The sequence below is a fragment of the Lonchura striata genome, chromosome 6, assembly GCF_046129695.1.
Source record: "Lonchura striata isolate bLonStr1 chromosome 6, bLonStr1.mat, whole genome shotgun sequence".
Classification (NCBI taxonomy): domain Eukaryota; kingdom Metazoa; phylum Chordata; class Aves; order Passeriformes; family Estrildidae; genus Lonchura; species Lonchura striata.
The window spans coordinates 60,479,191-60,551,279 of record NC_134608.1 but is presented as its reverse complement, the minus strand read 5'-3'; the positions used below and the strand labels follow the sequence as shown (position 1 = coordinate 60,551,279).

The 72,089-nt window shown below is 41.5% G+C and overlaps 1 protein-coding gene across 1 annotated transcript; it reads left to right on the top strand.

Annotated features, from left to right (window-relative positions):
- Positions 1 to 34,711: 34,711 nt before the first annotated feature.
- Positions 34,712 to 47,590, top strand: RCN1 (reticulocalbin 1; the record flags this gene model as incomplete). The annotated part of the gene is made up of 6 exons (XM_021536711.3): positions 34,712 to 34,956; positions 39,446 to 39,639; positions 41,212 to 41,390; positions 41,920 to 41,980; positions 44,573 to 44,772; positions 45,660 to 47,590. Coding segments are annotated over 6 exons (987 nt in total), but the record flags the coding sequence as incomplete, so codon positions are not given.
- Positions 47,591 to 72,089: the final 24,499 nt, after the last annotated feature.

The window sequence follows — 72,089 nt, the reverse complement described above, 5'->3', positions numbered from 1 at the left end:
CTCACACACCCAGGATGGAAATGGAAGCCACACAGAAAAACTAATTTTAAAAATATCAAGTCAAAACCAAGCAAGGATCAAAAGCCAAACAACCAAGATCTACCTTCAGCATAGTGAAAATATAACAAAATATTTGCTTGTTCTTTAGTCGCAGTATCAGGCACATATTGCACTAAAGGGATTTTTTTTTTTGCAATGTCATAGCAAGGATTAGACCTTTTCTCTCACTGTGAATCCAAATATCAGATGTGCACAAATCCTTGTAAATCTCATCAATAACTATTTAAAAAAAAATCTATCTATTTCAAATCCCACAAGTACAAGTAAATTAATTCAAATGTTCTCATTGCTCAATTAAATCTCATCCAGATATGGGTCTGGGCAGCCATGGCCCCAGTTCAACAAACCACTTAAGCATGTGCTTAAAACAAGCTCTGGATCAATTCCCAGTGAGGATTAATGCATATTCGCAAATGCTTCACTCCTTTGGAGACCACAGAATGAAATATTGCTGGAAAAAGCCTTAAAAAGTAAAAGCACAATTTTAGTCACTTGTTTTTAAATTAGCTTAAGCCACACTGAATATTCCAGACTCAGCAAACTCTCCACAGACAAATGTTTATTTTCATTCCCTAACACCTTGTGCAAGGAAATTAAAATTTCACAATGTAGCACAGGGTGGCCAGAGGGAGAGATGAGGACAGAAGGTGGAGGTTAATGCAGAAGGACCCTCTGAGGTTTCCAAGAGCATTTTAATAGAAAGCACATAAATAGGATGGCCAAGGCAGTAAATAATGATAGATCAATCTACTGCTATTTCTGCGGCCCTGCAAGATGTACATGTCCTGACACTCCTGTTTATGTATTAAATTGAGAACGTGAATTGATACAAAGTGAAATGTTTTCTTTCCCTCAAGCTTCTTTTGTGCCTAGATGGACGGATGTTCACACTCCACTTTTTTCCTTTGGCTAACCGGAGAAATAAATTCTTGATTAAACCCACGTTATTCTTGTTTTGCAGAGAATTTTTTGCCTACACATACAAGTCCTGCTGGGGTAAGCCAGCAGAGACCTATTGACTTAGTGTCGTAGCAAATTACATGGCCCTACAGTCAGATGAAATATTAACTCAAGGGACTGATATTTTCACTGGATCAAAGACCCACTAATGAGAAGCAGAACACCGGTTCTCAAAGAGGGTTTAAAAAGTTAGAACAAAACACAGATCATTTAATACTAGCAAAAGTTGCAGTAACTTCCTGACAGTTTGCTTGCCTACAAACCTCTTAGCCCTGATTTATTAACACGAGCTGCTGTGCCAAGTTCGTGTCATAGAGGATAGATGCTGTGTGCCCACGCTCAGCTTGGAACTGCATAAACACGATCATCAACTAGATTTGACATCATAATCAAAACAATGAAAATAAGCTAAAGGTGGCAGGCAATATCCGAGAAAATGTATTAAGAAACTCCATCTGCATTAGGAAAAATAAAATTTGTCTCCACTGATGGAGGGAAGGACCTGTTTTTTGAAGGAATTCAGGTGCTTAAAGGAGCAGATGGGTGCACAGTGGGATTTTTAGAAGCTCTTTGATGGCAACTCCCACTGAAATCACTGTGTATTAGGCAGCTATGTATTTTGGAAAATTCACATTACCTGCATCTTTAAGCACCTAAATACCTTTAAATATTTGGCCCAAAGACAGCTTACTGTAACGTCATAGGAAACAGAATAGTCCCTGCTCAAGGGAAAATAGTTTATTGTATGGTCAATTAATTTTCTAGCAAGAGAAATCCGTACAAGCAATTTGTAAGAGAAATTAGGCCAGAACTCCTGAGCTGTGACTTCTAAACAGTATTTAGTAATTGAAATAAGAGATCTAGTACACCAAGGAACCATGGACTTTTTTTTTTTTTTTTTTGCAGGATTATAAAACAGATTATACCTGCACAGAGAAAGTGTTCACCTTAAACCTGAGCACATCCAGAATCCAGGGGCCTCAGTCCCATGGAAGAGGGAAAGATAAATGTGGTACCTTGGTGTTTGTGAAGGCAGTCAGGGGCTGGTAAGTGCAGGGGCTACAGGAGGGACACACTCCCTGTGGAGAAGGCAGGCAAATGGTCAGAGGAATCATTTGTCTCTTTGATCTGGGAGAAAAACACTGGCAGGCACAGGTGTTGTCCTGAGGAAGCTCTGGAATTCCAAATGTGAACGTGTCAGGTTTTTCAGGACATTTATGTCCACCACTGTGAAGGGAAGGGGACACAGCAGGTGTCACAGAGGTGAGGCACTGCTTCTGATGCCTCAGGTTTAGCTTTTCTATTTTTCACATCCTGTGCTGCTTTAGTGTGCGCTTCTGAGCTTCCCATGGGGGGATGCTGAGCTCTCTGCATAGAGCAGGGACACAAAACAATTCCTGCTCCAGCTGGGCACCAAGGACAAATGATCCAAATCTCAGCCCAGGAGCACAAACACCGTGGGCTGGAGAGAGAAAAACAAGCAGGATGGGGCTGCCTGGGCTGAAGCTGGAATGGGACAATGAACTCCAAGGTGCCAATGGAGCAGAACTGATCCCAGGGAGAGCCCCCGGGAGCGCTCGTGCATTTTGGGACCATTTTGGGTCATTTGGGTGCAGCCCTGGCTGGGCTCTGGTGCTGCCCAAGGTGGATCCATGGAGGAGATCCTTTTAATCAATCCCTGCTTTATTCTTTAGCTCTGTCCAGCCTCTGCTCTAGGCCAGCCTTCACAAGGCATCACACCTTTCATAGAAGAGGTAAATAGCTTTTCTAGTGCCACATTGTGCCACCTTCCAGTTGCAGAAGATTTCTCCTGCATCACCAATCTGTGTATCCCATCCAAGTCACTTCATTTAAAGTGGAAAAAAACAAGCTGTGACAGAACAGGGCCCTTAGAGTAAGGCTCCCAGCATAATGCAGCCACAAGAATTTAACAAGTGGGATTTACTTAACTGGTCACTAAGTGTTAGCATTGCTCTAAAGATATATGGCTGAAAGTGTTTCTCTAGTTATAAAGGAACAGAACCGAGGGAGCAGAGAAAATGACTGGCAAGCAAACTCTCTCCCTTCTATTTAATAGCTCTCTTCAGGCTGGTAAGCCTAGAAAAAAGCTTCATTAAAGTTAATGGACAGATCTTCCACAAAAAAATTAAGCACTTGATTTTTAGTCTGAGCATGCAAAATTTCTCTTCCTTGCTGGGGTCACCCCAAGATAGCAATCTTCAGGCAAAATTACATAAATATTGTCAGCTCTCAGGTTGGCTTTGTATCTCAGACCTGATGAGTGACTGGCAGAGTTCACAGGCCAGGTTCACCAGCCCTGTAAGTGGGAACAGCTTCACTGAAGTCAGTGGGAGGCCTGAGCACATTACAGAAACCTTCCATAAATAGAACAGAGCTGTGTCCATTTGTACCAGAAATGGCTGCAAATTGCTGCCAGCAACGAGGCAGAGAACATTTTTCACCCTGTAGACTTCAGACAACCCATTCCTGAAGGTACCATACAAAAATGCTGCCTCAAAGTCACTTCCCTAACTACTGCCATGCCACCCCAGCCCTTTAACATTTAAAACTCCTTTAACACCCCAATTCCAACCAGCTTTGCTATGCCCCCAGTGTGCTGCTGTGCTTGCTTTTCAATAGGTGACTCAGGCACAGATTGTGACCTTCACCAGGTCCCAGTGAGTTGATGAGGGGACACAGCAAGGTACTGGGGCAAACAAAGGTGAATATCATCCCTTATATATTTAACACTCAGGCTTTACCTACATTGGGCATTTTGCAGAAGAAATGCTTTAAATAGGTTCTTTATACATTCCCAGTTCAGACAGAAAACTTAAAATTAAAAAAGCTCAGTTGACAATACATGCTGCCATTTTAGATTACATTTGTGGCCAGATTAAAAAGGACACATAAATTCCATCCCAAGCCAGGCAAAACTGCAGCTAAGGGTGGGACTCTGCACAAAGACAACTGCACTCTAGTGCCACACCTGAGGTGAGACATAGCAAACATAATCTGCAGTTCCCATTTGGGTGTTGCCAAGTGTAAAAACAGCATTTGAGATGTCCTGTTCTTGCCAGACACGAGTGATGCAATCAAAGCTAAAGTATCCTGCTGTGAAGCCTGCAGCTCATACAGGGAGCACAGTGTAACAGAGACCACTTACACAACATGACACTACTGACTGCCCTTGGAACAAGGTCGGCAGAGACCCCTCTGGATGAACAAGGAGCAACAATTTCTCATTAATGGACCGCTTCTAAAATTCTACATATAATCTTATTATAACATCAGGATGATACTGCTATCTGCTGTTTAGTCAAACTAATACAGTTAAGTGTAGAATAATTGATGGATTTTGATGCATAAATTTTGGCAATTTTCAACAGCACATAAGAAAAGTGCATTGTGTCATGGCTTCCTTGATCACTTTTTCTTCAAGTACAATAGCAGGAAGTTCAGTAAAATACTCCAAGAGAGATTTTAAAAATCTGAGAGAGTTTAAAGGATCAACTGGTGGCACTGTCAGGCTGCTCAGCAAAACACACAATATTTTAATACCAACTGTCAACTCTCCAGTTTTTAGGCAGAGACCAAAAAATATGAGTCTGAGGATCCTCCTATGATGAGGCTGAATAATTTTATAGTCACAAGGAAAACTGACTCTCTTGGACAGAAAAAAAAAAATTAAAATTTTGGGAGGGTTCAGATTAACAAACTTCATGTTTTTCTCATCAAAATTAAGGGGAAGAAATCCTGTACTTTGCTGTACAAACCTAGCAGTCCAGACTGACAGCTCAAGGTGCACTACAGGGTAGAATGGAGTGCACAGGGACCTGATGTTTGTGACTTTCCATTTTGGTCCTCAGCATCTGTTGAAGTTTCTGCCAAGTTATTTTAATTTATTCCCCAAAACAAACTGACCCAAACAGACTGTAGAGTTCTAAAAGTTCATGTCCTGACTGATCTCCTGAAGAGAGAGTTGATTGAATGCCTGCTTTTCAAAGTTGAGCTTCATGTTTCAGGCAGAATCTTGCCACAACACATAATCCAGTTTACCTAGACTCTAAATGTTTCACATTTGGCTTTCAAAATATCCATGGTGGTGACATTTCCAGCTTAAACAGCCTTTAAATATGGAGATGAATATGTATGAGCCCATGGCACACCCAGGGAAATGTTATTTGCTAATAACAGCTTTCATTCCCCATCCCAGCTCAGGACTTTACTCCTTGTGAGCAGTTGTGGTCACTGCAACTTTCATGTTCAATATTCCTGCACTTTGGGACAGCTTTTTGTTCTGCTCCACCCACAAGGACTTTCCTAATGAAATAGTAAATCTGTAACCTCCATGTCATTAAAGAGAGGCTGCCCAAAGGAGGGAAATAGGAAAATGCTAATACCTATCATTCTAATCCCTGCACTCTGCTTCTTCTTAACACCACAGTGAGCCAATGGAATAATTAAAACTCATCAGTGTAATTGTTTCAACATTAGACGCAGAATTTCAGATTATAAACTGAACAGCAGAAGAGATTGCTGGAATGTCAGTGTAAGTATCACCACTCTTGCCTGTAGGTAAGTGCTGAGAGAGAAGGTAAGATTCTGATTCATGGTGTGGTAAAAGTACTCCAGCATTTTCCAGTAGGCTTATCTGCAAAGCTATCATACCTAAAGCGAACTTGAAAAGGTGTTCTTCAAGAATCCCATAGTGAAAGTGAAGGGAAAAGGATTTTACTGCTTTTTTCCAAACCATGCTAGCCCCACTTGACAATTTTTTGTCACATTGATTCAAATTCACTTCTTCCCCTGAGAAGTGTAAGAATTCCTCAGCTTTCCTTATCTGATTTCTACTGTCAAACACATCAGGAAGGATGTACCTCTCCATAATTCAAATGTTTTCCTGCCCACCTTAATTGTGTGTCTCTTTTCTGGATGTAACATAGGAAGAATGGGATGTCTCGAAGGGAGACTTGCCCTGGATGTCCTTACAAGGCAGGTGTACATGATCACTGAAGAGTAAACCCCACACATAATTCTTCTGTCATCAATTTGCCTTACATCTCCATGCCTCGTGACAGCCATTTTAAAGGCCTTGTCTACGGGGAATATTGCCATGAACTTCCTTAGACTTTGCAAGGAGTGACAGGAAATCTATACCTCCAAGAGTAAGTAATTCCAGCTGTTTCAGGAGAAAGCAAAATGCTAAATTCATGCTCTTCAGAAGCAATAAAACAAATCCTGATTTAGATAATTGTCTTAACACAGGAGTTGAGAACAACTTCACATTTCTGTGGAAGCCAGTTAAAATCTCACATATTTCTATTTGCCTTTAACAACTTCCAGTGAGCTGATAAGAAGCTCTGTTGATAACAAGGAGCTGGTGTGTAAGACTAATTGCTAGAAAAGACTAGGTGTTCAGCTCTGTGCTTCAAGTTTCACAGAGCTCTAACAGACTGTAGACCCTGGAGCTTGGATATGTGTGTGGATTTTTGGTTATTCTGACTGTCAGAATATGTGTTATTCAGAAAGCATTATTTGTGTTACATCTTCAAGGGATTAGGGCTCTGCAGCATCCCTACCCTTTAAACTCCAAATGTCATACATTGCTAAAGAAAATGTTTAAAAATACCTAAAATTGGGTCTGCAACACTGGATTGCTTCTAGACAGCAGCTTTCTGAAATATCTTCACCCTGATATGCCGTGGTACACACTAAAGGCTGTTAAGAGCAGTAGAGATATGGACAAAAAAGGAAAAGAGGTACCATACAAATATTAAACAAAAAAGAAAGAGACAAGTATGTAAAGGGAAGTAAGACTAGCCAACTGTTAAAAGAAAGATGTTCTTACCCTGATAAACTGGGGGCTTCTGATAAGAGTTCACATCTGAGTGGTGTGAAAATATGTCAAGGTCAAGGCATGCCTCTGCTAAATAACTGCTGCTTAATTTGTTTGCCCAGCTTCTCCAGGACTGTGTAGAGTGTACAAAATACATTCAGTGTGCTGGATCACCAGTGGGCCAAATTCCCATTGTTCACTGAGCAGCCACAGAGCTGTCCCCTTCCTCTGCTCCCACACTTAAAACAAACCAAACCATCTCTAAACTTCACTGTAAACATATGAGTGCCTCAGAATAAAGTTAAATACAGCTAGGTGCACAAAGGAGGTGCTAAGCTTGTTTCTTTCCATACAGGATAAACATGGTGGAGGGGAGTGTGTGCATGTGTGTGTGGGGAAACTACAAATCTCTGTCATCAATTAAATTAAATGTCAATCACATCAACAGAAAAAAAGGAAAGGAGAAAGGATTTCCATTATTTTTCATAGTCTCTCAGCACTCCAGAATTTCTACAGTGAGATTTACCCTCTTTTAAAAGAAAAAACTTCCTAAGATATCTGATTCTATGAGACTTTTCCAGGTTTCTCATTATTCAAACGATTTCTCATTAAGTTTCTATGTTAGAAACTTAATTCATTCACTGCTGTATATGATTCCTTGATGCTCCCAGCAAATACGTTATGGCTGTATGGAAAAAACCTACCACTCCCCCACCACCCCAAAAAAAATCCGTCTCAAAACCTGGAAGAAGGTAACTGTGCTTGAGACATGCTACTTTTGCCTTTCCTTTCCTTGCCCTCTTTAGAAAAATTCAACCTTGACATAATCCTGCCACTGCCTACTGCTGGCTGAAGCCCCTTTCGTTAAAGTCAGAGAGAATCAGAATAAGGTTTTAAAAAATCCTGGGAATAAAAATAAAACAATCACCCAGCAAACAGGGTAAAAAGGAATTGCAAGCAAGCATTTGTATCAGTAAACTTGAAAACCATCATCTGCTGTCTTCACTTAATGTCAATAGTTACTGATGTCCACTTTCATAAATATCATCTTGTAACTGGCTTTTCATCCCTTTCCACACATGCCACCCCTCCCCCTCAACAAGCACTCGGTTGTAATACACGGGAAATCTGAACTTGGGAACTAAATTTCAGACTGTACTGGAAAATCTTAAGAGATTTCCACACAGTGCTGGCAATTTACACTGATAGCTAATTTGACCATTAAAGAAGCTATTCTGGTCAATGAATTTGTTTGTTTACAAGTAAAAGGAAGTAGTAACTGTGAACTAAAGTGCTATTTGAATATTCCTTATTTACAAACTCTGGTTCAGCACAGCTTACAGTGGTTACATTTGATTGGAACAGATTATGTGGTACAACCCGAATACAGGTTATTTCTGACTATCTGACAAAAATAACACATTTTTCTAATAAACTGTAACACTGTACTCTGCCTCTTTTCCCCAAAATCTTTAAGGGAAAAAAATATAAAATCCATAAATATACATACATTGTTGATATGCCTGAAGGCCAAATGAATATACTTAGTGCTGCTTGAAATAAGAGAGTGGAATGCTGCTGAAATCTTCCTGAAGTAGCTAGCAAAAGGCCTGAGGAGCAGAACACAATAAGTGTTCAAAACCATCTCACAATGTAATAATCAATGTGTAATATGAGCTAGGGGTTAGTTAAATAAAATGTGAAAGCTGTATTAATGAACCCTTTCGCTGTCCAACACAGCATTTCATTTTCTTTCATAGGCTGCATAATGCAGGGCTTGGGAATAAATTATAGATGAAACCCCCATCATATGTTTATAAATACACTAACATTAGCATTTTACTTCCTCATAAATCTGCACCAAACATTCAGGCACAAGATAGAAAGCCCTGTAAAACAATGATATATTCTCTGCTTGCAAGACTTGCCTAGTGGCCCATTCATTTTTACCGCTGTTCTTCAAACATTACTTTCTTCGCTCATGCCCCCTCATTTAAAATCCATTTTAATTTAAAGATGTTCCATGCAGTCCTAGTGGTACATTTACTCATCCTGGTTATACATCATGGAGCAGGGAAAAGAAAATTGTTTAATCTAGAGATACGGTTCACTGTGGTCACCACTGAACAGTGGAGTAATTACCAGATCAGCTCCGCTAAAAATGCACTCAGGGTGTTCTGTGACCTATCATCTTCTAATCTGCATAGTGAAGTATAGCTTCATAACTATAAATTGCTGACTTAATTAAAACCAGGACCTTTCTGTCATTTAATTACAGGGAGAAAGGTTATTGCTTAAATGCAATTTTCCAAATGTGATTTCTTAACAGTTATTAACTGCTTCACCATCATTTATTGTTTCAGATTTTTCAATTTGAAAATAGTCCCTGTGACAGAAGTAATGACTTCATGAAAAACTCAATCTAGATGGAGCTGAGCAGACCCATTTGTTTCTCGTAAGTGGAGCAGACAGAAAACTTGAAAATGTCACAGGAGGATGTTGTGATTGCTCCACTTTACAGGAGTAATTAAAAACCAAGAGGTTGTATTAAAGGTGAAGAGAGGAGGTTTATGACAATTTCCAGGTTTTTCCCCTTAAAACCAAATAGTTTTGGTTTTACCAAAATATTGTCTGTGCATTTTCAGCTCTGTTAGGAAAGGTTTGGATTAATAATTAATAGTTTATCCCAATCCAATACACAATACTAGTACCAGTGCACTAAGATAAGCTCTGCAGTTTTCTATTCATCTGCCAAGAGCCTCCTTAATTTGAACACAAGCAAGTTCCATACAGTTTCCCTCTGCATATAAAGGTTTTCATTCCCAAGAACTTCTTATTTCCATGAAGTAATTGCATTTTAACTAAAATTTGAAGATCTAAGACAGACCTTCTCATCCAAGAATGAACTTGATTCTGCAAGGCCACTTTTATACCAATCTGAGTCCATGGGAAAAAAAAATCAGCATCAAGACCTCCCCTGCAGAGTGCTGCATGAAATTCTGCTTGAAGGACTGACCCTGACCATTATAACTCACAGGAACAGCTAAAAACCTGCAAGTCCTTTTGCAGGGTACTGCAAATACAAGGCAAGGTTCCTCTCCCAATAAAAGAACAGAAAAAAAAAAAAAAAACAGAAAATAAAAGGGAGAGAAGAAAAAGAGAGAAAAAAAAAAAAAAAGAAAAAGGAAGAGAAAAAGACAAAGAGAAAAAAAAAGGGGGGGAAAGGGAAAAATTAGGAGGGAAAAAAGATTAAAATAAGAGAGAAAAACATAGATGCTTGTTGTTGCCAGGACAACAATTTCTTGCTCCCAGTAAGAACATATTTTTAATCCAAATTTTCCTTGCATCCCCTTTTGTCTAATTAAAAGTCCTTCCAAGATATATGTGAATTTTACATGAAAGAGGTTTTGCAGATCAAGGGAAGTTTATTGTTCAAGAATACCAGAGGAAGATAAAAAGCTTTCTACCAGGCATTCGCACTCTCCTTTCCTCTTGTGGTGAGACATTCCCACAAAGTTTCCCTACCATCTCTGATGGGGGCTTCAATGCACCATAGGAGCTGGCAGTGGATACCACAGGCAGCACTGCAGATCCAGTAATTTTAAACATCTCTGTGACCCCACAAGCATTATAGTCTGCAATCCATTAACCCTTCAAGGTCCAGAGCCTTCAGCTCCAGGTGAAGGCCAGGAGAAGAGAGAATTCCTTTCCTGAACAAACAAGTAGTGAGGATTCCTTTCCTGCCCAATTTTCCAAAGCATTCCACTGCACGTGGACTAATTGTGAGACTCTGAAACTGAGTGGGAGCTGCTCCTTTGCAGGCAAATTCTGTGGAGCAGTTTGGTGCAGATATTCAGGGTAGGCACGAGCCATGTGGCAATGTTTGCCCTCCCTGCAGCAACACAGCTGAGTGTTGCCCATTCAGAATTTGCTCTGCTTTTACTATGAAACACAACAACCAAAATATTTTCAAACCACTTGTCACCTCTCTTCCAAATTGCATTACCGAGTGGAACTCAAGCTTTTGACTCTTCTCCACCCACCCTCTTTTTTTATTGTGAGGGCAAATCACGTTTTTGGTTAGTTACCAAACATATGTGGCATTGGTTTTGTTCCCTGACTGGTAGACTTGCATAACTTAGCAATGGAATCAAAACTGTAAACAGACAACATATGTGCATGTACGATGTGCAGTTTGCTTTCAGCTAATGATCAAGCACTCTGGGTTACAGTTTGCCCTTGGCAAGCATCTGTACTAGCATAGCTTGAATCCCTACATGTTTACACTCCACACTGGCAGGGGAGTGGCAGTGTGGCACAGGGAATAGCACAAGGGAATGTGAATTATCTATTTTCGGACTCTGGAGATGGCCTTTGAAAGAATAAAAATATACGGATAGAAAATCAAAAAGAGAGAGAGAGAGATAAAAGCTGGAAGATTTTAAGAGAAAATGGGAAAAATAAAATGCAGGCAGCATAGGAAGAGAACAGGGGAAGGGAAAGTGGGATAGAGCTTCATTGCCTTGAACAAAACTGCATCAGCTCTGAGCAGAAAGCATCAGGTACAACAAATCTTGACCAGGATTCAAAATCTGGAATTTCCTGCCAGGCCAAATCAACATCTTAGAGATAGACACTGTGGCCCTGCCTGTTTATTTAGAAAGCAGTTGTTACTGCCAGTATCATGGAATTCTATGGCAGGGCTAATAAATTCCATGATTTTTGTGACCTTTTCCTCATGCAGAGGAAAGTCTCCTGTCTTGCAAAGAGACCCATCAGAGTGCAGGATTATCTTCAAAATGGAACAATACACCTTCCACCCCCGTTTAAAATGAAGCTAGAAATTGTACTGTAAGGACATCAGTGCAACCAGAGTGGTTTACTGACAATTTTCCAGTCTCAGCTCTACACTCAGAACACTTCTGTGTCCTTCCCCAATGCCAATAGCCACTCTGCAGGTGGAGAAAGGAAAGCCAGGGCCTGACACTGGCAGGACACATCCTGCTGGCTTGTGTCCTGTGCAGGCTGCAGTAGAGCACCTTACTATCACATCCATGCTGGGTTTGAGTTTTCACAAAGCCCTTACACTTGCCCAGAACTCCAAGGAAACTGACCTTCTTTAAAAGGGTCCAAAACACACTTACAGAATATAACCACGGGTATCTTTTGTTTTCAAACCTTCTAAAATATATTTTTTTATCTCTGATGGCATTGTAAGTGGGACTAATCTGAGAATCAGAGCCCGAGTTCCTAATATCAGTGTACAGGTCTCCCACAAAAGAGAGAGAACTTTCCAGGCTTTGAACCCTCTTACCCAAGTTTAACTCACATACAAAAGGAAGCAAACCTAATAAATCCCATGTGGCATTTTTTATTTACCCTTGCAGCTGCCGAGGTTCACAAGGCAACAGGACACACAGCACAGTTCAAGGTACTGTGGAAGAATGAGGAGAGGAAAGGACAAGGACAGTTTCTTTACAAATATTTTAGGACTCAATTCAAGTGAACCCACTAACATCAAACGTATGACTTCTTTAACATCTCAGAGAGTCTCACATGTTACTGTAAAGTAGATACTCTTTTAGTGAACACCAAAATAGTAAGGGATGCCCATAAATAATTAAATTTATATTTTTGCCTTGGATAAGCTGGGGGGCACCAGCGATCTGCTCTGAAGCAAACTCCTTATGCTCACATACCTCCAGAAATATGCAGTCCTGTGTCACAGACAGAACTGGCTCGATCATGTGAAATAAGGCTCAGTTTAGGTAGGGTCTGCCAAAGCAGGTGCTTACAAAAACCATCGTGCCACGCAGTCTTATGAGCTTTCCATGTTTTCCTATGAATTACAAAAACATCTACTCTCAGAGAAGCAACACCTGGGTTTCAAACCACACCATCATAAACAGGACACAGCGGCCACGCGGGTTAATAGCCTGAAAATACAGAATGAGCCCTTTTTGTAATCTCCTACGGTTTGTTCGTTTGATTAATTGAGCCCATTCAATTTCCATTTCAGACTATTAAGAAGTCTGTAGCTTTAGCTATTTTTGTCTGCGAGACTCAGCCTGGAGATTTCAGAAGCTTAACATTCTAGCTGCATGTCACCGCAACCATTGTCTCTTGTCACAATTCTAATTCTATGTTCTGATAATAAAATTTCATTAGTGTCTGCACATCCTTTGCCTTACCTTTGAAGTACTGTCTTGTGCTGAAACGATTAGCAGTACTTTACGTCATATCACTTGACTGTTTGACAGCCATTGTGAGTGAGCTAAACGGGGAGAAATTAAAATTTCTGACAATTTCCATTACATCTAAATTGCTGAGAAATTAAGGGATATTTACTTTTACAAATATTAAAGGTTGTTTAAAATGTAAACTGACTTCTTTTTATTAGTAGATTCCACAATGTGCTAATTCAAAATGACTACATGGCCTTATGTGAATAAATTACCAACTCATTTTCCAAAAGCGAAGGACATTTCCTCCAGGCTGCTTTTTGACTGTTTGTGTCAGTAGTAAAAGAAAACAAAAAAACTTATGAATATTTCAGAACAGAAGATATTTCTTGGTGCCTGTATTCTGTGCTTCAGCTTAACACAATAATGAGGTTATCCCCGTATGATACAATTTTTTTTAACAACAAGCATGTCAAGAGGCACTGAGTTTATCACATGATGTTAATTTATCTTGGGAGGGGTCCCTCCCTTATCAATGTCCTGAGCCCAGCTAATCCAGACCATCACACCCCACAATGCCTGTCCCTACAATGACTGAGCTTAATTTTGAAAGTAATTTGGATTTTTCTCTTCCTGAGGATTTACATGTTTGGTGTCACAGTTTCTTCCATGATTTGGTGTTCCCTCAAAGCTAAGCGGTCACTGTCCCTGCAGACTCCAAAGGGACACGAGCAAAAGAGGTGGCAAGATGTTTAACACGCCTGCATGGGCTTGTGGGGGTCTCACCAGTCACATTTCAGACACAAATACATTGCTGAAAGTCTTTTGGCTGTTATTTAACCACACAGAGCTGCAGCTCAGTTGTAGTTTAAAACCTAAGTTAGTGCAGATGCCTTGAGTTATTTATATTTGAGATTGGGAATGAGCCTGGTTAACAATGTTATGACATTTTTTAATCTCAGCTGAACTATTATGGGTTGACCAGATGATTCTGTACATTTTTAATTGCAGACAAGAACATATAGTCATGGTTTCTCCACTCTAAAACCTTTCCTTTAATTCCTCAGACCATCTTTCACACTACCATTCTTTCCAGACTGATGAACCTTCATTTCATCATTTATTAGAGTTTTTCCATCTTCAGTTATTTCCGAGAGTTTTCTTGGTGTCTAATCACAGTTTCCTTCACAATTTTTGTAAAGCTCTCTGCATAAGGTCCAAAGACAAACACTGCTTCTAAAAGTCCTGGTGCTTTGCCTTGTAGATATCTCTTTTATAGACTCCATTGTAGACAGCATTCACACGATCATTCTGGGGTGAAACCCCAAATGGCTGCTCACAGTGTGCTGGCATGGTGAATTCAGCTTATTCCACAAAGTCTGCCCCCTGTAAAAGGGGCAGAATAGTTACCTACCACATAGGATGTGGTAAGGCTTAATTTATTAGTGCTGTAAAGCATTTTAGACCCTTAGAAGAAGGGTGTTACCAAAACAAAGCGCTATTGCCATAAAACATTTGTCTGGCTGAAAGCCCTCACTGGTCTGCTTGAGGAACAAAGAGGGATGTAGGGAACCAGAGCATTTCCCATTTAGAAAAAAAAAAGTGCTGCTTTCATTTATTTGGTGTCAGCATACATATTCGCAGACTCCTGGTGATGGAGGAGGAAGAGCAGTAAGGCTACTGCATGAAACATTACTATTTGATTAAAAGATTACTAGGACATGGAAAAGCACACAACCTATCTCCTGTCACCCAACCACATTTACCAAGAGAAACAGATCTGCAAATGTAGGAACTTTAAAAGTTTTAAGTCCTCCTGATCAAAGCAATTCATAATGAATAATGCAAACTGTGTAAGGAATGCTGTGCAAGGATGTGAAAATGAAGAAAGGTTACAATATTTTTGATGGCTCATTGTTGCTGCTTTGTTTGGTTGGGATTTTTTGAGAAGCAAGAATTCCAGCAGTAAATGCAATCATGTTCACTGGCTGCCACCAAAGCTCACTGTGTCTGAAATCCTTTCTTACATGCTTTGCTGAATCAGGACCCCAGTACATGAAATATACTTTGATCTTGACAGTGGTTCAAGTATTTTCCTTAAAGTCAAAGCTCATTTTGGCTTTTTTGCTTTGATGCATTATCAAGCTCATGCACATCCTTTGTCAAAATACATTCACATAATAGGGTTATAATAAATAGTTCTTTTAACAGTTCATTTAGGATTCCAAAATGAGGAGGTTTGCAAAATGCAAGAAAAAAACACACATTTTTTTAAAGCAAACAAACTGTAGCAACCCCTGAATTAATACTAGAACCGAAAGAAAATTAAATCTGAGATAAGTTTACGTGACCAAAAGGCTTTGGGGCAGGACACTGCAATATGCTAAAGACACACTCATAACTACAAGCTACATCTAGGACTCAAATCACATATGAGTGGCACATTTCAGATGTTCTTCTACTACTTAAAATAGATATGAACTTCCCAGATGCTGACAAATGGCTACAGAAAGATTTCTTCTTGTTCATAGTTCATTTTCTTTTCCATTCTATGTCATGTCCAGCTCCTGCTCATTTGCTACTGAGTCAAAAATAGAGTTACTCCATGAGAAACGCTGATATTTTTGATCTGCCCAGAAGAAAACACAACATGTGACAGCACATATTTCATACAAGATTTTCATTGAGTTCACTGGAAATCTCCATATAGGTGGTCATAATTTGGGCTCTACATTTCAATTCCAGGAATCAGAGGTTGTAAGCCTCAAATGGACCTTTAAGACCTTTTTACCCTTCAGCAAAAAACCTCCATCACAATATTCCTCCAGCAAATTGGAAAGATTCAGAGGAGCATCTCAACTTTTGGGAATATACTTAGATCAAACTTCCAAACCTCTTCCAACAATATAAAAACAGAAATAAAACTGGCAGGTGCATCTTCTGCTATGTCCTATAACATAAAAATCATGGGCCACTCCATTGAAGTGATTGGAAGTCAAAAAGATAATCTAAATATATGTTATATAAATATATTTATCTACAGCGATTCTGTGATGTCTGCTATTTGCAGCTGGACTTCCAAAACTTTGCTAGGAAACTGGTAAAATTAAAAAGCACAAAACGAGCTTTACTTTAAATTAAATTTAAATTAACCAATTATTGCAATAGTTCAGGTGAATTCACTGTGCAATGACCAGCTCCACAGCAACCCGTGCTCTGCTCTCCCTCACTGGAATTGTGCTAGTAATGCTCTAGAAATTTATATAAATAAATGTGTAATACTCCATACCTTTCCCTGCTGCACAGCAATGTATAAAGGTGCCTGGAGAAGGGATTATCCTCACAATCCCACGGACAGACACTGACCTCAGGGCATGGACATGGAGCTACTCCTTGCCAGTAAAACTATGGCTGGCTCTAGGTTGAACACGGGTTTTGCTACCAGGGAAATGCAGCACCAAGCTCCCAGGGAAGCTGCAGAATTGATGTCTGTGTCACACCGCTCAGCAAGTGTCTGCCTCAGTGACAGCAGATCTTTGACAAGATTCTAAACCATGCAAGGGGGGCAATTCTGCCCCCATGGCACAGCTCTTCCCCTCAAAGTATTGTTTACATAAATAAATTTAGCCCCTGATTTGACCTGCCCCGTATCACCAGCCTTACAGTGTCATTTCTGCTCTGTCTCATGCGGACTAACAAATTTAAGAAACCCCCCCCAACTGACTTTAGCCTTGAAAATCTCGATCTTAACAGAACAGTTTCACTGATTGCAGAGTGCAAATGGGAAATTGTCACTTGTTTTTAAAGTGCTTGCTTTTTACAGTGAAGAGCATGAAGTGCACCAGCAACGTTAACCTTCCGGAAACACACAATATTTAAATTACACTGCTCAGAGCGCAGTAATTGAGCCAAACAGACATAAGTTCACATCCACTGAGCTTTCAATGTAGCAAATGCTGCCATCAATCCCTCTCAAGTGCCCAAAGGAGGGCTCATATGCCCAGAATGCTGTGTATTTTTTCCCCAACCCTAGCTGTAGATTTAATAAACTAAAAACTTCCTCTTGCAAATCTTACCTCAGCCATGTAATCTAGGCACAGCCAGATTGTTGGCCAACTCAGACCTTTCTAACATGCTTAGCTGAAACCCTGGGCAAACAATGAAATACCACTCAACACACTTTCTTTGCCACATTGTTGAGCGAGCAGACTGACAGGAGCTCGTGCATAGACTTGATCATACATTTGTTTAACTGCCATGTTTATAAAAAGTCTCCAACTTATTAACAAGCATTTGAAGAAAAGATTAACCAATCACTTCAAGTCCTCTGTTTGGTTCCGAGCTGTGCCTAGTAACAGAAACAAGACTTCCCACAAAGACTGTCATGAAGCTTCATCCTTCAGAGGTCCAGACTCCTGCTCATCAGCCTCTACTACATTACTTACAACTATAGTAAAGGATGACCCGCTTGCCTAATGAATTCCTTGCAAAAATGTACTTTTTTCATCCCTTTTGCCATTTCCCGAACATCTGAATCTACTTTGCACTCATATAGGAATATTACAGACAAAACACGGAGTTGCCACATAGCTGTTTCTGCCAGATGTCTCAGCCTGGGTGCTGCTGGATCTCAAGATAAAATAATCTAATATTCCTAGAAAGGGAAGGACTGTCCTGCCTGTAAGGTAAAGCCAGGACAAATACTTTTACACACCACTGCAATGACTCTGGCAATCAGAGGTACCCAGGAAGATCCTTTATACTAAGGAAACTATTCAAATTCCAGTAACCTAGTACTGAGTGAAATATTCTATATATCTATATGGGTCTATCATAAGTAATTTCTAATGTGTAAATGTGACCTATGGTCATATTTCAAAAGGCACCAAGAAAAGCAGCAGCTACATGTTTCCCTCTCCTCTTTATTTGGTACATCTTGCACTGAGTTTCTGGACTCGCTGCACTTTGTGGCAGTTGTGACATTTGGAGTTCTCACGGGGTGAAGTGTAACCTCTGTGGAGAACTTGCACATGGCACACAAACCACTGCTGTGCCTCCCTCATCTTCAAAGCAAGGTGCATTCACCCTGTCTGAGAACACCGAAAGTGCTGTGCTCTCCCTGCTGGGTTACACAGGCACAAAGCAGATCAGGCAGAGATGCTGGCAAAAACATTTACTCATCTAAGAAATCCAAACATCCTTTTTAAAAATTAAGGTCTAAACTGTCTTTTGAGAGGAAGCGCCTTATATTCATGAATAAAAGAAACACCTTTGTTATGTGTTCAGAACCTGTGGTTAAGCATTTTTTGTTTTGTAATATTTTAAAATCTGGCTTCACTGATTAATCCAGCTCTCAATATGCAGAAAATGAGCAGATGCTCAACACTGTCTATTAACTGTCCTATCAACCCATCAAAATGACATATGGAAGCTTAATAACAGATTTTTATAAAAATTTTATAAGTCCAGGTGTAAAACACATGCTATAATACAAATAAAAAGGGTTCCCCAATGTCAGCTGGAGCCTGCTCTGCTGTGTTTTTGCAGAGTAGGTATCCTGGAGGAAGCTTCATCCATCTCAGATAATGCCTGAATTTTAATTCTACTTGCTTTGGAAACAAATTATATCAATTATCCCCACACTCCAACCTAAATAACAACACTTTTTCACTCTACTTCTACCCTTGAATACCATATCCTACAAGAAGGAAAAACAACACGTGCCTCCACTCTCAATTCCACATTTCTAATGCACGAATCTAAAGTATCCTCATAAACAAAGTGTTTGGAATCTCATTCTAGAGGCAAGCATTGCTGGCTCGAATCTCTCCCTGCTCTCAATGCAGTATGCCTCACTATAGGCTAACAAACTCTTCTAAAATACGATGCTTGGGGAGATAGTGATCATTGGAGCTGTAAGGCTTTTTTTCCTAGGGGAAGTAAAGTTGATGGTCTAGATCCTGACCCAGCAATATCCAAATTGACTAAAACAAAACTGTTGTTGAAAACAGGCATGAGCTGAAGTATGTTGTGGAATTTATCCTTAAATATATATAAATTATATATACACATATATATAAAAGCCTGTAGACATAAAAATCCTTTCCTCCTCCAAAAGCATCCTCATCTCAAAGTAAATCTGTGGTGTAAATCAGCCTTACTCTTGATCACTGTACTTATCTCAAATTCATAAAAGCAGTAGTACAATTTAGGAAAAAGTACCTTAATGCATCGTTTATCACCCTATACTTTTTACAAGCACTGTCAATCTGTCCAGGTTAAGAAAGACAATAGAGTTTTTAGTTAAGTAGTGCAGTGTTCTCATTCCCAAAGAGGAAAAAACTTCAAAACACATGAAGTCACCCTCCACAGTTTAGAATAAAACCATCTCAGGAGCCTTAGCTATATCTTTGCCTTTGTAACTTTTTCTTCACGGAGAGCTCTTGAAATCAAATGCTAGTAAAACACAAGATTAGCGTTGTTATCACTATCGAGCACTCGGGGCGTGTGCAAATTTACTTAGCGCTTTACAAGCGGAGATAAGATATCCTTAGAGTCAACACAAGCGATGACAAACACGCGGGCGGCAGGGAGGGTGGCAGAGGGCGGCAGGGAGGGTGGCAGAGGGCGGCAAGAGACGCGCAGCGAGGCGGTGCCACGGCGGAGACAGGCGGCAGGGAGGGAGGGAGCGCGTCCTGCCCGTCCGACAGCAGGTGGGGCTGCTGCAGTGCGGCTGCCGGCTCCGGGGAGAGGATGGAGAGAGGGGCATGGAGAGAGGGATGGAGAGAGGGATGGAGAGAGGGGCATGGAGAGAGGGATGGAGAGAGGGGCATGGAGAGAGGGATGGAGAGAGGGATGGAGAGAGGGGCATGGAGAGAGGGATGGAGAGAGGGATGGAGAGAGGAGGATGGAGAGAGGAGGATGGAGAGAGGGGGATTGAGAGAGGAGGATGGAGAGAGGAGGATGGAAAGAGGGGGATGGAGAGAGGGGGATGGAGAGAGGGGGATGGAGAGAAGAGGATGGAGAGAGGAGGATGGAGAGAGGAGGATGGAGAGAGGGGCATGGAGAGAGGAGGATGGAGAGAGGGATGGAGAGAGGGATGGAGAGAGGAGGATGGAGAGAGGAGGATGGAAAGAGGAGGATGGAAAGAGGGGGATGGAGAGAGGGGGATGGAGAGAGGGGGATGGAGAGAGGGGGATGGAGAGAGGAGGATTGAGAGAGGGGGACGGAGAGAGGGGGACGGAGAGAGGGGCATGGAGAGAGGGGCATGGAGAGAGGGATGGAGAGAGGGGCATGGAGAGAGGGGCATGGAGAGAGGGGGACGGAGAGAGGGGGACGGAGAGAGGGGCATGGAGAGAGGGGCATGGAGAGAGGGGCATGGAGAGAGGAGGATGGAGAGAGGAGGACGGAGAGAGGGGCATGGAGAGAGGGGCATGGAGAGAGGGGCATGGAGAGAGGAGGATGGAGAGAGGAGGATGGAGAGAGGAGGACAGAGAGAGGAGGATGGAGAGAGGGGGATGGAAAGAGGCTGGGGGCTCTGGAGCTCCCAACCTCCAGGGAACTGACGTCTCCAGCTCAGAACCAGCCTGGTTTTCTCACAGCTCCTCTTGGCCTCGGCAAGTCTTAGCCAAAGTCCCGAGTGTTTTTATGTGTGTGACTAAAATACTGATTCAGAAAGATCCAGGCCAGACAGTTTCCCCCAATCTGGATCACATCTTCTGTGGAGAGCTAGTGACACACAGCCAGCCTACGCCTATGGGGAGCACACTTGAATGTCGCTGTTGGGGCAGGACAGGAATGAGAAGACTGACTCAGAAGCTGCTGAGAGTAAAACTCTGGTTTATTCAAAATACACCTCTCTTTTATACAGAGCTTTGTGAGGACCAATTCCTTTGGTCCTGAAGTGAAAACAACCCATACTATTGGTGCACAGTGCTTGACAAACAGTGATGGAACTTAACTATAAACAATGTGAACAACAAGAGATAAAGAATTATTTACATTCTTCAACTCTTTCCCAGGCTTCTGTCTGGCTAGAAACTCTCCATTTCTCTCTTTGACTGAATCTGAGACCCACATTTGAATGACTCCTGAAAAACTGCACTGCATCTCATTTAGAGAACATGGTAGACCAAAGCCAGATGTTTTTAATACAAGGGCCATCTCCATGTGCAGGTCATTCCCACTGCCCTATCAAATTTAGGATCATGTAAAAACGATGCTCAAAGTAGAATGCACGGAAAAGTCCTGAAGACAAATCTTGTTAACTGAAAGTCTGATATTATTTTCGAGTTCAAAGGTCCAGTTATGCTGGACTGAACAGGAAGCTGACACTTTTTTCAGGAAAGAGAATGGGGATAGAAAGTTGGTGCCTGGTTTAGCATCCCAAACCCACTGCAGAGACGAGGGAAGCAAGCTCTGGGCTTCGGCAGGCAGGCAGAGCTCAGTGAGAAGCACTGGCTGGCAGAGGAGAGCCCAGGCACTGTGCTCAGCTCTCATTACCCTGGCAGGTTACATGAGCCATGGCTCAGGGAACACCAGGAGAGCCCAGGATCACTCCATGCCAGGTAACAGCCACACAGCATCAGGTGGGCTTGGAGGCCTACTTTTCATGCTCTACTTCTACCACTTTTGAGGCATTGGCAGGATGTTCTGCAGCATGACACAGGCTCTGCCAGCACTTTGTATCTTCCAGAATCAGGCACCATGGGAGGGCTTCTGTCGCAGCATAGGTTGCAGTTGAGATGGCCTCCGCACACAGAGTGTCAGCACACATTTCAGAAAGCTTTAAGCACTCCCCAAACACAGTAACACCTTACCTCAGCAGAAGGCTTCAGGCGTCTGCCCACACAGATTAACCCCACACCACTTGAGGAGGCTGCAGGCTCTGCTCCCTTGTCCTTCAGCCCAGCCTTTCATCCCCTCCTGTTGATGCACTGCCCCTGTGTGCCTCTGGGCCCTGTGTGCTTGCCCAGCACACCTGGGCACTCCCTGGCTCCTTACCTGCAATTTTATTCACCTGTCCTGCACAGCTGTAGCCACTGGGGATGGGGTACAAACTGTGTACCTACAGGTTTAAACAGTTCTGGTCATCATTTTTCTGGCATGGACTCATACTTCCAGCACTGCAATGGAAACACTACTTTGTCCCCATCCCTCCCCTGACAGCAAAGTTGCTCTAGATAAAGCTGCTTTTCTCTATGTGTGCCTCATTTTCCATCTTTAGACTCTTAGCATTGGTTCTATGTGTGCTGAGGATGTGACTGGATGGATATTCATATTACCCATGTAAAACACTATCCCTGTTTCCTAAACTAAATGAGGGCACCCCATCCACAGCAGCATGGTACTCGGGACAAGCTGCAAAACTCGCCCAAGGCACAGAATAAACCCTGTGACAATTCTTGAACTCAGTCATTGCTAAGTAACCATTCAGTCACCGTGAAATTATTAACAGCTATCTCAAGGTATCTCTGCAAGCAGCAGTTGCTGCAGTGTCAACATATCTTGAGATACACACATGAGGTCTCAGGGGACTTTATAAATGGGTGGCTGGCCAGTACTGCTGCCTCAACCTCTGATGGTTAAATTAAGACAGACCAACATGCTACAATCACACTTCTATTCTGTCAGGTAGGCCTATGGTGATAAAGACAGATCCAAACCAAAAAAAGAGTCTGATCACAGCAAGAGACAAATACATAAAGACAGGCCAAACTGATTTTTTTCCAGAGAACCTAATAATTCCACTCCTTGAAGAGCAGCATACAGGATCAAAATATACAAGAGTGGGACTGGCCACATCTCAGCCACCCCTGAGGTGGTTACAGCTGCTTCTTAACAAGTGCACAGCACCTGAACAGGCCCAGGGTCCCTGCCTGCCAGCCACAGGACAGCAAGGGGATGCAGGGAACAAGAGCAGTAAAAGGGCATGATGCTAAGTTGGGGACTCCTTGACTTTTCTTCTTTTCACTGCATGATGCCACTTTTCCACCACTTGTGCAATGCCCCTTTGCAGCGCCAGGCACAATTCCCTGATGCCCGCAGTGTCTGAACTTGGAGACACAGCAGGGTTTTCCACTCACACAGGAAGAAATGGTCAGACAGAAGCATGAAGGAGAGCCAAAAGAAAAAAATGAATGGTTAGAGTCACTTTCAGAAAGAAAACAGAAGAAAGCACTGCTCTTTGCCCAGCAAACTTTGCACTCCCAGTAAGATGCTTGGCTACAGCAGAGGCACGCCTCTGGGACAGGAAGAGGAGGAGGAGGAAGGTGCTGTCTGGAGGATGGTAAGGGCTAGAGACACTTTCAGATTTGCCCACACCCTCCTTTGACCTCAGCAAATGTTCTCCCTCCAACACATGGCCTATTTTCTCACTGACTTGTGTTGTACTGGGACTGCAAGAAGCCTCTGAAGCCAGGGGGTCTGCTTCTCCCCATAGCCATTTTTACACCAAGACAGTGTCACTTTTCACAGCAGGCTTAGTGCCAGTTTGCACTTTGCTTGAGACCAGCATCTTTTCAGATGCAGCAATGCTGAATTAGTGTCACATTCTTTCCAGAAGCATCATTCCAAATAGATGCCTACCCCTCACAGCAGAAGGGCACGCTCTTAAATGTGGTAATTAACAGGCACCACTACAACAAGTGCTGAAAACATTAATAACAGGAAATCTTTCATAGATTTCCTGCATCTACTGGTAGAGGGTTTGTTTTTCATGGGAGACAAAGCAGTGACTGTGTGTAAATTGTTCTTATGTCAAGTGTTAAAATGCAATAATAAACCACCCTAGAACATGCATAGAAATGACTGCATTGCTATGTATTTTGCACTAAAAGCAGTGGCTTAATCATCAAAGTAAAGCTGAATGGGCTGTTTTACACCCTCATCACAGGAGCTCTTACATGTTCTTATTTGGAATCAGCTATTTACATTTCCCTCAGAAAACCAAGACCAAAGAGCACAGAGAAGCTTCCTCACTCACATCAGATGAATGCCTGCAATGAAGCCCAACTATACCACCTAGAATGAAGTCCATGCTTAGTGCCTGCAGCAGTCAGAGCCACCATATTCAAACCACAGACCTGTCTGTCCACTCTCTATCCAGCCTGGATATTGCCTGCCCTACCTGTGCTGGACAAAGAGCCTCATCTGTGAAAAAAATTCCTGAAGCATTCCCTCCTCAGGACACTCCAAACTTTTTTGTGCACTTCAATACAGAAATCTAAGATGATGCCTTTGCAAACAGAATTTCTTCTTTCTTGTCATTTGTGCTTTGAAGCAGTAAAGAAGAATGGCATAGTCTAAACCTGGCTTCTGAAGGTGCCTCTGCCCATGGCAGGGGTTTGGAGCTACATGATGTCCTAGAGGTCCCTTTCAACTCAAACCTTCCTGTGCTTCTATTGCTTCATGATCTGCCAACACAACAGCTCTCTTCCTCCAGATGTTTTGTCTTATTTCTCTAACTCTGTCCTCTGGAGCTGCCAGCACAGGACAGAAATTTCTGCCACTTCTGGGGAAATCCCTGCTGGAAAGGGTTGCAGCATAGGTCACATTTGAGTCAGCCACAATACACAGAGGGTCACCATACAGTTTCAGAAAGCTTCAGCCCACACAGACTCACACCATGGCACTTGAGGAGGCTGCAGGCTCTGCTCCCCTTGTCCTTCATCCCAACCTTTCAACCTTTCATCCCCTCCTGTTGATGCCCCTGTGTGCCTCTGGGCCCTGTGTGGTTGCCCAGCACACCTGGGCCCTCCCTGGCTCCTTACCTGCAATTTTATTCACCTGTCCTGCACAGCTGCACCCACTGGGGATGAGGATCAGCCCCAGCCCCACTCCCCATCACCACACACTGTGTGCCAACAGAAAGGGTCAGGTGTGGTTTGAGAAGTGGCCCAGGCAGCATCTGACATTTCCTCCCTGAGGTCACCCTCCCAGGGGGAAGTTGACTTTGGCTGCAGCACTGTGTGTTCTGGCTAGCCCAGTTGGCAGACAAATTCCCAGGGACTCCTGGCAGGGTGAACCAGAGCAGCCTGAGGCTGCATGGTGATATTCAGGGAAGCCTGGGGCAGAGACACAGAGCCCAGTGCTCCCATAGCAGCCTGAGCCAGCTTACAGGGAGGTTGGTGCCAAGGCTCCTGTAGGACAGGGAATCCAGCTTGCTCAAAACAGCATCTTCTGTGTCACTGCCAAGCCCCACAGCATCTCGGGTCCAGTGCTAGTCATGCTGCTGGTGGCAGTACACATTTATGGGGTCTGTTGTTGAGGCTCTGCCATTTAGTGCTTTGTTCAGTCAAGAAATCCAAGTTGGCTTAATCTTATCGTGTTAATAGATCTAAATATGGGCATAAAGAACTTGAGCATACATAAGCACAATGAATATGAGTCTCTCATTCATTCCTGCATAGTACACAGTAAATTGCCAGCGCAGCCCTTTGAGCTAACATCTTTAGACTTGGCCTCACAAAGATTACACTCCCTGCTCAGCAATTCAACCTCCTTCTAATACTTTTAAAACAGAGGAAAGGCCAAGACTTCTAGAGAAGATGCCAAAGATTGAATGGTTGGCCCTGAAAGCAGACAAACTGCAGCAGGCAGCAAAGCAAAGAGGCCATGCCAACAGTGGTGCTCTCAAGGAAAGGAAGCACAGTTTCTGTTCTGGCATCCACAGCACCCAAACACTTACACACACAGTGCATGGCCCTGCAAGGCAACAGCCAGCATCTGCTTGGAAAGGGTCTTGACTACTTGGAACTTTGTCAGGCTTTCTTAATGCTGTGGGTTTTCAGAGGATTCCCTCACCCTTGTGATCATTATGGAAAAAAAACAAAATCACTGGAACTCAGGCTCCCACACTTACTGGGCCCCAGAAAACTGGAACAGCTAAGAGCCAGAATAGGAATATACTGCATGATAGTTTGTTTTCTTTCTAACAAGAAATAACTTTTGTTTCTCTCCAAACAACAGTAAGCACATATCAGGAAATGAGCATTTGCAAGGCTGAAATCTCAACATAGAGCATTATTTAAATTTGTAGGGCTGTTTAATGTTTGTCACACATTTGATCCTAACAGTGCAAATTATTTTCTAGCCGAATTTTTTTTTCCACTTCAACAAGGAAAACTGCCCCTCCAAATATAAGAACTGCTTGTTATTTTGAGGCAGTGAGGCAAAACATACAGCACATAGACCACATTTGGCCTGCTTAGCAGATGTCTACAGATCACTTGATGTTAATTTCAACATAAAAGCTATTATATTTCTGGCCTCACCCTATTAGTTGTTAAATAATTATTTATGCTTGGCAGATAAATTCTAGAAACCTTGAATAAAGCCCATCAACCCTACTAATCTAGCCATATTTGACACAACAGTTTTCACTCACAAGATGTAATGTTTGTTGCCTGTATGATTCTTCTCACAACCTAAAAGGCAATCCCATATTTACATTTAAATACAGACTGTATATAGGATGTGTTCCAATGCTACTTTACAGGCAAAGAATGAGCTTGTTTGCTTCACTGACATTTGCAACTATACTATAGCCAGTTTCAGTTCATAACACAGTTTATTTAAATCTGCACGTCACAATTCTAGTTAACATGTTTTTCTACAGGTGTTTTGGCTTTGCCTATTGAATTTGGCCATACTTGTCATTGGTTAAACCCAGGTACACTGTGACCTTGTACAAAACAAAACAATAACTGGAAATGTAGACTTCCCTTAATTAATATTTTTAAGCAACTAACCTAACTTGTAGGAGTGATATTTATATACATTCAAAACTGTAGTTCTTGTGTATTCTACTTGAACAGTTTGTAAATTCCAAACAGTCAATCTACAACAAAACTTGGAAAAGATATTGAGTGCAGAGCCCTGTATGAAAGGCTTTCAACCAAGTCTTTGGACATTCATATACTGTTGTCTGAAGAAATTTAGTTGATGTGTTGTCTTTTGAAAGCACATTTTAGTGTAATTATACTTTTTTTATCCTTAACAGACAAGTTAGAATTTAAAGATTTAGAAAAAATAAGGAATTTGAACATTCCACTGAAGAGAACTTGTTCAATATGTCTATTTCTATTTCATCTGTCTGGTTAAAGGAGCACAGCTTCTCTATTATCACAGTAATGTACATTATTCTGCATTTAAGTTTATGTGCAGTTTATGATTTTGTGTGATAAATAAAAATTAGTGATGCAAAAAGGAGCAAAAGGAATTCGCATTGCTTCCAGCATACTGCACTTCCTGCCTTAAAAGCTGCGTGGCTTTGCTTTGCATCATTGGCAAAATAAAGTTACAGAGATGCTTTCAGCTGATTTTGGTGGACCTTGAACAGACCCCTTTGCCCTATGAAAGAGCCAAGTTCCTCTGTTCCCTTGGATATCTCCATTCCAGGCTGCTCTGCAGCCACAGCACTTATGCATCTCTCAGCCCTGTGATGAGTCCTTTCTGCAGCTGACCTCTGCACGGGGAGATTTTAACCCTGGGTTAAAAACGTTCAGCGAGAGCTCTGGGCTGTGTTTCACTGCTGCATCCAGGAGGGAGAGGTCATGGCCAAAAGCAGGGTTTATTGTAGGGTTGGTTTTACAGTTTTTATTAATGACAAGCCAATTTCTCTCCACTGCTGTCTGTGATAATGCAATGTATCCTTGAGGCAGAAAAAGTGAGGAGAAAAGACTGTAAATAAAATAATGTACATCAAATAATTCTTGTTAAACACTCGCCTTTTTGACATACAACTTTGATGTTATTATTTCCTTTGCTTGCTGATAACACATGCCCACCTGTTAAATACAAACTACCCAGCTAGCTAATATAGCAGGGTTTCACATGCTGGCAGGTTCCCTTCGTGTGGTTAGCTAGAAGGAAACCAAAAAATGTGGTGGAGGAAAGCAGCACCCTCACCAGAGCAGGGAACCAGTCACTAAATCCACCACTAGCCCTGCATGTGGCATTACCCTAGACAGATCTTTTCTCATGAACACTTTTTCCCTCTGTGTTGGAATGGTATTGCAGCTCTGACAGAAGCTTTGCAATGTCAGCAGATTCTGAGATGAACTTTTAAGATCTTCAATTGCTATGAGTTTCATTAACAGCTGGCACCATTGCTCAGACATTCCTAGGCTGCTTGAAGCCTTTTTGCTCTTAAACATTGTTAATCATACCTTGCTCTATGAATAACAGCAATAAATCAAAACCATAGAGAGATGCACTTTCACAACAAAGCCAGGAAACAAAAATTATGTCGGTGTTGATCCCCACTATTCCCTAGACTTAGGAGGAAGTCAGTTCAGTCCTGAAGAAGACATTCTAGCCACGGGAGGCAAAGGACTGGATAACTGCAGTTTAGTGTTTTCTCTGACTCTGGTACTGGTCAGAAGCTGGCCTATGAACAGGGTTTCAGTAGGTCTTGCACTGCAGGTATTACAAATTCTATTTTGAAGAAGTGTGTATTTAACTTTCCTCGGCCTCAGGTATCCCTGCAATTCCAAGGCACCTGTTGTTCTCTTTGATGTGATTTGGGTTTTAAGGAGATGCCATTCTTAGACAGTCACATGCTGAAAATAGAAATGACAAAGAAATATCCATTAAATGCAAAGTAGGCAGACAGGCAAGATCTTCTGCACGATAATTAGGTTCAATAGTTTCTGTGAGATGATTAGAAAGCCTGACCTTATATACTTCTTTCTGGTGCATTTTGTTTTTCTTAGATAGGCATCCTAACAGGCGGTTTCCTCTGAAAGAAATACTCCAGTGTAGACCAGGGGTGTCTATAATTTCAGGTGCTGTGGCAAAGTTTGATGACAAATTGGCTTACCTGAAGATGGGCACCTTTCAAATTGCAGTGCCTGGGAGGGTGGCACAGCTGAGCTGTGCTGTCACTGCTACCACTGGGGACAGTACTGAACTGCAAAATCACAGAGAAATTAGAGGGGAAAAGATTAAACTTTACCATTTGGGATTTGCAGGCAGACCTGTAAGAGTGGCAAACTCTCCTGTACAGATATCAAGGGATACAGATTAGCAGTATTTTAATCTCCAGTTAATTAATACTCTGTATTGTCTACTACCTTTAGCACAAATAAAATTTCTCAGTGACTTCAATACTTTTGTTTGCACTCTCCCCCATGTTTCTGTTTGAGACAGACCACGTTTTTATGATGAAGACTATTCAGTGCTGGCCTATTGAAGAGCTTTGGGATCATGTCCCTTACAAACTGTGATCTAGCTGTCCCTGTGGTTGCCTGTACCAGTCTTTCTGTCAATCTCTACAAATCTCCACTCTCTTCTATCAGGATATTTCCTCATTTAAAGGCTGAGGCAGTGCAGCTTTCAGTAACCAGCAACTTCAGCATAGATTGCAGCACTAAAACCACAGTTTCACTATTTAGCTCCAAAGAAGAATGAATTCAGCAACAATTTCATTCTTCACTTAAAAAAAAGCAAAATCTTTACTTAACCAATTTCCTTGTGTGTTTTTTCTCATTGTTTAACAAAAGACTCCAATTACAGTTCAGAGGTGTACCTTACTTTCATACATCCAGGGTTCTAAGGTTACACAAGGACTAGTGTTTATGCACATCAGCTTTCCTACAGATTTTTTTTAGTTGCTCTTGCTTATGACCAACAAAGGGATAACTGTTACTAGCTCCTACTCTGCTATTTCCCTATTTCACTAACAATGCACGGGCCCTGATAAGTATTCAGCTACAGCAGTGTCTGCTTTGAGCAACAAAGCTCCTCTCCCATATCTTCAGTACCTGATTTGAGGACGTTTACACTCAGCCCAAACATCTGTGGCTGCAATTCCACCCCCACGTGCTCACACTCCGTGTTTGCAAATGCAGGAACTTGGGTTTAAGCACAACACGCCCCAGCAGTGTATCCAAGTCTCTAGACTTTTATGCCCTACATACACAGTGGAATTTCCACTGTGATACAAAATTATTCATGACAGAAACATTGAAGGACCATCCTCCTCCCTCCCTCTGTGAATACCAATGAGAAACATAGCAAGAGGTTTTCTTTTGCTTCCTGATCATAGGGAGGAAAGGAAATTTTAAACCAACATGTTTTGCGGGAGGGAAAGGGAAAGTCACTGCAAAATGTTGAAGACCAGGGGTGCAAGTACCTACTGTATTAATATCTCCCATCCCTGGAGCTGCAGTAATTTGCATGCCATTATCTACCTGGGATGTTGCTATGGTTATCACCATACATAAGTAATTACCAGGGCAAATTGAACATACAGCACACGGATTCACGCTGTCAGAAGCAAAGGATCTTTTTATACACTTGAAAATGTACATGTTTGAAAAAATCTACTGATCATGAAGATTCCTAATACAAGAAAAACTTCAGGAGTGCTCCAAAATTGCTGTTAGCTATGCTTATTGATACCTTAAGGATGAGTCTAACCATGTCCAAGTGAAGAAAGACACTGCACAGGCTCAGTAGAAAATCAGCAGCATGTCACCAGTAGTAGTAAGCAGAAACCAATCAACAGGAATAGTAGAAATCCCTGCCAAAGGGTTTAAGGTATAAGCAGATGAGAAAGGCATAGAGAAGGAGAAGAGGTGTAGCAGACAGAGCAAATGAGTTTATCAGCTTTGTTGATAGCACAGGCCATGATTATTTTTGGTAGATTATGTCATGAAACTTTCTTCTGGCAACTAGGCACAAAAAGATGAACAGAAGAGAAGGAGGAGAGAGAGTGATGTAGACTATACCCGTGTTAAGAAAAAGACAAGAGATAGGGTGTTGTGATGAAGCAGCTAGTCAGGACAAGCCAAAACTAAGTCTAATCAAAATGGTTCTCTGTAATTTCCCCTATTTCTTCTCCTGCAAAGTTTCTGCTGCTCTTTGCAGTTTGGGATCTGATCTGCTCTGAGTGGTTTCCCATGGGAGCTGAGAAAAAAGTTACAGTCCATCTGCACTTGTACATCCAAGCTGAGGAGAGCAATTAACACCCAGCAGAATCTGGATGAGAGTAAAAATACAGAGTATATAATGCTATGTCCTACAAAGTAAATTAGACATTAAAGCTCATTCTCAGTATCATCCTGATACTGTTACATTTCAAATAAAATACAGCTGCACTGTAAACAAACAGCTTGAGCTGCAGTCTATTGGTGTCAATTAAAACTTTCCAACAAGTTTGAACTAGGTGTTCTGCATCCTCAGGAAAAGAAAAAGCTTTAAAAATAGTGCTGACACTGTGACCTGAATAAACCATATTAGGCTAACTGGAATGTAAAATATAATTCTGAAAAGCACAAAATACATTTCTATAATTTAATTTGAGATGGGATACACAAGTCTCATATCCATTCATACCAACCATATTTTCCATGTACAGAGAAATATTGCTATTATTTCAGATTTACAAACTACAGTAGAATTGAGGAGAAAAATGTCATATTTTCCATTTGTAGTTTCTCTTAAAAACAAGTTCTTTTGTTTACTTAGAAATCATCTGCTTCTCTCAGGCATATATTTTTACCTCCTAGTAGTACCTGAATACTATAATGCCATCAAATATTTTGACTTTAAGCAGACAGAACTAGAAAAACATAGTGATAGAGGTATGCTCTGAGAAGAGCCTCAGAAGTGTGACAAGAACAGGTATGAGCGAGCAGGCACTCAGAAAGCACAGCAGCCCTTAGGAACCATTTGCATGGCCTCAGGGAAGTCACAATTGATATCCAGAAACAATGGCTAAAGATGCAATATATGTGTAACTTCATTAGGATAAAGGCAGACAGAAGACAAAGAGAGATGTGAAAAAAATAATCTCAGGCTTTATCCTGGTGACTGGATGCCCACGGTGACACAAGGATTGCAACTCTAGATATATTTCATACAAAATAGTTTGTTGGCTTTAAATATATCAGTGAAAGGGAAAGTAAATATGTGAAGAGCGAAACTAAAAATGGAAAAAGTGAGATAAATATTGTTAGATTCAGAGGAAAAATGCTATAAACAGTAAGCAAAGCTCTTCGATTTGCACTGTTTTCCAGCCCATAAAACCCTAATATCTGCCAGCATTTCATTAAAAGCTTATGAACTACCCAGCATGCCTGCTCCTGCATAAATGTATTGCTAAAAAACATTGTCGATGTTGCAGATCTGGTATTTTGCAATATTTCAAAGAAACCTTATGTGTATAAAACTCAGATGCATTATTGAAAGAAGTGGGGATGGTGAAAATAGCCCCCAAAAATCTAAAACTAATGAATCACTCACAAGCAGTGAGTTTCTCTGAGATGTTCGAAGTAATATTTCCAAACCAGAAAATAGAAATATTTTAAGGAACGGGCATTGTGGATAAAGGACTTAAGAGAAAACTACCATTTTTTTCATTGAGTAAAAGGCATGTCTTCATGGCATGAGTCGAAGGCATATCTTCACAGAGGATTGAGATTCAGGGGATCGGATCACAGAGGTTTCAAGGTCACGACAGCCCAACAGCAAAATCTGTAAATGTTCATGTGAGTGATACAAAGATCTGGCAATGCTAAGACTGACCAGATCAACAACTGTTCTGATTGAATGTGCAGCCTATCCTCAGCATTACCATCTCAGACTTCAGCCTTCTAAGGACAAGTAATTGCAATATTATTCCTTTCCCACAAAAAGTCATATTGGATCAATCAAATCTTTATTGTTCTTACCAATGGTCCCGAACCAAGTCTGGAGGGATCAGGACACTTTCCCATCTTTCATAAGACCACTGCATTTCAGGGCTCGTTCTCACTGGAACCCAAACACAGGGCAAAATTAAAATGTTCCGACGGGCAGAACCCATATCCCTGAGGCAAAGCCTCCCTGTGTCTGGAGGCTTTCCAGTGAACGACCATGTATGCACTTAGCCCATTCTGCATTGCTCTTACTGTAGCTCTCCTCACAGAAATGCTTCCAAATTGTTCTGACAACAAAAGATAGAAATTCATTTCCCACATCCCTCAAATAACTTCATATCCCTCTGCTGCTAAGATCAAGCATCAAGCTGATGTTTCATTACAACACTGATGAGGCGAATGGGCAGTAAAGCCCACTGTTACCCATGCAAATGACGTGTCTCTTAACTAGCAGCACATTCTGGCACTTGTGGATATGCAAGCTAAAAATTCAGCACAAACCCAGCTCTGGAATAACGTTAATAACAATATTATATATGTAGGAAGCAGAGACAGGAATATTAGAAGCTGGATTCCCAAAAAAGAGCCATATCTGAATTATTGCACAAATATGAGATTCCTGAATACGTTAACAAAAACTTGGTTTTGAAGGCAGATGCTTAATAACAGACAAATAAACCGAAACACAGCAGAAGGATTACATCTCACTAGCTTTGGAAACTCAAACACAGCTGGTCTGATCAGCTGAGCCATTTTCAAGCTGCCACATGCACATCAGAGCTCTCACCAAACGGCACTGAAGCAGTTGCTCAGTTGTGGATGCACAAACAGCCCCAGAGGACAGACTGCCTGGGCCCCCCGGGCAGCTCGTGTGACTGAGCTCCAGGGAGCGCATTAGTGCTCCTCTCTGTCTAATTAAGTAACAAACCAGCATAGCTGACTGTTTACACGTTTGAAATGTGCTGTTGTTGCCAATGGCTCTGAGGCAAACCAGCACTAGCCCCGCACGGCTCTCATTCACTCTTTGCACGAGTCACAAAAGGCAGAGGACAGCACACGTGGAATTCTCCATCACATTTCTGCGGTCATTACAACCAAATCCTGAACCAGGCACAGCTCAGCTATGTGTGAGGTTTAGGTCAAAAGGAGTTCTACCCGTGTAACAACAGCACAGGGGGAAGCTGTGGTCTGGGGCAGCATCCTGCACATCCGTATTAGCAGTACACCCAAAGGCCACATCAGACGTGGTTTATACGCCCTGTGGGCTGGGTTGACAAACCAGTTGCTGCAATTTGGAATAGTAACACCCTCAGGTCCAAAGTAACAGTGGACAAACCAGCCTCGGTGGTGGAGACAGTTCACCACAGCAGCCCTTAGCAGCAGGGTCGTTATCCTGCAATGGCTGCGCACAATGACAATCTTCTCTACGCTCCGTTTTTCGAGTTGTGAATGACGCCTGTGACACAGGAAAAAGAATCATACTGGGAAAAGGAATCAATTACCTCTGCCTAGAAACTTTCACAACTGTGAACAAAATCGATTTCACTTTAGGCAAAAACAACCCAGAACTCTTTTCTTTGCTATATGGTTTGGGCTTCCCCCCCTCCCACATTTTCAGGATCCCAAGTTCGGTTCCCTTAAAAGTGACAGTGACGGTGACCCCATCTTGATAAATATCCTTCGTGAGAGTGCTGGCAACCTTTCCCCTTCACACTTTTGGGGTACCAACGCTCAAGACAGCGTGCAGGGGTCGGTGTGTTTGTGTTCTTTCCCGAGCGATTCGGGATGACAGCAGCAACCACCATCAGCCCGGCGCCCTGACGAACGAGCAGCAGCGGCGGGACAGCCCCGCGCCGCAGTTTCGCGGCCGCGGTGTTCATCGGCTGGGCGCTGCCCGAGCGGAGCGGCCCCGCCGCAGCCGCGGCGCCGCCGGGCCCGTGCGGACGTGGCGCGGCCGGGCCGGGCGCGCTGCCAAAGCCGGGCCGGGGCGGAGCGGGCCGGGCCGGGGCGGTGCCGGCCGGGCGGGCAGCGAGCGGGGCCGCGGAGCCGGGCCGGCGGGCATGGCGCTGAGGGCGCTGCCGCTGCTGCTGCTGCTGCTGGCGGCGGGCGCGCTGGGCAAGCCCATGGCGCGGCCGGAGCGGGCCCGGCCCGGAGCCGCGCCGCACGAGGACCGGCCCGGCTTCCAGTACGACCACGAGGCCTTCCTGGGCAAGGAGGAGGCGCGGAGCTTCGACCAGCTCAGCCCGGAGGAGAGCCGGGAGCGCCTGGGGTGAGCGCCCGGCCCGGCCGGCAGACGTGGCGAGGGGGAGGGCCCGCGGGGCGCGGGGCGGAGGAGGCGGCCTGGGCTGCCTGAGGGTCCGCGGGGGCAGCGGGGCCCTGCGTCCCGCAGTGGTGCCCTGAGCCCCACAGTGGTGTCCTGAACCCCGGTGTGGGACCCTGCACCCAGTGTGGTGTCCTGAACCTCACAGTGGTGTCCTGAACCCCGGTGTGGGACCCTGCACCCCACAGTGGTGTCCTGAAGCCCAGTGTGGGACCCTGCACCCCACAGTGGTGTCCTGAACCCCACAGTGGTGCCCTGAACCCCAGTGTGGTGTCCTGAACCCCACAGTGGTGTCCTGTACCCAGGTATGGGACCCTGTACCCCAGAGTGATGCTCTGTACTCCAGTGGGGGACCCTGCACCCCTTAGTGGTGCCCTGAACCCCAGTGTGGGACCCTGCACACCACAGTGGTGCTCTGGACCCCACAGTGGTGCCCTGCACCCCAGAATGGTGCTCTGAACCCCAGTGTGGGACTCTGCACCCCAGTGTGGGACCCTGCACCCCAGAATGGTGCCCTGAACCCCAGTGTGGGACCCTGCACCCCAGTGTGGGACCCTGCACCCCAGAATGGTGCCCTGAACCCCAGTGTGGGACCCTGCACACCACAGTGGGACCCTGCACCCCAGAATGGTGCCCTGAACCCCAGTGTGGGACTCTGCACCCCAGTGTGGGACCCTGCACCCCAGAATGGTGCCCTGAACCCCAGTGTGGGACCCTGCACCCCAGTGTGGGACCCTGCACCCCAGAATAGTGCCCTGAACCCCAGTGTGGGACCCTGCACCCCAGAATGGTGCCCTGAACCCCAGTGTGGGACCCTGCACCCCAGTGTGGGACCCTGCACCCCAGAATAGTGCCCTGAACCCCAGTGTGGGACCCTGCACCCCAGAATGGTGCCCTGAACCCCAGTGTGGGACCCTGCACCCCAGTGTGGGACCCTGCACCCCAGAATAGTGCCCTGAACCCCAGTGTGGGACCCTGCACCCCAGAATGGTGCCCTGAATCCCAGTGTGGGACCCTGTACCCCAGAGTGATGCTCTGTACCCCAGTGTGGGACCCTGTATACCTCAGAGTGGTTCCCTGAACCCCAGTGTGATGCTCTGTACCCCACAGCAGGACTGTGTTCTCCACGGTAGTGCCCTGAGCCCCAGTGTAGGACCGTGTACCCCAAAGTCGCCTGCAGGTCGAACCTCTGGGTTTTGACTTCTCACAGCCTGCTGGTTTTGCTAAGGAGCAGCCAGCAGTTCATGGCTTTGGTGTTTTTCCCTGCTGCCTTTTCTGGCCCCACAGCAATGAGGCTGGTGGACGGAGGCATGTGTTGGGCCTGCTGCCGGAGGGCTTTGCTGCTGCAGCTCCCTGCCTCTGGGACACTTGCCCACACCGTATCAGTGTTAATCGAGTTTCAACCATTCCTTCTCTACAGCTACGTTTACAAGTCCACTACAAGCATTTTCCTGCAGCTTCTTCACTTGTGACTTCTTTGCTCACAGTGTTCCAGTTGTTAGTACTTCCACGCTGCTCTTTATTGCAAAGAGCAGGGACCATGCCTTACTTTACTACTTCTCCCTCCTTTACACCTACAGGGAGCCAGATCACTAAGCAGAATAAATTTAATAGGAGTTAAAGAAAGATCCTTTAATGTAGTTACCACGAGGAAGATCGTTTAAAATACCTGCATGTTCTCAGTAAGATTCCCCCCCAGCCTTCTCTTTCACAGGGAGTGGCACTTGCTAATTTTCTGTCTAGTCCTACCATAAGCAGTACCACTGTAATCTCACTGAGTAACTTCTTGATCCTTCTCAAAGCTGTCACTACTATTTGTGTGTCTCACTGAGTAAACAGATGAAGTGATTACCAATAATGGTCGACTTCATCCTCATCATTTCAAGAAGAAGCAAAAGAAACCATGTTCTCGGATATATGACTGACATAGATTCTCATGAGTTGTATCACCAAAATGGACATGCCCTCCTAATATTGGTCTGCACTTACTAGTACAGATAATTCAGTCAGGGATATGATTTAACAATACAGCTGTTTTTAAACAATTTTTACAAATGCTAACTCAGGAAGGGAAGAACTTTTAGCTTCCATTGATCTCACTGATTGCCATTTGGAGAGGTGACGCAGGCATGTTAAAATGCAGCCACAGTCAATAATTACCTTTTAAATGGAGGTGACTGAAGTGGCCCTCTGAGGACACGTTGTGGGGTGAGCACTGTGCATCTCAGCATCAGGGATGTGGTTCCTGGGGGGCCTTTGGGGAAGTTTTGTAACTGCCAGCATTTCCCAGCCTTGTAATTTTGGACAGCAGCACACTGCGAGGTAAAGAGAGAATTAAAAAAACATCTTGTGGCTTAATAGTCACCTGCTGAACCCTCTCTCCCCATTTTTGTTATGGGCAACCGCTGTAGTGGGTTACAGAGTCACTTCTCAGCAAGTAATTGGCTTTTAGGAAGAAGGCAGATTGAATTAAAAGCTATCTTTAAATGATTTCTGGGAGAAAACAAAAACATACAGTCTGCTGTTCTAACCAGTGTATGCTGCTGTATTTATAAGGCATTTTACCTTGCTTAGGAAATGTGGCAGCACACTGGTCATCCCAATAACAGTAAAAAGTGAGATCCACAGTCCATACAACAACTTTTTACCTGTGTCTTTGGGAGCCTGTAGGCAAGACTGTTTCATTGTCCTCATCTTCAGCTGAGAAGTGGGGTGGAATAGTGCACATGGATGCACTGGACCTATAAAAACTGGTGAATAGGAGAAGGCATGAAACATTTTCTGGTACACAGTCTGACTTCTTTCATGTTATACATTGCCAAGACCTACCAGCTCTTATTATTTAATAATTTAAATTATTAAATAATAATAATTTAATACCTTAACAGTAGAAAGAAATACCAGTTAAACAACTGAAATTAAAGTCATTGTGAGGAAAATCTGATGACAAGTAGAGTCCATCATGCAGGGAAAGGGACTACTGGCAACCGATGGATACAGAAGAGAAAAGGTTTTCTAGTCAGTTAATTCACAGTTCACTAATTCAGAAAAGAAATTCAGCAGCCCCTTTTTGCCCCATAACACAGAAGCTGCATGTTCATAGAGTCAGTCTGATACTATCAGACAAGATTGCTGGAAGTTCAGCAGAAGCTGCTGCTGTTATTTCAGCAACAACTTTTGTAATTAAGGCTTTGGAAGAGAATTGCTTCACTACTTGAGCAGTTCCAGTTGGCCAAATGTGATTTCTTTGTGGAGAACCAAGATGTGGAATTTGAAAGAATGTTTAAAAATGCAGATCTTTTTCCCTGTGTCCTGTGGCTGCCTGGAGGTTTCGAGAGCTCACCTGTTGAATGTCAAGTCAGGATTTAGACAAGTCAACTCCTGCTCTTATCCCTGCATTCCAATGGCACGTTTGTTTTCCATAGGCATGGCATGAGCTGGCCGCTACATGAGGCACAGGGGACCTGCAGACAGGCTGGCCCTGCACCTCATGGGCAGGGTGAGGGGTGCTGATGTGCCCAAAGCCAGTCTGGATGTGCCAGAGAGCCAAGGTGGATGTGCTCAATTCTAAGAACAGGCACAGAAGCCAGTTTTACAAGCTTGGCCCCAAAATGGTGGAGTTTATCAATTGCAGAGAGATTAATTGCAGAGAGATTAGTTGCAGAGAACATAAATGGTAGAGAGAGCATTGTCCTTATTTTTTTTTTTGAACTGCAGCTGTGTGCAGAATGTTTCACTTCTGCTGATTTCAACAGTGCTTGAAACAGTGCTGGCAGCTTTACACTGGACAGAGGTTTGTAGCCCAGCTGCCAGCAATGCCTGGAGACCTGCTGCAGACTTGATACTGCTTTAGTGAGTAACAGGCATTCCTGGCAACACCAGCAATACTGCTTTCCATTGGGAATGAAAGAAAAGAAACAAGTGGAGGGACAGGCATGGAGGGGCATGTACATCCCCAGCATTACACAGTCATATAACTCACTTCACCCTGGTGTCAGCCTGCTGAAAGCCAAAGGAGAAACTGCAAGTGTCCACCAAGTCCTGGATTTTTGCCCTGGTTGCCTCCAGCAAGTTTGGGTACAGGCTTTGTCCTGAATGCTATGAGCCAGCATGGCCACTCCCTGTAGGCAGTGAAGAACAGATGCCCCTATGACAGGAGGGACAACCTAAGAAAAAGAAAGCCAGGTGTTCTCTGCTCACTGATTTTGGTTGTGCAAGTTCTTTTGAATTATTTGTAGCAATGCTGAATAACAAATAGAGACGCATTCCTTAAGATGATGTGTGAAATGCAGGAAAGCCTTAACCAGTAGAACAGCCTTAGGAGTTTGGTACACTCTGTTTTTGTGGAAAATCAGGGCCAGGTAAAGATTACTAAAATTGGCCTGGGATGCAGTTTTGTTTTCTGCCAGCTCTTAAAGATGCTGATCTCTTTTTACAGGAAGATTGTGGATAGAATAGATGACAACAAAGACGGCTATATCACAACAGAGGAATTAAAAACCTGGATTAAACGAGTACAGAAACGCTACATCTATGAAAATGTGGCTAAAGTTTGGAAAGACTATGATTTAAACAAGGATGATAAAATTGCCTGGGAAGAATACAAACAAGCCACATATGGTTATTATCTAGGTAAGAGAACAGATTGTGTGATCAAGGATTTTTGAGATTATAAAATATGATTTCTTGCCTTGCAGTCAACTGGAGTTTGGTGTCACATTTAGGACTCTTGAAGCTCACATTAAATTTTATAGATGCTCAGAGGTCAAAAGCACTTTTTAGTTATTTATTGCAGCCCTTTGCACATGGGTCACCAGCACACAGAAGGTTTTGTAGAGGTATCATTAAATATACTGACACAGCTGAATAAAGTCTCCTCCAGTTAGAAATATATTATTTTTTAACATTGAAAAGGGTACTTTAATTAAAAAATAATATATTGTCTAATTAACTGTATTTGTGAATTTAGTCTCTAAAATCTTAAGTCTAGATGTTAAAAATTTAGTCCGTGTCTAAGCTATAGCAAAGTTATTGATTAAAATCATTCTTGCAGAATAACATGCTTCAGACTGTGATCAACAGCAAATGAAAATCCTTAACAAATCAGGCAAAAGAAACATTTGTTAAAAAATATACCTGAATTTCCCCCCCACCTCCACCTTCCCTTTGCTTTTATAAGTTAATAAAGGAAGAGGAGGAAAAGAGATCACTTAAGCTAAAGGGCAGTACTGACAGAGCAACAAATCACTATTAATTGACCATTTATACTTACTGGAAATGAGAATACAATATTTACCTACCACAGAAGCAGTTTGTAGAGCAAGCTTCCTGTAGCAGTAATAATTCCAAAGTCTACCTTAGATTTAAATGGAGCTTGTTACATTTGTGAAAAGAAATATTTGACATGCAGTCCCTGCAGAATTATCCCTGGAACCCTTCTCAGCCCTTTGTCCTTGCTCCCTATAAGCCCCAAGATTTGGAGAGCAGCATTGTGGGCTTGTATTAATGAATACTTAAAATTCCCATCTGTAATTCCCAGCCCAGTCTTTTTCACCTGTGTTTGTCTCCCAACACATGAATTGCGAAATTGTTATGAGTATTTTTCATTTTTAAAGTCAGTTTAATTACCCTATTTTAAGAATTATATCAAATATCATTCCTTTTATGCCACTGAACGCTCTGAAAAAATGCCATTGTTTTAAACTGAAAAGAATTGTTAGGTTCCCTGTAGCAGAGGCGTAGCACTGACATAATTTCAGTCAGTCTGCCACCTTCTGAAAACACATTTCCTTGGTTTGCTCTTCTTCAAACTGAAAAGTTGTGTGGGTCATATTGATTCCTAAAGAAGAAGAAAACTTCTGGGAATGAAGTCTACCCTAAACATTGCTTCAGTGGTGCTTGTAAAGGCAGATAAAAAAAATCTGTGAGGGATAATATATAATACTGCAAAATCCATTATTCTGCATTGCAACAGAAGGCTTGCTCAGAAATTTACCTCTACTACTTATTTGCCTCTACTGTCACCTTTAAAAATCAAACCAAGTACTTGACCCCTGAATTTAAAACTTCACGAGGAAGAGAATTTCCATTTAGAACAACAGCTATTCTGGCAATAAAACTTCTTATTTCTAGACTCAGACAGCATTGTTTTGCTAGTATGTTTTAAAGGAAAACACCTCTGAGATCATCTTGATTCATTTGCAGAAAATCCAGAAGAATTCCAAGATGCAACTGATCAGCACAGTTTTAAGAAAATGCTGCCCAGAGATGAAAGACGATTCAAAGCTGCAGATCTGGATGGGGACTTGGCTGCCACTCGTGAAGAGTTCACTGCTTTCCTGCACCCAGAGGAGTTTGAGCACATGAAAAACATTGTTGTCTTAGTAAGCAAAGCAAGATTAATGCTGTTGTTTCTACTTTCATGGGTGAACTTTGAAGGCTTCTCTAACCTTTCCAGGCAGGGTTTAGAAAGAGACACACACATAACAGCTAAGTGGGGAACAGAAAATGGTACCTTTCATGATACTCACTTGGTTTAGGAGTCTCAATGTAACAAAGACTTTTTAAGTGCACTTAAATGGCTCCTAAATGGAATCAATAAACAATCTTGGGGCACAGAGAATTTTATTTCAAATCAAAATAAAAGGAGGGCATGCTGATATGCAGCAGCTGAGTGTTTCATGCAAGCAGGTATCTGCCACTAACATAAGCAGTTCATTCATATGGGGAATTCTTTCAACATGAAAGGATATTTGTATATTCATTGTGTAAACAGCAGTCCCATTGGGTTTAGTGAGACTATATTCACTTGTGTGCAGGGACAGGTCAAGGCCTCAGAACGTTAAATGATCAAAAGCAGGTAGTCAGAGCTCTGTTTTTTCTTGATTACCTTCATGCAAAATTGTTTTCCAGGAAACCTTAGAAGACATAGACAAAAACGAGGATGGTTTCGTGGATCAAGATGAATACATTGGTAAGTATTGTTACTTGTTTCTTATATAATCTCCAGTCTGTTTTTTCAGTTTTTTCATCTACTCTCAGATTTGCAGCAGCATTAACAACCCAAAGTGAACAGTTCTGTGTTCCAGCTCAACTATTTTATACCAACCATCCAACTCAGTCATTTTAGGTATATAGCAACATGACCAGGAATTTTCCTCATGCTTCACAACAATAAAAAATTATCCTCTTGTTCTTATTTAACTCAGCTAAGAGATACATGAGAACAAAATAAGAGAATCTGGAATAATATTTTTCATGGCAGGGATATTCTTTGTATATCACACCATGTTAACTGCTGTTTGAACACTGTTTAGAAATGCAGGAGGATCAGAAAATGAACTGATCTTTTCCCAAATTTGGATGGTTCTCAAATATCCAAAATACTTGGGAAGCAAGCATTGCAAAAAGAGAAAATACACCTTGTTCCTTCTAGGTTTTTTTCCTATTTTAATTAGTAAGTAAACCCCATACTTCTGTACTGATGATACCATTGTATTTTGATGAGTTTTAAATCCAGAAAGTAGCACTAAGAAGGCATTAGTGCAAAGTTGGATGAAGCTTTCTGTTTCTAGTGGTGCTATAAAGATCACTTCACATAGAATCAGGAACAATATATACACGCTAATTAATGGCAGGGGATTCTGTTCCTTGTAAATTATATTTAGCCCAGAAAGTGAATGCTATTCATCTATGACTGAAATAACAGAGCGGCATAATTTCCACAGTAATTTCAGTTCATTCAGTGACATTACCTACATATAATTATAAGGTAATTGTCAACATTTGTTACCATGTGAATGCTGGTTTTTCTTGTCTTCTATAGATAGGAACATAGAATGTTCTAGTCACGATCACCCCACATTGGCAAGGATGATAAAAATCAAATTGACAGGACATGTCAGTTGCTTCAAATAAACAATATAATTTGCGCTTTAAAAAATGAAAAAAGAAAGTGAATGTGTTGTCTGAAGTTTTCTTCCTGAGTTGAGAAAACTATGCTTAAAATATTCCTGCTTTCCTTTTTCAGATGTAATTTTTAAAAATTTTGATGAAGTTGGGATTAAGAAACCAACAGGAAACTAAATCATTTCGTTGGTAGTTTATGAGGAACAACAAAAAGAAGTCCAGAAATTTCAGTCTCTAGATGGAGTATTTGTTGGGGAAATTTGCTGAAGCTTACAGAATGATCTACCCTCCTTTCCCTTCTTTTCTCCCATTTTGTCTTTTACAAAATTTGGTTTAGATTTACACAAGCAAAATACCTATAAACTGTTGAGCAGAGAGAACTAAACTCGCAGTGCACATGGGCAGGTAACAGAGTATTTCAGGGACACTGGGGCCAGTGACAATGGAGAGCTTCAGCCCAGTGTAGAGCCCAATGTAATAACCAGGGGGTTATTCCTGCCTTTGAATTCAACATTTATGTTTCTCACAGATACCAGCCAGCCTCTGATCCTCACACTATCCATGTGGGTACACTTTTCCTTAGCACATTCCTGAAAACCAAATCCAAAAGGCACTGAAGAGGAGAGGAATAGTAGCACAAAGCAGGCTTTAATTCTAAATAGAGAAGTGGAAGGCTTGAGGAATAAGATGAGTAGGAAGGAATTAGTCACAGTGACCAGAAGAATGACACAGATGAACCACTCATGATTTGGAAAGCCCTGTGATGTAAAGAACATTTAGAAGTCAGTTTGGTTTAATAATCATTGCTGCTCTCTTGTGTTTATGCAGAAAGCAGCTGCCGCTGTGGTGTGGTCCTACCAGTGCTTCCAAAATGTAGCACAGGAGTGATGTGCAGAGCAGTTCATGTGTGTAATCTGTGCATCCTGTCACAAACAGTGCTCCCTCCCCAGGTAGCAGTCTGTGACAAGTGCACTGTGCCTGTGGCTCCTCACAGAATGCACCATGACTCCTGACTTCTCCAGCTCTGTCTTCCTGGAAGAGTGTCTTCTGCTGGAATGTGCTGTAGCACTGCATGGTTAAAAGGGAACTGATATACTAAGCTGAATGTCTCTTATACAGACTTCTCTAAAAGCAGTACAAACGCATGTAGGTTCCATTTAGCAGTTTTTGTTTGCCTAAATTCCCCCAGTGTCTTTTTTTCTGTAACCACTCTGCTGGCTGGAGTCTGATCTTATCCACAAAGACATTTGCTGGCAGGGACGAGATAAAATGGCTGAGTTCCTTCCTTCCCATGTGACAGAGCCTAGCACTAAAGCTTAGGACTGCTGTTCAACCAAAGAGCCATCGAGGATTTTGTTGATTCTGAAATCCAGATGATGGCCTTTGAGCAGGTTCACCTCTCCTGTTAGCCCCAACAGCAGTGCACAGGTGTGGTACAGGGTAGTGTGAGAATGGGCAGAATCACCAGCAGAGAAGAAATAGGCCTGAGAGAAGATACAGCTACTCTATTTACATCCCACATTTCTTTTTCTATAAGAGACACTGTGAAAGAGTGAAAAGTTCAGTCCCCTCTGAGGAACGCTGGGAAAGTATCTTTAGTTTGTACTTAATTTGCAAAGTAAATAGGACTCAAGTAAGACCCTTATTTCCTCTCCAGCTGATATGTTTGCAAATGAAGAGGGTGGACCAGAGCCTGACTGGGTGATTACAGAGCGTGAGCAGTTTTCAGATTTTCGTGATCTCAACAAGGATGGAAAGATGGACAAAGATGAGATCCAGCACTGGATCCTCCCCCAGGACTATGACCATGCCCTAGCTGAAGCCAGGCACTTAGTCTATGAATCTGATGTAGACAAGGTATGTGGTGCTCCAGTATTGTTTCTGAAGAAGTTATATAAGGTCTTGTGGGTTTTTTAAAATACCAGCTTGCAAGAAATTATTCTTAATAACTTTTCTTTAGAGTCCAGAATTGCTAGTGGAGTAATGCTTTCATACCAGTTTCAGTGGGTATTGTTAGAATTACAAAGTAGCAAAATACAGTTTGTCAGCTCTAGAAGGTCCTCTGGCTTTCAGTGATGGGAAACTATCATCTTAAGCCTGGACATTTTAACACAGCAAAAATACTCTTTTTCCTTTAAGACTGGTCATGACTTTGGTATGTTAATATACACTAAAAGAGGAGAATAAAGCTACATTTAGATATCCCTTGTACTGAAATGTAGGAGTAGAAAAACCACTCTCAGTTCTATATTCAAGCACATATCTTTCACTTAAACACTTGCTGTGATGAGGGACAGTATATTCCTGATGGTGGTCTTCAGAAGTGTAATGCAAGTAAAGTTGGAACCTGGAAGCCAAAATACTCTGAACACAGAAAGTGTAAACTGCTAACATAAGCAACCACCTTCCACAAAGTGCACCAGAGGATTTTTGTTTTTACAGTCAAGAAGATGAAACAAACCACAGGGCAAAACAGTGTACCAGGTAATCCACTTTAACCTACTGTTGCTACTGCTTGGCATTACAAAGAACTTTCAGTTAGCAGTTTGACCTACCTGGAGCCTGTGGGACTTCTGTCTTCCACTGAGGTCCAAATTTCACTCACTGTGACAGCTACATATGATTGCTGAACCTGCAGCCTGCTTATCTGTTTCCCAGGGCTCTTGCAAGTCTGTGCTGGTGTGTCTTTCTGACTTAGTTTTGCAAATATTCTTACAGAGGTTTTTTTTTTTCCCTCCTACCAGGATGAAAAACTAACAAAAGAGGAAGTTCTAGACAACTGGAATATGTTTGTTGGAAGTCAAGCTACCAATTATGGGGAGGATCTCACGAGAAACCATGATGAACTATGATACAGTGTCCCAGCCAGTGTGCCAGACATCTTTCCTCCACTTTACTGAAATCACCGTGTCCATTCCCTCCTGGAGGGAAGATGGGCAGCAGACACTCACAACTGAATGACTTGCATTAATATTATTTTTAACATGCCAGCTTATTACCTCAGAATCAATGTAGAAATAGCTTTTTTACTCTTTTCACATGGTTAAATTTGGTATGTAGTTACTACAGTTTTATTTTTGAAAAAATAAGGTAAATTTTCGGAATAGGTTAGAGCCTGACATGGAAAAGGAACTTCTAAAAACATTGCAAAAATCTTTTGTATCCAAGTATTTTCTTCAAATACCCACTTTCACCACAGTGAAATGCACCTAGGATTAGAACCCTAATGTTTAAACAGACTTAAGTTATTTAGTTGTCTTTTCTAATAGCATGTAACAGTTTAGAGGTAACCCTTTGAGCCTCCTACCCAGAGAAGGGTTTGATACCTGCTTTGTCTCCAGGCAGTTTCTGTGTGCCAGTTGGGTCAGTGCTGCTGCAGGAGTTTCCAGCAGCTCCCCAGCTCCTGCTTCAGTGTGCAAATGCACAAGTGGTCCTTGTCCCTGACCCTGGCATTTCCAGCCAGGGATGCAGAGCCCAGCCTGGCAGCTGCTCCTTCCACAACCCTTGGCCCTGCTGCTTCCTGGGAGGAACTGTGCCACATGGAGCATAATTTATCTCCTGCTTTTCACACTTCACCCCAGCCCTACTCTTGTTCATGCTGTGTGAATGGCAGCAGTTCTGTGATGGAGAAAGAATGAGACATATCACCCCTCTGGGCCTTCTGTCTCCTCTGCCACTACGAGGACAGATTCTTGTGCCTGAAGTTCTGGGTTTGTGTGTATATACCTTTAAGTACATGTTACTGAAGCAACTCTAAAGACAGCTCTCCTTCCAAAAAAGGGGGGAAGCTTTCCACACAGGTGCTTTCTTTCTTACTGTATAATGTGAGTTGTTACATGTATATTTTTATATAAACAACTTCTCTAAGGTTTTGATTGTTTTTAACTGTACTGGTTTTAAAATAAGGACAATAAAACCAATACTTCTTTTTGATACTGTGAAGGTGCAATAACACTAACACAGATTAGCAGAGAGGTGATGTGAAAACATAAACCAAGCCTCTAAGGCCAGTAGTTACCAAAGCACTGGGATGGTCATTTCCAAAAGCATCTGGACATAAAGCCTCAACTGTTCTTTGTTGCCTCATTAAATAAAAAGAAAAGCCAAAAAGAAGTGTAGTATGCATAGCCAGAATAACCAGAATTTGTTCTGGACACTAATACTGGGAGATAGGACTCCACAGAAGCATTCTCTGGGAGGTTCCTGGAAGGTTTGGTGTAAAGCATCACACCCTGGTCCCGTAACCATCCAGAGGGGACCTTTGAGACTGTGAGACGTTCCTGCAGTTCAACACGTTTGTGAAAATCATCGGGAGACAGGGCAGAACTGTGACCTCTGTAAACAGTATCATTTTTATAAGGTCATACAAGAACAGTGGTGGAATATTTTACATCTTACAGTTGAAGATAATGAAATGTAAATTGCTGAGTCTGATAGAGATTACATGTCACTACTGCTAAGTAGTGGTACCACTAAGCTTTTGGGGTGCACGTCTCGTGACATTGCCAGCAATGTCTCTGAAAAATCCCCACCTCGCCCACTTATGGCTAACATACAGTAGGGCAAATGTCATAAAAGTGAACTAGTTTTGCTTTTACAGTACCCTCAAGTTAAATAAGAGCCTAAATGCCATGTTATCTGGGAAGCAATAAAATTGTATCTTGGCACATGTAAATGATTATATATTTTCTTTATGGCTTGGATTTGGAAAGGTTTACTGTACTCAATAATCCTGACAATCTTTATCAAACTAACATATTTTGCTAACATATTTTCAGTAGTCTCTGTGTACTCAGATTATCTTCTGCTGTTTCAGGAAACAATACCTTAAAAGACCTAAAAATCCTGCTTGTTTCCTGCAAGTGAAACTGCAGCTCAGACTGGATGGTAAGCCAAGGATTTTCACTGGAGCCCAGGGGAAGGTTGTTTGTTCACTCTTGTTGAAATTCAGTGGGAGTTGGGTGCTGAGACACTAAGCATTGTTGCCCTCAGCTAAACATGACACTTCTGAGTGCACTGTGCACCGTCCCAACAAAAAAACCACATCTGTGCTTTGACAAGCAATCACATTTTCTTCCACATTACTAAATGAATCTGGAACAGAATTAGCAGCACGCAAGAGAAAAATTGTGTTCTCGTATTTGTTCTTGATTCCTGTTACTGCTTGGAACACATTGGTATTTTCCAGGATAAAACTGTACTTACATGAGTAAGAATGCTGAAATCAGAGTTTTTCACACAAACAGGAACTGAAAATTTAGATCCATAAAAATATTTTCTTTTTTTTCCCAAAAGAATGATACTCAGGTAGCATATATCCAGCTAGGCAAAAAGCATGCCAATTAGAATTGGCATGTTTAAAGAGGTTTAAAATAATAAAGTTATTTATCAATAGTGGGTTATGGGATCATATTAAGATTAGTAGTTTTTTTCAACAAACAGAATGTAGAAAGGGTTTTAGAGAACATAAATCTCCCTGATTTGATTTCATTTTAAAGGCTCCCCTGTTTTTGCAGTTCTCCATGGTGCTTCTCTTACCAACATTCAGTAATGGCACAGTACATTCCATGCACTAAATTTCCCTTTCAAGCTCAATGCACTATGGAAGAGTAACTCCAAAAGAGACTAGAGCTTCTGGGTTTAAATTTAACACTATTTAAGGAAAGCAAACCTTTGCTAGGGGATATAACTGCTAACATTGTGATTTTTCAAACCTAAGGTTTCTAATGGAGTTTGACTGTTCCAGAGATAACATTTTTTTTCCTAGGTAACATATTTCAACTCCTATTATGAGCAAATGTTACAAAATTTTAGTGTAATGTGAAATACTGAAATGTCAGATAGCATTATTTATCTTCTTAATATGACTAAAACCATTAATTGCTGGGAGCCATACTTCATCCCAGCAACATGGAAATCCATTTTGTGCCTATCTTGTCAGTTATTGCCAATTTTCTTAATCAATTGTGACACATTGAAATTCTGTTGGGAAGCATGTTTATATATTTCCAACTGCAGATTCTGTATGGTAACTTATATAGATCCTCCATTAACTCAGTGTTTTCACCACCAGCCTGTGCCACAATATATCAAAGGTGCATTTTTCTTACTTAGATATCTGGAATAGCCATTATTATTGCCCATGCAGTTTAAATGATTGGAATGTATTAAATGAGCTAAGTGGCTAATGTTCATTGTCTTATAATTCCATTTAATGATTCAGTCAGGTTGAATCTGTCTCCTATTCCAATAAAAGGGTCTGTACATAACTCCCTAGAGAAAGGAGATCACAGCCCATACTGCTCTTGTTCCACAAGTACGTTACAATAGTTGCATAATGTTTTAATATTTGTTCTGCAGAAGCTGATCTTGATCCCAGTGAAGTTATCATGAACTCCTAGTTCTGAGGAGTATGAGAACTACTCTAAGGCCTACTCTAAGGCCTTGGCCACCCAAAGGCAAGCAGAACAATGGAGTGATGGGACTGGAGGTCAGAAATAACCTTACAACCATCAGATCCTGATCTCCGTGCTGTTACTGAGCACTAACATTTAGGGATTGGACTGATTCATGCTCCTGTGGGATAGTTGGGGTGTAAGTGTAGTTCATGGAAGGCAGTGTGTAAAGTCTTACTGGTCTGCTCAGGGAGCCTGAAGCATTTTATTGAGTCATGGTGGCATCACCCTTAGCAAACGAAGTGAGTTTCACAGGGTGACAGAAGGATCTACAAAAGAGGATTTCATAGCAAAAAATTTTGCAAAACCTGACTTGGCCTCTAGCCAAGCACTTGGGAGCCTCTGCCACCTCTCTTTTCGTGGCTCCAGTTTAGCTGTGCCATGTTCCAGCAAGCATAGGCTTATTAACCATATTCACCAGTCTCAAAGGGAGAACTGAGCATTATTTCCCGCTGAAGTTTCAGGCACCAGTAAGGCTGATGTCCCTGAGACTCAAGTGCTGTATAGATTATTCCAGTCATGATGGATTTCAAAGCAACCTCAGAAGCACAAGCCACCAGCTTTCCCCTAGAGTGAAACAGTGAACAAGGGGCACAACAGCCCATTTCACACCTGCATTCTGCCTCCTCACAGGATAAAGGAAGGAATAGCATTTCTTCACTATGGCAGCGACAAGGATAGAGTTGTCCTGGTATGCATTACAATTCCCATTGATAAGGTAGGGACAGCCATCCTCAGCATAAGAGTTGGCTCTCAGGGCAGCAGAGCTCAGTTTCATATACAACACATTAGTTGTTTGCCCTGTGGAAGAATTTATTTCATAACCATAAAGGGTCCAAATATGGTCCGGCTGGCTAACTTCTGAAGTTTTGTTTTTAAATGAATTATTTAAAAATGTTTCTTAGCTAGCCTTATTTGTAAAGCTGGCCACATTTGTGGTCTGGAACTAGCACATACCTGAAATTCCAGAACAGCTGTACAGAACAAGTCATGGCTCGATCCCAAATTTGAGTACTAATTAGAATGAGTACTATTAGAATCTGAGTACTAATTAATGGGGACACATACATTAGAAATTACAATGTTCCATCATATCAACAAGAATTTAGATATGCATCGAGATGTATAGGAAATATTTTCTTTATATGGGAATAGCCCTGACAGCATTTAAAAAGGACCAATGGGAGCACTAAAGATAAAAAATTAGTATGACTTTTGAAAATGTACCTTGAAGCAATTACTGTGCTTACTGAACTCCCAGGAGCCTGATGTCCTCAGGGCTTCTCAGGACTACCTTCTGTTTGGATAAAAGTCAGAGAATTTAATGTTTCAGGAAGAAATAAAAGTGGGGATGAGCTTTGATCATTAGATCAACTGTAATGTAACACAGACACACAAAACATAATATTGATGAGATGGACAGGTCAGAGACATCCCCCCAAATGACACCCAGTGCCCACCTCCAGCTTTAAATTTGAATATGGCTTTCACTGCACCACACAGGTTGCTGGGACACAAAAGGAAGGAATGCTAGTTGAGAACCCATAAAATGACAAGTGCAACAGATTTCAGATGGTAAAACTTCCTGAAATCTTTACATGGTAACATGTAGGCATGACATTTTAAAATCATAGGGAGCGTCTTTTTTAAAGAATGAATTCACAAGGAAATTCCATGGGCAGCAGGAATGAAGCAAAAAGAGTGCTGGGGAGGTATCCTTCTCTTCATTCCTGCTCTTAGTTTAGCAGATTTTGCATCAATTCCTTTGCCTTTTTTCTTTGTGCTTAAATTTTAAATTCGATTAACAGTACAGGTGTAACATTTCTGGGAAACCCCAAACCTCCCCAAATTGCTGATAACTGATAACTTTTAATTGTTTTCTGCCAGAGAAATGAAGTTTTCACAGCTATTACATCTGTTCCAAACTGAATACAGCAAAGTATTTTTAAACAATCAATTAAAAAACTCCACAAATACAAGGGACTAAAAAAGTATGATTCCATTATTCCCATATATACTTATAATTTTAAATATATAGAACCTGAAACAGACTTATTTAGGGTTATACTGAGTTGGAATATTTATTTTCCTACAAAATAATTAAAAAGTTAGCTGTATACCAGAAAAATATTTGTATACTTGCAGGCTAGAGAGTACAGTTTTCATGGAGACATTAAATGCAGTTACTTACACTTAAGTTTAGTCAAACTGCCAAGTATTTCCTGCATGGTTCTTTCTCTAAGGTAGCGTGTGACCTATTCCTGAGCTACCATTCAAACCCCATGGCTCTGTGCCAAGGCTGCCTACTCAGCTTCTTAATAAAAATATCTAATTTAGATCAGCTCTACACGTGGTACATGTTCTGAGTGTGGAGTTTGGCAATTTACAATCATCACAAACCCGTTATGAAATTATTTCAGTATTAAAGGACCTTTTTTAAAGCCTTGTTATCCACTTGCAGTAGACAAGGGACAATTCTGTAGACATCTGAATGGATGTGATAATTTATTTTTCCTCTTTTGCAAGGAAATCCATTTTCTGCACTTGTTACTCCAAAGCTGGCAAAAAGTAAACTTGCATACAAGATGTTAAAATAGGTCCACAGGGATAGGAAACTTGGGGGTAAAGTAGGTTTTCCCCTGAATCAGACTCTACTCATGGTCCAGCTTTGCAGAGAATTTTCTAGGCATGTAGCTGTGATGTAAATAAACAATAGTTTAATAGTGGAAACTTGTGTCCAAAATGCAGCCAACAGGGACAAGTAGGGCCCTTCCACTGTGGCTTCAGAAGGTGCATAAAGCAGCCAGTGCAAACACCCCTCTTTATATTCCTGCATCCCTTCATAACACACACAAACACAGCTGAAATGAAACAGGCAAGATGAAGAGCAATAAGAAACGACATGAAATACTGCCTTTAAAATCTACTTTATTCAACTGGAAACAAAACATTTTAAAAGGTGATAATGCTCTAAAAGCTATTTAACTCACCAGCCAAATCAAACTGACCAAAATCTAATTTATTCCTTGTCTTGTTTAGCAGATGCTTAAAAGATCAATATAGTTGTCTCTGTAGATCGACATGAAATATTAACCAGCCTGAGTGTTCTGAAGCTTTTTACAACATATTCAGCCTCATTAAACATTAAGCAGCCTTGAAATATAAATATAAAATAACTATCAGCTTCCTATCCTTCAGACACAGAACAAAGGTAACTCAAATGTTGGAAGCATGAGGAAAAATATATTAAATGAACTGGGAATTCACAGAGAAGTTAACTTAGGAAAGCTGTCAGTATAAATTGGCTCAGTCAGATACACTTTACCATAAGGAAGGAAAATACTGTAAGATCAGGAGAATAGCTGCTAGAGAATAGAGCAGTAGTGTGGCATTTATAGCATAACAAATTAATAGAAATAAGTCTTTGACCACAACTACACTGATCTGGGGCCCAGTTGTTGTTTATACTCCAGCTCCTTCCACCCCTCAGATTTGCTGTACCCCCTCCCCAGGTTCAGTGAGAAAGGAGCCTTCTTTTCCCTGCTTTTCACTGCTGCCTGGTATGTTCAAAATATCTGGGCAATCCAGCAGAAAGGAGTTTCAGGTTCACGAAAGGGAAATGTCAGCTTTGCAAACCACTGAAAGGAACCGAACGTCAGCTGTCAAAGCAAGTCAGTGAGGCAGTGTGGTTATTGTCAGCGTGGAACCCCAACCTGCAACCCCAGCTCTGCCTAAAGGTTACACACAGCACAGCAGCACACTCCTACCAGGGCACCCAGACCAATGAATTTACCTAAATAAGCTGTTTAATTTTAATATCTGCGATTAAAAGATGCAATATGCAATATAAGTTTATATATGCATGATGCAATATATGCGATATGCAATTAAAAGATGCACTAGGCAATTAAAATAGGCACTCTGCAATATATGTTTAATACCTATTTCTCCCATTTATCTGCTCACTTTAATATTACCATTGATTACTTTAATATTAGAATAAAATCCAACCTCTCACTACTGCTGAGTCTGACAGGGTTCCCAGAGAAGCTTTTGGTCTTGCTTTCTTCCTGCTCCTTCTTGTCCAGCATTGATGTCAGAGCAGACATGATGCAAGTACAGAGTGCCACAATTCCTTGCAGCCACCTTCTCTCAATTTGGCATGAAGTGAAACTGCATGGGATTCATTCCCCTGGAGAGAGATGAGATTTTGTAAACAGGACATGGAGCAGTTAACTTCAAATTCTCTTCTACAACATGAAGGTAGGAATGCCATCAATTAGTCAACACAAAAACCATAAGGAGTTGAGAATGAAACCAAGAAACTAATTTGGTACACTTAGAGCCAAAAAAAAAAAAAAAGATTAATATAGGTATTTTTGAATTTTTGCAGCATAAGCAAAATAGCAGTGGGCTCACATAAGGAATTAAGTGTATCAGACACATTAAGAAGTGGTATCAAATAGCATTTGACATTGGGCTATTTTTGCTGCATTCTCAGAATAGAACTGGAAAGATACTTTTTCATTCCACTGCATTACACCATATTTTTATACTTTACCTGTATGCCATGCTGTTAACAAGCATTGGTTTGAACAGCATCAAATCAAATGTTTTACACTCACTTGCACGCCGAAATTTCAGATGTGCTTTGTAGACAGCGTTACACTATCTCCAAACATGTACTTTACAATGAAATTAAAAATGATGTGTAATGGGAAAAGATTACACACACTGTGAGCAAATTTTTAAGTCAAAGGGACATATCATTGCCAACTGTGACAGGCTAGTGAAGGCAAGCAAAGCCTCGGATCTCCTGTACCTTCTGCTTCTGGTGAGACTCAGAACAACCCCAGTTGAAAGTCAGCCCTGCACTACCAGAACAATGCTCATCCCTTCCCTGTTATATCTTTCTTTTTCCATTTTTTTTTTTAATATATTTTTTTTTTTTTTGCTGCCTGAAGATTCTCAGAGCTGAGTTGCAGTTAGCAGAGGCACAAGGAGTCACTCCCATTTCTCACAGCCAGGCTGGTGGAGCAGGATGCAGCCGTGACAAGGCGCAGGGATGAGGCTGCACTATGAACACAGCAAAGCACAAAACTCTCACGGCAGTTTAGGGAGCAGCGTGGTGCCTTCCTTGCTTCTTTAATCAGAGTGCTTTGTCTCAACTACACGTCCTGCAGGTTGTTTGGGAACAAAGGTAATGTGACAGCTGTGCCACGCATTTCTTTGATACCGTGGTACAACGCAGAGGAATTGAGCAAGGCTGTTGTCTTGCTGAGATTGTCACAGCTCTTTTTTCCAAAAATCCTCTTTTCTCAAGAGTGTGCTCGCTCATGTGTCATCCTTGTATCTCCCTGAGCTGCTGGCGTGTAGGAAACAAGCCAAAGACCACAGTTAGAAGGTCACCTAAGTGTTATGAAATTTGGTACTAAGGCTTAGGGCAGAAAAAGCAGATGGGGATGGACAGACAACAATAGTACTGTGAGGGAAGAGGAGTTTTCTGTGTCCCCTGCTCCCCAATCAAACCTGGAAATCAAGCACAGATGAAATCCACTTGGCTTTTGGTGCTTTGCTCCCCTTAAAAATCTGAGTAACATTAAAACCAAAATGAATGCCAAATTTACTGTAAATGTTTGCTCAGGCAAGGTCTAGCTGCTTTCATCAAGCTGCACTTGCTCTTCTCTTAAACGTCCATCCAAACCCAGTTTCTGGAATGCAATCTCTGAAACCTTGCAGGTTCTTTTCATACAAGACCTTACAGCTAAGCCTTTTATCCAGGCAGTCCCTCATTACTTATAACTTTATTACTACAGTGTTTTTCCCCTGAATGCACAGCTCCCAGCATTTGCATATTGCTCTGCAAAGCAGAGCAGTAATTCACTCCTGCCAGTCCAGACAATTCCATGGGACTCATCTTCGCTTCCAAAAATCCTCAGTCCCCAGGATGGCTGAACTCTTGCCCATTGCTGAAAGTTTTACTACGAAGGCAGAAAATGTGCACATGCTGCTATGCTGCTCCTCATATTTCAGAGGGTTTTCTGAATTTCTAGCTAGCTCTCAGTGCTCTCCTCAGCCACAGCTTTGAAGGATGTAACTGGCAGCCAGCACATTAATTAGGTTTCCTCTATCAGCAAGACTAAACAGAGAGCAAGAAATGAAGACTTAATAGAGCAATTGACGTTGCAGAGAGTGGGGAGGAAGAAACTCCCACCAGTCCCATGCAGGGCATTGAACTTGGGCTGTGCATTCCCCTCTTTGCCTCCACCCCTGTGCTTTCCTTTTTTTTGCTGTAATTTCTTTGGCAATCTCTTCTGGTTCAGCACTGCTTGCAGTGGTTAGGGCAGTGAAATTATGCCTCATGAGTTGGATTCCTAAGAAGTACAGTAATACAAGTAATAAAACAACCACAGTTTTGTCTTTATTTGACTGAAATTCACACCTCGAGAGCACCAAACCATGAAGAGATAGCATACAAGGGAAAGAGAAAATAATCACACGGATCAGAATGGCACACCACGAATGCATCCACCCTCAGCTCATATTAATTGTATGGTTCTAAAAATGATATTTTCTCTCTCTCTTTCAATGTACATCTACATCCACAGGCACTGTTTACAATAAAAAAAAATTAAAATAAGTTTGTTTGCAAACAGTCCTCCTAGGAAAAAAACCCACACTGAATGAAACATCTCTGCACAGGTTTTTTGCTGCTGTAGAGGACATGTAATGGATGTGCAGCAGTACATGAAAGAAAGATGAAGAAGCAAATTATTCAGTTGTTTGGTTTAAAAGAGAACAAAAATGTTAACATATATGCAAATTTCTTTCACTGAAAATTATAAAGCTATCTTGGGACAGCTCTGGTTCTCCACTGTCTCTGGAAAAACTGAAAACCTGTTTAAGATCAAGACAAACCCCTGCCCACACGTGTGGACAGGTAGAAAGTCTTTAAAACATGCCAATAGGAACGTGTGCTGGTTTTGGCTGGGATAGAGTGACTTTCCCATGGTAGCTGGTGTAGGGCTGTGCTTTGGATTCGTGCTGGGTCAGTGTTCATAAGTCAGGGATGTTTTTGTTATTGCTGAGCAGCACTTAGAGCCGAGGCCTTTCCTGCCTCTCAGCCCAGCCCAGCAGGGAGGCACTGGGAGAGGACCCAGCCGAGCCCAGGCAGCCCCAGGGATGTCCCAGAGCCTCTGGGCCAGGCTCAGCCTATGGAGCTGGGGCAAGGAGGAGGAAGAGGGGATGTCTGGAGGGTGGTGTTTGTCCCCCCAGGTCCCTGTCCTGTGGGATGGAGACCTACTGCCCTGGGCATGGAGCCCTGGGCATGGAGGATGGATCCCTGCTGCCCTGGGCATTGGATCCCTGCTGCCCTGGGCATGGATCCCTCCTGCCCTGAGCATGGAGGATGGATCCCTGCTGCCCTGGGCATTGGATCCCTCCTGCCCTGGGCATTGGATCCCTGATGCCCTGGGCATGGATCCCTACTTCCCTGGGCATTGGATCCCTGCTGCCCTGGGCATGGAGGATGGATCCCTGGGCATGGATCCCTGCTGCCCTGGGCATGGAGCCCTCCTGCCCTGGGCATGGATCCCTCCTGCCCTGGGCATGGAGCCCTGCTGCCCTGGGCATGGATCCCTCCTGCCCTGGGCATGGATCTCTCCTGCCCTGGGCATGGAGGATGGATCCCTGCTGCCCTGGGCATGGATCCCTCCTGCCCTGGGCATGGAGGATGGATCCCTGCTGCCCTGGGCATGGAGCCCTCCTACCCTGGGCATGGATCTCTCCTGCCCTGGGCATGGAGGATGGATCCCTGCTGCCCTGGGCATTGATCCCTCCTGCCCTGGGCATGGCTGAGCTCCATCAGGACGGGGAAATGAATTCCTTGCTTTGCTTTGCTTCTGTGGGTTGCTTTGGCTTTCCCTGTTGAACTGTCTTCATCTCAATCCATGAGTCTTCTCACTTTTACCCTTCCAGTGTGGTGGGAGTGAGTTTCTCTCAGCTGGATGATAGAACTTGTGAACTCTTTCAGAATACCCCAACTGAAATCTATGACCTACTCATAAGCCTTTGAATCTCTACTTGCTATAGGCCATTGAAAAAATTAGTTTCTGCAGCAGACCTTTAATAGAATTAATTTTTCCTTTAGGAGTTAAATGACTATATATAAATGACTTATATAACTTGGTGCAAGCACACACAGAACATAGATGAACTACCAGCAGCGAAGTCACTTGATAATTTATTTTCTTCAAATGTCGGATATTCTTCAGTAAGTTTGTTTTCAAAAGATATTGTGCTAGATATTGTGCTATATTTGCAAACAGGCTGGAAAAAAAACTAATTAGAACTAACTATTGTTGAGAAATGTTAATGTGGAATGTAAGGCATTTAAAGAACAGTAACAGAGTTTAAAATATAAGTTCATTCCAGTAAATCAGTGTCAAAATGACAAGAGAAGCCAGCATAGCTCAAGACAGATATATGGAACAATATGTAAGACAAACAAAGCTGCTTTTGAACCCATCCATAGAATATTGGAAGTGAAAGATTTGATCAAGTATTAAAAGAAAAAGGCTACACCAAATGAAACAAAACCAAAAGTGAATCAGACAGTCAAAATCTCTCAGTGTGAGGTTTTTTTCCTGGTTTGGGTTTTTTAATTTTTTTTTTTTTTTTAATTGGGTCAAACCCAAATATTTAAAAACTCACTCTCCAGAATGAGAGTGAAAAGCATCAAACTAAAATGCAGTCTGTGCTTGGAACATTTAAATAATTAATTTGCCTTAATTGAATGATTAAGATAATATAGATAGATAAGTTATAACTGTATCTGATGCCTCCTACCTGAATACTGGTGCTTTGCAGCAGGGTACTGGAGGAAAGTGGCTTTCTCAGTCCTGTCTGGCTCCTCACCCTGTCATAACAATCAAAACTGCAAAGGTGGAGTCTTTCATGCTGGCTGATCTCAGGTAAAAACCCTACGATAGAATTGGGTTTTCTTGCTTTTTCTAAATTAAAATAACCTGCTAGGAGAAACAATTTTAAATTACCATCATACTGGGTGTTCTACTGATCTCCCTTAATCTTTCCCACAAGGCTTCCCAAATCTCTGACTACATGTAAACCAGAGCTACAACCTGAAATCTTCACTGGCGCTTCAGTCTGAGTTTTCTAACTTTGGTTAGACAACTGAGGATGCAAGGACCATATGGGCACATCCTGAATATAAAAAGTCAAAAGAACTCACTGTTTGATCCACTGTTAATGGCATCAGTGCCAAGTTTCTCCTCATAAAATGCAGTTTCCCTATCAGCTCAGTGGCAGCCCGTGCAAGAGAGAAAAGCAGTGACTTACACCCCTTCTTCTCTTGCAAAAGGATGCACAGCTACTCACAGCTGGGCCTGAAGGAAGCCCACAGCCCAGACATCAGATATCCAAGAGAGAAATAAAAGTGGGAACAGAAAGTGAGAGAAGTCTTCACTGACACTTTACGAGTTCATGTAGTTCAAGAGAGATCCCTGAGGGCAGGAGACCATCATAATGCCATTAGTTAAGGGAAAGGCTGGGGAAACTGGAAACATGTGTAGGGAAAGCTTAAAAATCATTTTAGAAAGCCAAGCGAGGGAAACACTTTAAACAAGCACACTAGTGGTTCAATTAAGGGTTTCAGAGATGCCTGTAGGAGAAAATCTCAGAGGATATTACTGCTAGGATAGACAAAGGGACGCAATGGGAACCTGATGTGGAGATGTTCAGAACCATTTCCCCAAGTTTCATATTGGAAGCTAAATGCATTAAAAAATTTAGAACAGCAAATGTATTCCAGAAATGTGGACAAAATGCATTCAGTAAGCTATTCAGTCATATATCAGCACAAACAGAAGGGCTGAAGCTACAATTTTACAAACAGAAGGAAAGCAAAGCAAAGGAAGCATTGATTAATAAGATAGGCAGATGTGAGAACAGGTAATTTGCTTTTTAATAAGTAGTTTGGACATTTGTTAAAGAGAATATGCAAGTCCTTTTAGGAAGAGCCCTGCTGGTTGATCTATCAAAGAAAGCAAAATGAAGACAAAAAGGCAGAGAAAGAAGTCATCATGAAATCTGTTTTAAATTATTAATGAAGAGTTGACCAAGTACTTTCCAAAACAAAGAATACAACTCAGTGTAAATAATATGATGCAATTAGTGCATTTTTACATTAAAATAATTTCTTTATGAAACAATGGCAGGGTTGTTTTCTTTTTTGGAGGTGGTGCTGGTGGTGAAGTGGTGTTGAAACTTAACACTAAACCAGTGTACAGATTTAAAAAGATGAGCAAAAAGATGCTTTTCTTTTCCAAAACCAGGTTACATCTCCCCTAGAAGCACAAACTGTACACAGGTATTTTCCATCCACTGGCTAGTGTGCATTTTACAGCCCCAGTGCGAGCCCTACACTTAAGTGCTGACTTATTCAGCAGAGAAATCTAAGAGCTTCCTTCTCCTGCTCCACATACTCCCATTCTCCATGCTCACAGCTGCATGGCCTCCATTTAAAAGTAGGTCTGCATTTGCTGTTGGGAGGTTTTCACTGGAACTACAAGCCTTTAGCTCTAGCCTCAGCTTCATGCTTTTAGCTTGAGGGAATCCAGTTCGATTTCCCATGGGCTGGACAAATATCAGAGGTCACACAAAGAGAGAATATATGACCCTACAAGAGCATAAAGACTGGGGAGGAGGGAGAAGAATCAGTAACAGCTACTACCTACAACCACCAACAAGCTATTTAATGTGGTTTAAAAATACTGATGCAGAAACTAACTTTACCCTGTGTCCAGCAAGCTGAAATATACTTAAAGGTGTACTGCTCAGTTTTTTCAAAACAGTAAACATTTAATAGCCTTTTCCCAAAGACTGGCTTCTAAATAACTCAGGAAGATCAGCAGAGTCTGACTGATTGATTTGCAGCCATAGCAGAACAACGTAGCACAAAACAATCCCCACACTTTCCTTCCTCTGCCTCTTCATTTCAGAGCCGTGTTCCTAAATCAGCCCATCAGCTTGCCTGCTGCTGGCAGAGGTGGGAAGGATGAGGAGCAGCAGAGGATGCTGCTGTGGATATTCCCTGGCTGGGATGGTTATCCAGCACTCTCCTCGGTCCTTGGCAGAGATGGCAGCCTGTGAAATAATGGCCTCAACAGCTTTGTAGGCCACTTGCTGCTATAATCTGTATACTAAGTATTAGTTTAGCTTTTCATAAGGAAAGTTAATCCCCTAATAACATTTCAAATTACTGAACAGTGCTTGGAAAAACTCATACCTACTATTCAGAAACCTGTGCTGCGATCAGCTACACAAGATATACAGCATTCTGTAATTAGTGCACACCTTTCAGACATGACTAATTATCTCTTACAAATTAAAAATGTTCCCCCCTCCCCCACTTCTACAATTGCGAGGGAAGAGAAAAAGGAAGAAAAGATAAGCACTATACTTCTATGTTAGCTGAAAATTCAGTAAGATAGTGTCCCTGATGTGGTTATTTCCAGGTGAGCATCAGGTTATTCAACCTAAGTGAATTTAATGACTCTGGACAGGTCGTGCAATGAATTTTCCTTTAAATCACTTATAATTGCAAACATAAAATTTAAAAACCAGTCTGAAGAGAGAGATAACACAAAATAAATGATGGAAAGCAGTAATCTACAGATAGTGGTGCTGCTGTTTTAATTGAGGCCATTCTGATGAGAAGCTGCTGAGCCTCACAGGGGCAGCAGTAGGATGAGAAGCCCAGGTTCTCTAACCTGGCAGAGCTTTTAAATTACCATACATGATTAATAAACATGCTTTTGATATACTGACATAAAAACTTTGGAGTTTCTCCTCTCTACTACAACATTCTTCTACAGTCTCAGAAAGACTAGGTTGGACTTGGCTATCCACACTTTCTCCCCAGTTTCCATTAGCAGCTGGCTGCTACTGCTGTGCTGAGCCATGGATTAGGATTAGCTCTGCTTTAGATTCCAAAATCAGTATTTTCAATGACGCACAGCATTTCAGGTTCCAAATTCCCTGGTAGAGCCCACCTTTTTTTATATCTCTGAGTGCTGCTCAGATCAACACCACCACGACCTGGTCACAAACAACCTGGGTCAGTGGGAGATTTGTTCCCCAGCCTGACAGCAGCACTCACGTCCGCAGTTCAGTGATGGAGAGAGGGAGCCCAGTGCCTATGCCTGCCCTTGCCATGCTTTGGAGCACAAAGGTCTGTCTCATTTGTAGGTGTTTGGTAAAACAAAAGGGCTGGCACACCTCTCCAGCCCTGCCCTGCAGCTCCACTGTGCTCCTGGAAGCCAGCACTGCACAGCCCACGCAGGGCCAGAATGACAGCGAGCCAAAGGACAAGGGGCTCCAGACCAGCCACTGCTGTTACTCAGAACAACAAGTGAAAAATACAACTGTTCTCCTCCCACTGGAAATGGGAACACAAAGGAGTCTGTTCTCCTCCCCTTACCCACTTAAGGGCCTGAAGCAAAGGGCTGGACCTGCAGCCAGAAGAGTCCACAGAGCTGGTGTAAATATATCTCATCACCTTCCAGCAGGGAGCCCAGTCTTCTTCAGGGATGTCATCTAATGAAGCAATCCTGCCCTTTTAAATATAACTCTGCTTTAATTTATCACCTCTTTAGGGTTTTGGAAAGGTTTTGATCCCTTTTATTTTAGACCAAAGCTTTTAGGGTTGTTAGCTGCATCAAAAAGGAAACGTTGAAAACCACATTACAGATTTTCAGAATTAAAGATGACTTGAATTTCAGCCTAGGAGCCAAACTCATCTGCTTTGTCCTGTAAAAGTTTGGAGCCAAGATTAAAACCAGGCCTTTCTGGTCATAATTTAGATAAAACTGAACATTTCAAACATTTTCCATTTTTATCAGATTTTGGCTCCACATGAAAGAAACCTTGCAGGTACAATCATACAGCCAAATGACTAACTGCCACCCTTTGTGCCTGTTAATTATTTCTGGCCACAATATTCAGTGCATAATGGAGTATGGACACAATATGATGGCTTTTCTTTTTCTTTTTTTTCCCTTCTCCCCTTACTTTTTTCCCCACCTTTTATTTTTTTTATTTTTTTTATTTTGGCTTCTAGATCAGCATTTTGAGAAGTCAACACTTGCTTTGTTGAAAGTAAAGGGATAATCAGCCTGGAACATCCTGGGTTGTTTTGCATAGGTATTCAGTATTTGCTGCTTCCAAAGACTTTTAGTTAGAAATGGGAGAGCGACCATAATTATGAAATCAAGCCCAAACTGCTTCAAAATTAATCACTTCAAAAATCCAGAAACCATTAAACAAATATAGACATGATGTCAGGGCCAGGGAGGGTGAGAGAATGAGTTTCATCCCTGGGAAAAAAAAACCCACAAACTCCTTGTCCCAAGCCATTATATTTTATTTTATTTTTATCTTCTCCCTACTCGCCATGGGACAGAGGTATTGAAATCTTTCCATGGTATCACATTAATATAAAATCATTCTGCTTTTTTTCTCATGTGATAGTGAAGTGTAGTCACGTTAGCACATTTCATTGTAAGTTAGTAAGAAGGAACATTAATATGACCTGATACTAATCCACCATGACAGAAAATTCCTAATACGATAAAACTTTCATATCATATTAGTAGAAAAAAGTCAGTTCCTGCCTGTTCCAGGTCACTTTCAATGTTGCCTTTGAGCATAAAGTAATGACAAGCATTTGTCTATCTACAAAAGGGGTCTCTAGCACTGTTCAATGGCAAAATAAAATTATATTCAAATATGCCTTTCCTTTTTTGCTCTGTGTGATTTAGCCTATTGCAGGAGAGCCCTCAAATACCTCATCTGAATTCACCTTAATTTCCAGGCTTTAATTTTGAGATGCTCAGAGTGCCTTTTTATTGAAGTACCATCTATCTTCAAATGGCAGTTTCTGTGTATTGAAATCATAACAGCTGCAAAGACTAATTATCAGTCCAGCCTGGCTCCCCCACACATTTTCATGACCAGCTTTGGCAGGAAACAGTCACCCATGGGCAGCATGGTCAGGGAGCCCCTCAAAGCCAGGTAGACAAATACTTTTGTTTTTTTCCTGCAAGAACTGGAGGTGTGGATGAAGCAGAGCCAAGTCACAGCTGGCTCCAGAGCAGCGTTCCATGGGGCAGCTCCTGGAGGCTTTGTAAGCCAGCCTCCATCCCAGTTACACCAGCTGATTTGAAAGCTGTCATCAGTTCTTCAACTTGTCTTTTGTAATTACAAAAGCTTAAACTCTGATCCCCCCATCACATGTTTGTCAGCTTTGGGTTACTTGTTTGGGCCAGGATTTAATGAACAATCATTCTTTTTGTAATACCAAAGTTGTAAATCTAATCTAAAATGTCTAAATAAGATGATAGGTACCACCTAAATAAGATATCCCACGTAAATAAAGATGTGCTTCCCAGAACTTGGGCATTTTCCAGAAACTGATACAAGACTTGAAAGAAGCACCACTAACTTACTACAAAGCTTTGCAAAACCTCTGGTTGAGCTGAGTCTAAATCATAATTAAATCCATTTCCTTTGTCCCAAGCGCTACTCACTTGGGTCATTCTGTCACCTGATGTAAACTCAGGAGGAGGTCAATTTAAATCCAGATCTCCATGGCAATTTCCAACAAAGTGAGGTCTGGTTTTCTTGCTGTACTCACCTTTCCCCTGAAGAGCTGCAAATGCTGATCTTCCCTTGCATAGGTTTCACAGTTCACAAGTTAAGGTTAGTGTTACAGGGAATTAAATTTTTAACACAAAGGTTCAATTTTATCTACTGGAATACATCCAGGCAACAGCAACAAAACAATCTACTCTTTTTGCTTTTCCTCCAGAAAATGAGAGGAACAGAGAGTCCAATTTAAATTGCAGTGGAACAGTACTGAAGACAGATCACACAATGGATCATCTTAGGCTACAGAACATCTCCCAAGCCAACAGTGTAATACTTAACTTCACTTGGTTCTTCAGCTCTGATTATTGGATACAATTCTATGTTGAAGATGCTTAAAAAGCCCCAAAACTTTTTAATAACTTCACTGCTCAACTTTAGAAGGAAAAAGAGTAGAAAACTGTGGTGCTGGTGGGGAATGGCCAGGTTACTATAAGCAAAAAAAAAGAAAAAAAAAGAGTACTTTTCAGTTATATTATTGCCTGTGAAACATTACAAGTGCAAAATGTAATTACCTTAATGCTATTTTTGATATCATATCAGCAAATTACACTGAGTCCCTCCTGTGACACTTATATCAGGGTAAGAATTATCCTGTTGTGAGTGTCGATCCCAGGGGAAAATGAGGCAGCACAAATGGCTGTGATTCTCAAGCAATTAGCTGCTCCAAGGTTGCAGATACTCTTATTTAAAAGATACTCATGGAATGTTTAACCTGCAAGCATCTTGAACATTTACCTCCTATTTGTTTTTTCAGTAATTAAGCCTCCAGGGGATCATCCTATGTAACAAGCATTCCTTCCTTATTTTGCCACCCATTTTTCTTTTTAATCACAAGAAAATCCCCTTCTGCTATTAAGATACACACCGTGAAATTTGGAATTGTTTGTAATAACTATGTCTTTGCATTAGTACTAATACCCTAATGCCACAGGAGAGCCATGTAATGTGTTGAAGGATTATGTAACTTCACGTCGAGCAAAACTAAATTACAAGTTTCAATCACCTTTGGGAGTCAGGTTTTCAGTTTTCAAAGTTCTGTAGGAATTAAAGAGGGAAGAAAGAAATATTGATCATTGCAACTCATTTCAGATCTTAAGCTTTTGCTCTGGAACCAGAGGCATGAGCCTGAAAAAGCCAAAATACAGAGCAGTGCCTTGGGCAAAGGCTACCTCAACACATTCTGCAGTGGGCATCAAAAATACACAATATACACAAAAATACACACAGCTCTTCAAGGAAACTTGACACACACATGATGTTAGAGCAATGGTACCATGCCAAACTATTCAATAATCAACCATCAAACTATTCAATAATCTCTGTATCCTTACTTCACACTCTGAAGTCTGTAAGCTTCTATTCTGTAAGAAACATTCTGGATGAATGTAAACCTTGAAGTGTTCTGTTAATTAGCACAGGTGAAAGCCATCCAGTTCAGTGACAGAAAGTATAAACAAAAAAATATACATTATAATCAAAACTATTTTCAACTCTAAGCACAAAAAAAATTTGTGCTTGGAACAGTCCTCAAAATAATAAAAAAAAAATCTTTCTTTAAGGTGGAGGCAATAACTTTTTGTAACATTAATTTATAGATAAAATACAGCTCACAAAGACATCAACTTATAATTAGGTGCTTTAAAAATACAAAGCTTCTTTTGCTGTTTGGTATTTCCTTTCTAGGTATCATCTCATTATCTTCTATTACACTCTTCTGATATACAAGCTCCTTCTCCTTGTAAAAAAAATATATTAGGTTCATGACTTACAAAACATCAGTTCAACATCTCCAAAATTCTGATTTAAGATAATCCTGCTAACAGCCATCATTTGAAATTAAACAAAATTACAAGTATTATGACGCTTTCATTATTTTAATGTAGACTGAAGCAAACTGAAAGTATGTGCTTCGGGAAATGTGGAAATTACTGATTTTTAAATGCTTTACATGCAACATGCAAGGCTCACAGTATAACCAGTATACATGGCAAGTTATTCTGCCATTTTTTAACATGATTTCCTTTTTTCACTTACAGCTTCCACACAACTAAATGTTTTTCCTGTCCAGTAATTACTGATTTTTCTTCTGTAATTAACTCCTTAGAAAATTATGCTCTGTTTGGAAATAGCAACAAAAGGATTTTCTTTACAGTAGGTAGAGAGCCTTGAAATACATTGGCAAATGCAATAAGATCTGTTCCACCTGTTGGGAGTTTTAAATCAGGCTTTGGGCTGTTGTCTTTAACAATTTCTGTGTCACTACAGCTGCCACAGAGCAATAGAAATATATTTCTATTTCACTTTGTGGCTTCATATATCTCAGTTTCTCTGCTTGTGTGGAGTGTACCATGGAAGGACAAGGCTGCCTTGTCACTTGTAGGTGAACACTGTACATCCATACAAAAATGATTTGGTTTTTTCTCCCGGCAGGACAAAGGCGTTGTTAAAAGAAAAATATTTGAAAACAGCAGAAATACAAAACAATGCACAATTCTGACATCTGTTGAAACATTTCTGCATTCATTGCTACACCTGCTAATGGCATCAAACTCTCCTGGGTGCTATTACAATACAATAAGGAGTTGGGAAGCAGGGCAGATTTTTCTCAACACCAAGACCAGGTTGCTTTCACTGCAATATATTTTTCCAGTTGGTATATTAAAGGCCTCATATTAATTCTGACAACACTGGCAATAAAAATACAGGTTCAAATTCTCATTTTGTGATCGGTGGAGTTAACTTAGGCTACACTGGCAGAGGAAAAAAGATGATTAAGTGAAAAATTGCTCATTATAATGCAATCCTTTGAAACAGTGCATACCTGCAAATATCAATAACACTGCCAATTACATTTAATGTACCAAGAGCTGTGCAAAGTCATGTTTAGCATGCACTTGAGGAGAGAAGATAATAGCAAATGCTTGAGAATTATCCAAACATTAAGAGTATATTAATAAAGAATATGGAAAACTATGACAAATAGACATGAGACACGTGCACCTTGCAGTTTGAATTGCCTGGAAAGATCTGCAATGAAGACACACATTTTAACTTTATTAAATTAGAAAGAAAACGGATCCATTGCACATGCATTTTCTGTATTGCCCAGAGTGCCAATGCCTCTTTTCTTGTGTGGAACAAGGGGCAGCCACGTGAGCCTGTTCTGGTCACTAAGGCAATGTTCCTCACATCTAATCTGTGTTAATGAGATTTCTGACAGGGAGATTGACAATGCTGAGAATAAACTCGCTAAAAACCCATTAAATTAAAATGCCATCATTCCAGAAACCTATAGAGCAAAAAGGATTAGGATGCAGCAGCAAACAGCTGGATTTTAACTGCAAAGATTTTAGAGGGCAATGTCTTCATTTCCTCAAAATTAGTGCTTAGTGCCACACAAATTTTTTTCTGGTTTTTCTCTTGCTGCTTGGTATTTCCTTTCTAGGTATCATCTCATTATCTTCTATTACACTCTTCTGATGTAGGATCTCTATTTTCAGATGAGACCAAAATTGAACTGGGAGAGTGCATTTCATGTGAATTGTCTGTATAACAATCACCAATACAAACGTAACAAAGCAGTAGAGGGGCCCACCAGAACTTGTTTAATCTTTAATATTTGCTGTGAAAGAGGATATAGGTTAAAAAGGAAGGAGAAACAGGAGACTCACACACATCTCTCTAGCACTCAGCTCTCTCATCCTCATTTTCTTACCCTGAAAATTATGAAGATATTATTATTTACAGGAAGTATTTTGGAGCAGTCACTCCCCCAGATCAGCCTAACTTTCTCTCTGAAGAAAACAATATGATAAAATGGAGGGTTTTTTTTTTCCTTTTGGGAACTACATCATAAATCCAAGTGTAACCAAAATAATTAGTTGTAATGAACCTTGTGTGCCAGGGGGACATTAAAAAAAATAATGGGACAAATCTTGTAAGAAACAGAATCCTTTTGAATATGTGATGATACCCCTTTTTTATGATGCAGTCTACCTGAAAACAAGATGAGTAAGTAAAGCTTCTAAAAGTGTCAATATAACTTCATCACTAAGATACAGATTAAAAGAAAATAAAATGCTTTGCAGCAGTCGGCATTAGATCTAAAGTAAAACTGAAAATCACCCTGGATAAATAATACTTCTTTGTCCATAGCAAACATTCCTAACAAACACAGGGAAGAAAAAGCATTCATGCAAAGTTCTGAGATGACCTTAAAAACAGCTTTCTAATAGATAAAAAGAGAAAAAAGTAATATAAAGAAGATGCAGTTGAGGGTAATTTAGAAAAGAGGAATCTATTTCTACACAAAACTGAGTAGAAATATTTATCAGAGGCATAGATGGTCTAAAGATATTAAGAAAAATAATGAAAAATTGCTATTTCATTGTCATATACTTCTTGCAAATACATGCTGGGATAATGCTTCAACTATAATAAAACTGCTCATTATCTGGAGATGTAGTAACAGGAGAACAAACATCATTTATATCGCTGAGAACCGTTCTGTGGAGGCAGGAAAAGACTACAGGACAGAGATTCCTTTTTGATATTTGATGTTTATGTAGGCTGATGGAATTGGAATGATTAAAATCATTTAATTAGAAACTGTATGTGGAAGTTCTTTGTGAAAGAACTATGTATATATTTGTTCAAATTCACCATACCCAGGCTGATAGTGGTACAAAATCATTTTGGGGGCAGAAGGAAAGGAAATCAGGAGAGGATAATTGTGCTGCTCTGCAGCTGACCACAAGATATTTGATGCAGTCACATGAGCAGAATATTGGATGTACTGCTCTCCAGTCCTCACTGGTGATCCTAAAGGACTGGATCCCAAATTCCTCAGTTTTCAGTGCCCCACAGACACACCCTGTGCAGTAGCATCTATAACCCACACTCCAGGTTATTAATGGCAGTCTAATGCTGAAACAATACCAGCCTAACCCCTCCAAGAGACAGTGTCATCTCTTAAGTAATGTGGATTATTTCTTTTCCCTGAAAATAAGACATAAAACAAAGATGTGCATGATAGTAAAAACCCTGTTTAATAACAGTTTCTGCCCTTCAAAGGCTTATAGAGGTTCTCTATTTTCTGTAGTCATCTTACTATGGATAACAGTAATTATTACCATTTTAATAATTGCTATTAACATTATTACTATTACTATTAATAATTTCTACTAGTAACTTTAGTAATTACTAAAATAATTTAATTTTTAATAATTTAAAAATAATTAATTTACTAGAATGTATTCTTTTCTCTAAGTAATGAGCATAAGAGCAGCAATGTGAAGCAATTTACCTGAGGAGGGCTGGTGTGAGCCAAAAGCTCAGGAATTCCTGGATGCCATTGCTGCACTTCTCTCCCTAATGTGGTGCTGCCTTTGCTGTAACCATCTCCCAGCAGTGTCTGTAGGAATCATTTGGAAGCTGCAGCAGCCAGCCAGGCCTGCTACAGCAGTTCATGTGCACACACAGAGCAGCATTGAGGATACCTCTCGCAATAAAAGAGCTTTTTCTTCATTAAGGAAACAACAAAGGGAGAGAACAGGTAATAATCTAAAGTGCAAAATGAACAGTGCTGACAAGGCTGACTGTTACTTCCATTCCGTGATGAAATACCCAGAAAAAAAAAAAAAAATCTGGTTTACTACAGTAATATAAATTTATTTCAGGAAACTTTGCTAATTTAAAGTTCTTCCCTTTCTCTTTTTTACAAAGCAATTTTAACTTTATGATATCCAAAGCTATAATATTAAAAACAATTGTGTATTCTGTTTTGTATCAAATAGTATTTTTCCTGCTTTCTGGCAGAGCCATTCTTTTTGCTTTATTTTCAGGGGTCTTCAGTAGAGGAACTTAGCTTTTATAATATTTATATATACATAATCATATTAATTTGCAAGATTAGTGTTCACATTCTCTGCATTTTTTTCAGATATATCAGCACTATTTCAGTCAGGACCATTGAAATATTTTGCTTTTGGACTCCCAGAGGTTCAGACTGAAAATTACAGACAGATCAACACCATGTAAGACAAGCTGGGCTGGTTTTGGTTGGGGTAGGGTTAATTTTCTTCAGTGACTGATGTGGGCTACATTTTGGGTTTGTGCTGAAAACAGGGATGTTTTCAGTGCTGCTGAGCTGTGCTTACACAGAGCCAAGACTTTTCCTGCTCTTCACCAGAGAGGAGGCTGAGGGTGCACAAGGACCTGGGAGGGGACAGGGGCAGGACAGCTGACCCAGGGATGTCCCAGACCATCTGGGGTCATGCTCAGCACATAAAGCTGGGGGAAGGAAAAGCTGGGATGTTTGGAGTGATGGACTCTTCCCAAATATTACACACGATGGAGCCCTGCCTTCCTGGGGATGGCTGAGCACCTGCCTGCCATGGAAAGGGAGAAATTAATTCCTTCTTCCACTTTGTATGGCTTATCAAATATGCTTTATCACAGTCCCTGAGTTTTCTCACTGCTGCTCTTCTGATTTTGTTTCCCATCTTACCTTGAGGGAATGAGTGAGTGGCTGACCTTGGGCTTGGTTGCTGGCTGGGCTTCACACAAACATTTTTAATATTTGTATAAAAAAAAATATTTTTTCGATAATATACAAAAATACAAATAGATACAAAACATATATAATTTTTTTACCTATTACATAGTAACATTATCCACTGTCAGCAGAACTACAGATAGCATCTGGGAGCATTCACATGAGGAGAAAGAAGAAGAGTGAATGTCCTCCATAGTAGCACTGTACAGTGGGAAAACTGCTGACTTTGTTCATTGAACCCAAAATTAGGCATGGAAAGCTAATAGGAGCATAGTAAATAACAGGTTAATTTCTAAGATTCTAATATTTTTGTGGCACAAAAAAAACCCCAAAGAAACAAAAAAAAAAAACCCCAACCAAACAAAAAACAAACCAAAAAACCAAAACAACAACACACAACCAAACAAAAACATTCCTACCTGGAAAAATCCCTTATTTCTGCATCAACGACTATGGGGAACTGCCCAAAAATAAACTCTGGAATCTGGGGACCTTGTAGATTTTCACATGCAACACACCAAGGTTGTGAGTGAGAAGAAAAATATTTCATCTAGGAGGTCCTGGTGTCCCTAGTTGAATGGAGCTGAAATAATTCACGTGCAATATTAAGGCCACAGGCAGATCCAAGCATTCAAACCCAATGCAGAGCTCAGCTCCTGCTTTCTCTGTGTCACGCCCCGTGCTTGGCAGAGCCAGGGGAGGGAAGGGACATACAAAAATCTCCAAATCTGCCTCTGACACAGACCCAGGACCAACCTCCTCAGCCCAGAGCTCACAGATATTCTGAGCTGAGCTGAGCAGAGTTCACTGAGCACAGCTCTGCCCTTGTCAGGCTTCATTCTGCTTTCACCCCTTTCTGGGACATTTTGGAGTTGCAGGGAATTCCCCTTGGCAACAGCTGGGGAGAAGTTCTTCCTCCCAACACCCTGAGGAGCAAGGGCCAAATTGGCTGCGTTTCACAGCTGAAAAAAGAAACAGCCCTCGGAGCAGATGGCAGGCAGCAAAGAGTGGTGTTGGAAACAATCTTTCAAGGCAATGCAATCCAAAAATCACAATTCCACACAGGTCTCAAATGAGACCCCAGCTACCTGAAAAACCCTTAGTGTCCTGGCAAAGAATTTTCTGACCTTTAAATAAATAAGTATAAAACATCTAGAATTATTAGAAGCAAAGGTGTATCAATAAGGATTAGTGCCTGGGTGCCACCAGCAAAGATACAACCCCACACCACCAATGCATTTTCCCCTCTGTGTGGGTATCAAAGGCAGCTCCAGACTGATCCTCAGCAGTAATATGAAACTTGCAGCAAATAAACTGTTCATTGAGATCGCTCTGGGAGAACACATTTTGCTGTAGGACTGGAAGTATCACATCCTCCTTGCTGACCAGACTACAACACTCTAAGGGTAGATACAGTAATATAACTATAAAAACAG